This window comes from Magnolia sinica, chromosome 7, assembly GCF_029962835.1.
Source record: "Magnolia sinica isolate HGM2019 chromosome 7, MsV1, whole genome shotgun sequence".
In the NCBI taxonomy this organism is placed as follows: Eukaryota; Viridiplantae; Streptophyta; class Magnoliopsida; order Magnoliales; family Magnoliaceae; genus Magnolia; species Magnolia sinica.
The window spans coordinates 33752213-33824301 of NC_080579.1; the positions used below are offsets into that span (position 1 = coordinate 33752213).

Genomic DNA, 72089 nt, shown 5'->3' on the forward strand with positions numbered 1-72089 from the left:
CTCATACTTAGGCCTCAAATACATCACAATGGGCCTCATACTTGGGCCTCAAATACATCACAATGGGCCTTATACTTGGGCCCATGGTTAGGCACAAAGGGATGGGTAGTGTGCTTGCAATACATACATTAAGGTGGGCCTATCACATCATGAAGTGGGCCCCACCAGCCGGATATACAACGCAATCATCATTACGGGGTCCACGGGCTGGATGGCGCTAATAAAACACATACATCATGTTGGACCCATGTCCAGCCGTCTGGACGGATAAAACACATACGTCGAGGGGGTCCCATGGAGGGACGGTGTGGCTGAAAACACATACATTGTGTGGTGGGACCCACCATCCTATAGAGTGGACGGTGTGGATACAAAATACATACATCAAGGCGGGCCCCACCCTCACACGTGCAGCACGTGTGGGGTGGGCCCCACATGCTGCCAAATGGGTGACGGTGGGGATTAAACCCATACATCACGGCTGGGGTCCACACGTCCTAATACGGACGGACAACGTGGGTTAAAACCATCATGGTGGGTCACACCGTCGGATGGACGGTGTAGATAAAACACATACAACACTATGGGTCACACCGTCCCACGTGCAGGGATGGTGTGGATACAACACATCATAGGTGGGGTCCACCATCAAATGGACTATGTGGATCAACGCATACTTCATGGAGGGGCCCACCGTCAGATGGACAGTGAGGATAGAACTCATATATCATGGTGGGTCCCATTGTCCCAGCTGGACGGCGTAGACACCACTCATGTAGCATGGCCCACCGTCAGATGGATGGTTTGGATATAACACATACCTTCATGATCAGACCCACACACTCTACTGATGTCAATACAACAGATTAATAGCTGGTGTTAGGTACTCTAGCCAATCAGCTTCCAGGCAGGTGGGTCCCACGTGGGGCCCACCACATATAATAATATATACATATTATTTATTATTTTATATTATTATATTATATATATTTGCTTCTGCTCCAGCGTCCAGGCTTGCTGGATGGCCTGTACACAAAATGTCATCAAGGTGGGGTCCATGTGCTGGATGTAGCACGTCATTAAGGTGGGCCCCACGTCCGGTGGGCCGCACGTGTTGCTGTACAGCGTGAAGGAAATACATATATCACGGTGTGACCAGTCAGACGGACGGCCTGGATCATACATCGGGTGGGGTCTATAACACATGGGAGAGAGAGAGAGAGAGAGAGGAGAGGGCTCTGCCACTATGAGCCCTCCCGTTCATACACAATACACATCAAGTGGGTCCTAATGCATGTGGGCCCACCAATTAAAATCAATGGTGGAGATTCCCTTTCCACCAAAAATGTAAGGTCTAGATGACCTTTTCACACTAGGAAAAATAAACATTATGATGGGGTCCATGCAGAATAGCCCCATCATGGGATGAACATATGAATCATGGTGGGCCATCAACCACACCTAGGGTCCAAAGTGAGATCCATACTATTGATCGGTAGGCCCCACTTGGCCCATCATCAAAATATAAATCTACTCATACAAAATACCCACCGATTCCGCTTCTTCTAGGCTCTTTGGACTCCTTATCTCCTAGGCTTTCCCTTTGATGGTGGATAATGAAGTTTGAAGGGCTAGGATGAGAGATGAGGGGGTAGGAAGTGGACCACACTTGGCTCTCTTGGAAGAGCTTGGATGTCCTCTCCTTGGGAATTGCTTGGAATGGAGTGAGAAATGAGAGAGAAAGAGAGAGGAGTGGTGTGTAAAAGATATGACATGGAAAGCATGGGTCTCATTGACTTTTAGGATGAGAGGAATGGGCTAAGCATGGGTTGCTTTGACTAGTTGGTGGGAGAGAGATGGGTGTGATGGGATGTGTACTTGATTGATGTGAAAGGTGTAGAGATTCTCTCATGCAGCATTTTCCTCAAAATAAAGGTAGACCCACGACTCCTAGCCTGGGTATCGCATCGGTGTGCAAGACGTGGTGTCGGAACTATGGTGACGGCGCGGTTGCAAGGATATAATTCTCAGGTCGAGTCAACTCGGGTATACTGGATGCAACTTAAGGTCATGCACAAATGCCGACTACAGGTCGCGGGTTGTAGGAATTCGACGCGGAGGATCATGGGAGTCTAAGGAATGGTACGGACTACGATACGGGCCTCATACCGAATGTCATATGCAAGATGCAACACACGCATGCCAATCCTCATCTGAATCCACATAACCATATAGCTTATCATTAGAGCATCAAATATCAGTACAGATCTTACTCTGGACAATCACCGGGGTCTAGTACACTCTACGCCAGCTTGCCACCCCTATCCGAGCGTCAACTGGGTAAGTGAAAGAAACCTCACTATTCGCCTACCAATATCTGGCGCAGCTTGTCGATAGCAGACCCATTCCTCAAGCTGGTCAAACTCAACCTAGATATTGCCCCCTCACTCAAGCGAGTAGGGTTACACCCCCTTCCAACTGACCACGACATAGTGGGAGATGTGGCCTACTGGTATACGGCCCTCGTGCACTCATGTATCTACTCGGTCTCGACGTTGGAGTCATTCTCTGGTACCATCGGGTTTAGTGATTTTCATCCAGGGACATCTATGACACCCTGATACTAATAACAGTATTTTCGGTATCCAATCCGGCCATCCATGATATGCTTGTGGAGGCTATGACCTTAATGTCATTAGGGCGTACAGAAATTATATCACACAAATGCGAGATGCATGAATCATACTATCCAGTCATGCAATAATCTTGCACGTACCACCACTTATGTGGGTAACTCCTATCAGGGAGTTCCATAATAATCCACCCAATGGCATGTACTATGATCAATCACTCCTTATATCAAGCATACATATGATGCGCATGGGCATGGATCGTAAAGCTATACTAAGCATGTTATATGATGATGATGTACTCTCCTCATATCAAGGATGGGCTTAGAGGGCTTACTCATACCAAGAATGAGCCTAACAATTTGGGGACCCAATAGTTTGGGTTAGCATACTAAGGGGAGGTGAGAATGGGCCTAACAATGGGCCCTAGGGAGAGTTACAATGTGGACATTTAGCCATCATTGTTCTTATAATATAGATATTAAACCATCATTGCTCCCAAGGTATGACCCACCTAAACATCATTACATACATCATGGTGGAATCACACATCACATCGTCCTCATACACATCGCTTCGGGCCTCACTCATGGACCTCACATGCATCACATTGGGCCTCATATAAGGGCCTCATATACATCGCATTGGGCCACATCCCATGAGCCTTAAATATATCACAACGGGCCACGTCCCATGGGCCTCGAATACATTACAATGGGCTATAACCCATGGGCCTCAAACACATCACAATGGGCCTCATATCTGGCCTCAAATACATGATAATGGCCCACGTCCCATGGGCCTCGAATACATCACAATGGGCTACAACCCATGGGCCTCAAACACATCTCAATGGCCCTCGTATCTAGGCCTCAAATACATCATAATGGGCCTCATATACATCACATTAGGCCTCATCACATGGGCCTCACATACATCATAATGGGCCTCAAACAAGGGCCTCACATACATCATATTGGGCCTCATCACATGGGCCTCATATACATCATTCTGAGCTTATGGGGCAGCCCATATTTCAGCAAAATGGATGGGTAACATATATGTACAACAAGGTGGCCCTGTCCATGCAACAGGTGGGCAGCATGGATATACAATGCATATATCTTGGTGGGTCCCATCGTCCCAGCTGGATGGTGCAGACAACACATACATCAGTGGGTCCCACCGTCCCTTTGTAATGACCCGAAAAATTTCGTGCCAAGACTCGAGTACCACCTCTATTTTTCTTAGAAGTTATGTGTGGGTTAATTAGCGTTAAACTCAATTGCTTGTGAAATTGGCATCAATCACTTTAAATTTGATCTGCAGGACTCAAAACTTGTAGAATCGTTAACGCTATGTTACTCTGAAATCTAGGATTCAACGCTAAGTCCAGTTGCTCTTGGAAATTTTTGGAAACTTTGGATCGGACTTGGACCGTGCGTCGAAAGTCCGATGGCGATAATCTTAGACAGTTATGGTCACCTTGTTGGGCTTGACCATCACCTCAGAAATCAGGTCCAGATGATGTCCTGAGTCGATTTGCTTGAGTCCGGAGTGAAGAGGGTGACAACGGTGAGAAATTAAATATGATTTTATGAAATCTGAGTCGTGTCACTTGCGCGACGATTTTAAGCAATTTGACCATTGGATTCTGACCCAATTTTACCCTCGAATCAGGGAAGATGGCCCAAGCATGTCATAGTGCTTGTGGACCTGATCGAGTTTCGATGATCGTTGAATTGAGAGTGGTCCACCACGGCTGATCTGTAAATTCGATCGGTACAAAAACTCAGCCTGACCTAGATCCATGGTCAGTGATCTTAAGTCCGGCCGCACGTGAAAAAAGGACCACCAGAAGTGCTCCGTTGGATCGAGAGAGGCCTGATTTGGTTATAACCTAAGTATACCTTGGCCCTGGGGCTATTTTCATCAATGTTAGGCCTATATAAAGACCTTAAAACCCTCACTCTCTATGCCATATGAATTTCCTAAACCCTAGCTAAGAGAGAGAGAGAGAGAAAAGAGAGAGTAGGTGTATGAAGTTGGTGAATCATTTGGGATTCTTTCTTGTTTCCCTGCATCCTTAAACTATTACTTCTGAATCGTTATTCCGGCGATTCTAAGTTCATCCTTGGGTAAGTTAATCTAACCCTAATCTATTTTAGAGCTTAGAATAGTCTAAGTATTGATGTAGCTCATTGTCTATTCGTGCCTTAGGTTATCTAGTCGCCATTGACGAAGACTAATCGTCTGAATCAGTTCTGTGCGTTCTTTCTGGTTTAAGGTGCGGACTATATTCGTATAGGTTATGGTTTTCAAGGCTTTCAATGTCAGATAATGATTTATTATTGTTGTGGGTGTAATTTCACATGCCAAATGCGATGTTTATATTGCGTTCCTGATATATATGAATTATGTTGAGATTTGCGTACTCTATGTGTGTAGAAAGTATCGTATACGTATATAATATGAACATGTGGTTGCCATGATTAATTGTCGTATACTTGTGCTAGTTGTATGTGTGCCAACTCCTTGGCAAAATGGAATTGTCCAAATGTGTGTTCTCACCAACATACGTCATATATGCTGGAATATGTAGTCTAAGTGTTTGTAGAAATGTCTGAATGATCAAGTGTAATATATTATCCTATTTACGGGCATTGAGAAGAGATTCTCAACTCTCCTATTGGTGTGTATGATTTCTTACATTCAATTTACATTCTTTGTTCTTTAAGTTCAAGAACTACTTATGTTAAAATCCATGTTAAGTTGATATTCTTCAAATGCTCACATACTGTATGATTTAAATTGTTGTTCCATTACTGTCCTAGATTGTTGATATGAATATTTTTATAGTGGAATATGTTTGGGACTATGGAATAGTCCAGGAAATCGGTAACAGACTTTGAGCTTGTGGCCGAGGTTGCTTTCGCCACGAGGGACGTGTTTGATGAACCCGAGTCGTATTAGGGTTGTCGGCAGTGGTTTGGCCACACAGAGTATTTGCACACTCTATGTCATTCAACTCAACGTGTGCTCGTGCTAGTCGAGTTCGTCAAGTAACCCGATTGTCCCGACGTATGTTAACCATGTATGGATACTATTGCTTGAATCTAGGATACCAAACTTACCGATGAAATCCCGTTAACCATTGTACCTTAATCCGCTAAGACTCATGAGCCGGACATGGTGGTATGGGACATCGTGGTCGAGCTGTCGGCCTACGCTGGGGTGACGAGCCTCCCCGTAGTGACTAGTGAGCACACCAGACTCGTGAGCCGATTATGGTGGTATGAGACACTATATTCGCGCTGTTGGCCTACATTGGTTGGTGACGAGCCCTTTATAGTGACCTCGAGCATACCTTGATACTGCAGTAAGGCGACGAGCCTTAGTGTAGTAACTGAGGTATGATAGGCGTGCATTGATTGGTAACGAGCCCTTTGCAGCGACCTAAAACCATATGATCGTATGAGATTGTCTAGGACTGACGACCCTAGAATGGATCACTGTTTGGAAATTGATATGAGGAAGGTACCTTAGCTTCCCAATCCTGTTGTATAAAAAGGACTAATAACAACTTGGTAATCATGTTCATGCACCGCATTGCATATGCGTAGAAGTTGTTGGCACTGTGGGAGGTTGTCATGTGTAACATAAGATGAAGACACTGAGGGAGTACAGGCGAGGGCATGCATCATTTATACATACATCCTTGCATTAACACGAGTACTTTAGACTTGTTTAATTGTTTTGCCTCATCATTACTGCTTGATTGATTTGATATCATGTTAACTTTTACTGTATAGTTCCACTGAGTTGATCACTCACTCCCACGTTCTGGGACGGTATTTCAACACCAACCAGACCCTGTCTTAGATGCAGATGTTGACACGATCCCTGAGGCAGAGCAGGATTACGAAGATGATGAGGACGCGTTTTCTTTCATGCAGTTCTCAGGCGGGTTCATGTGAGCCATGTCCTGATATGCGGGGATTCTGGGTTTTCATTGTAATTATACTAGATGATGTCATTTGATACTTAAATTTTTGAAAGCAATACTTGTTATTATGACCTGGCATGTATACGTATTTCAGGGACTTACACATGTACACATATGTTTCTTTGAGTCTTCCGCTTGCGTCTTTCACTTATCCCTGGATTATGTTTGCAGTTTGGCTTAATCTATTCCATGTCTTATGCACTCATACAGACAACATACATCCATCATTAAATATATTGCATAAGTGATGTTTTGAAACTCGGGAGCTGAGTTATGCTCGACCCCCGATTTTCAGAGCGTTACACCCTTGTTGGACGATGGACAGTGTAGATCAAAACATACGTCTTGGTAAGGCCCACCATCCAACTTGATGGTGAGGATAAGACACATATATCACGGTGGATCCCACCGTCCAAGCAATGGACGGTGGAGATATAACACATACCTCACGATCATGCCCACAGAACTTGCTGATGTCAATACAGCAACTATATAGCTGGCATGAGGTACCCCAGCCAATCCTATCCCCAATCGTCTAGGGATTGGACGGTGCAGATACAACACATGTTATCAAGGTAGGTCCCATGTGGGAGGGTCCCACCATCCAAAATGCTGGATGGTGGGTAAAACTCACACATCAAGTGGGATTCCCATCGTCTAAATGCTGGAGGTGTGGGAAAATACATAAATCATGGTAGCCCCCACCAAATGGATGACAGGGATGAAACATATACATCAAAGCAGGCTCCACACATGTGGACCAAGGTGATGTTTGCGTTGCCTCTCCAGTAGCATGGATGGACGGTTTGGATATAACAGATACATTAAGGTGGGTCCCACTGTCCTTGCAGCTGGACGGTGTGGATGCCACATGTGCAGGCCCCCACCGTCCATGCAATGGACAGTGGATGGTATGGATAAAACACTTACATCAGTGGCTTCCACGTGGGTGGCCCACATAGTTTTGTATCGGTTGATATTTGTGTTTTCCTCTCAACCAGCCCTATCCAGATGGATAGGCAGCAAAGGTGGGCCTCATGTGTGGACGGTGGAGATCAAACCTATACATCACAATGGGGTCCATGTATGTGGGCCGCTTGGCTAGGATCAAGCCGATATTTGTGTTTTCATTTCGTCTGGGCTAGTCCAAAATGGATAGCAAGGTAGGCCCTGAACATGGCAGCAAGGTGGGCCCACTTGGACAACGGTGTGGTCCACATGGTGGATGACATGGATAAAAAAATACGCTATGGTGGGCCCACCATTATATATATGGTGAGCCCACCGTTATGGTGGACCCACAAGATGGGAAAGAGAGAGATAGAGAGATGTGGGGCGGGGGAGCTCCACCATTATGAGCTCCCCTAGAACTAACAACATATATATCAAATGGGTCTCAAATCATATGGGCCCTATAACAAAATCACGATCTAGTACTATGAACACCCATCGTTGGATCTTCTTGGTTTTATGGAATACCAAACTCCTTGGCTCTCTCTTTGATGGAAGATGATGATGATTGAAGGGCTAGGATAAGAGATTTGGGGGTAGGAAGTGGGTCACACACAAAGCTCTTTCTCTCCTTCCAAATTTTGGATGTCCACCCTCTTTGGTTGCTTGGAAAAATGGGTAGAGAAAGAGAGAGAGAGGGGATGTTGTAAGAGGAGGTGAAATGGAGGGTATGGGCTCTCTTGACTTGTTGGTAAGAAAGGAATGGCTAGGTATGGGTTCATTTGACTTGGTGAAGAGAGGTATGGGTGAGTGATGGGTTGTGATGGGATGTACTTGACTTGTGATTGATTAATTAATGTGATGGATTGTAGAGATTCTTTTCTCGAGATTCGCAATGCGCGACATTTTTTTGAAATAACCGCGGGCCCATAACTCCGACCTGTGTATCGCATCGATGCACAAGACGCGGTGTTGGAACCGCGGCGATGGCATGGTCACTAGGGTATAAGTCCCGGGTCGAGTTGACTTGGGTTGACAAGGTGCGACTTAGGGTCATGCGCAAATGCCGATTATAGGTCGCAGTTTGCCGGAATTCGATAGGGAGGATCACGGAAGTTTAAGGAACGGTATAGACTAGGATAAGGGCCTTACGTTCAATGTCATCGAAGACACTTCGATGAGATCTAAATTAAACTGTTTTTGTGTTTATCATTTTGAACTGATTTCTTCCCACAATCACACACTAACACTTTTTGAATATGTTTTTCCTATGAGTTTGGCTAGATAAAGGGTTAAGTTTTATAAGGTATTTATATGTTTTTGAAGAGGTCCCAATGCTTTACCATTTTCAGTGCTTTGAACACATTCGATCTTCGAGTCTTCAATCTTGAATCTTCATTGGGGCTCTCCTGACTCTAAGACTTATAACACACATTAATTAACAAACTAGGGCACCTACACAAGGTGATAGGAGGGTGGTGGAATATCCTACAACTAATGAGATAATTGAAATTATAGGGGATTCACCTAGAAAGGTCTTCTAGAGAATTTAGACAAAAGATATGCCAATAAGATTGAGTCTAAACTCTAAAAAATGGTGGATTTCAAGATCATTTTCAAGGCGGAGGTGGAAATCCTCATTAGAGTAAAAAATCTCAAGGAAGATGACTTGAAACTCATGGGATTAGAGGTCTAGAATGTAAGATATTAATATGGAATCACTTAGCCTTATATTGCAACAAAAACCCCTCAAAATTTCCAAAGACCAGATGCTCTATATAAAGGAACCGAGTTCCAATGGTCATAAAACGGGCAGAAACGACTAGTCTTCGGTCCGACCAAATTTAGCTTCGGTCGAACCAAATTAGACAGGAAAAGTCACTGGAAAGATTTTGACACTTTCGGTTGAAACGAATATGGTCTTCGGTCGGACCAAACAAGGTCTTCGGATAGATCGAATGTGGCTTTCGGTTACAAACAAATTTTCTTGGATGTCTATCTTAGAACATTGACCTGTTTTAGCCAATTTTGGTTGCACTGAAGATTCCTTAGGTCAGATCAAAGATTGCTGAAAATCCTCTAAATCCTAGTTGAACATGTTTAAATGAATTCCTATGGCTTTGAATGATCAAATAAGGTTTTTCTATTAGGAATGGATCATCTAGAGGTTCAAGGGTTGTTTTGGGTTAAGGGTTAGAGTCACCAAGGCACCTCATATATTTGTTCTTGCTCATGTCCACTTGTGTCTCTAGTCTTCAGCTTTCCGGGGCCCAACCGACTCCCTTACACAATGGCTCACATGATTGATAAACAAGGTTCACAAATTAGTGCACGACATCTAAGAGGAAAATTACACAAATTTACCATAGAACTTCTTGCAGAACATCAACGGTTGAAAATGAAAATGGCCAAAGTTTGATAGAAAAATAAAATTAAATAATTGAAATCACTGGACCATTCTAACTATTGGATGATCATATTTGAAATCTACACTTGGACAACCTGATGTAATATAAGTATGCATTTGTGCCATGCATGCATGAGATACAGAGCCGGAGGACCTTTTTATTTTGAGGTTTTTCCATATAATTGCTAGCCTTTAAGGCCATCGACCTATAAATGCCCAATTTTAAAATATTTAAATTAATAAGCTTATGCTTTAAAAATATAGAAACATAGCCGCCTCTTGGATTTTGACCATCGTTGAATGTCGAAAAAACACCATTAAGGTATGAAAAAGACATATTTGCCCTCACTCTGGTTTTTATGGTTATACCCTATTATAAGGGGGTGGGTAAGAAGAAGATTTGGTTGGGCCCACCTTTATCTACTTGTGTAATTGACACCATCCATCCATTTGCCTACTTATTTTAGGCCATCAACCCAAAAAAATGAGTTAGATTTGAATTGCATGGGGACCTTCCTACACAAAACAGTGGTGATTGAACTTCCACCATTATAAACTTCTTGGGGACTAGTAAAAGTTTTTGATCAAGCTGATATTTATGTTTTCCCTTCATCTAGGTCTGTGTAACCTTATGAATAGGTTTGATGAAAAATAAACATCATTGTGGGCCATGGAAGTTTCTATTGGTGCATGTTCAATGACTATTGTTTCCTCTCGTGTGGCCCACTTGAGTTTTGGATCCGCCTCATTTTTTACCATGTCTTAAAATACGGTCACATCTTTGTAGAAATAGTCAGATGTGACTTTAATCACATTAAGAAGATTGATCTTTATTAGGATGTCCAAATGCTTCTTGATTATTGCTTTATCCCAAGCGTTGTAGTAATTGTATGAGGACAAGAAGCCATGAGTCCATAACTCTTCTGTGCCCCATAGGGAGTCTCGGGTATGGAAGTGCTTTTGCGTGGTCTCGAAGATATGAGTGGGGAAGAGGTTGTGAGGGTTATAGTATGTTATTAAAAACCTAATGGGAGAGATTTTTCCAGTCCTTTAACTTGAACCCCTATCTAACATAAGAGCCTCCAAGATTTGTGGCTCCTTTATAGCCCAATGGGTTGTGTAAAGGATCCTATTGTGCGTCACCTTGTCCGTGAGTTCTCTATAGAGAATCAAGAGGTGGAGACGAAGATTCATCGGAATGATAATCATTTCATCCCTAAAGGGGCTATTGAATTTTATCATCTCTTGGTGCACCTTTACGTTGTCCTAGGTGTTCTAAAGACACTTCTTGTTAAATTCCTTGATTTTTTCTTGGAGTTGTTGCCCCTTACTCTTCGACTATTTCTTCTTCGTAAAAGAGGGAGGGTGAGTGGCTTCTCTATTGGATGGCTTGGAGTTGTCTGTCTGTAGGTTTGAGGTGGCCTTCAGTTAGTCCTCTTATTCTGTTTCTTGACCCTCTTGAGGAGGTCTTTCTATATCTGCCTATTATTATAGTTTGGCGAATGGGGATGGCCAGACGTGATATTCTTTCAATTTTTTTTTTATATTGTTGGTGGACTTGGATCTTTGAATATAAAAGGATTGTTGACCATGGTTTTGACCCTTTTTCTAGGGTGATCATCAGTTTAGGGGGATTGAATATCTTGAGATTCTGTCCCCTAACTCCTATAAGTCTGATGGATAGGAGTCTAGGGTTCTTAGTTGGATCCATGTGATCTCTTACGCTTTTGCCATGGTGATGAGAAGAAAAGATCAAATAAGATTTCAGCAAAGTATGGGGACTTAGGCAAATTTATGCCAAAGCAGGAGACTGTTTGCGTGATCGCGCAAAAGCAGTAATTTGCGTGGTCACGCAAGGCGGTTTTGTTACACGATCATGCAAAAGGATGATGAAGTCTGAACTTAAAGTAAGAAATGAAGCAAAATGAAGGGTGGCCGATTTATATAGGCTATGGGACCCGATTGGCTATTGTGCGAACCCGATCGCACAACAAGTGTGTTGTGTGATCACACAACGGATGACTATGAAGAGAAGAGTTTTTATGCAAATAAAAGGTCGATCCTTCATTTGCATTTCTTCAAGAAGAATTTAAAGGAGGATCAGAGGGCATCTGTTGGATCACAAAGTTTGTTGTATAGTCGCGTAATAGGAATGTGTTGTGTGACCGTGCAAAGCATTGAGTTGCGCAATCGTGCAACTAAAGAAAAAGATAGAGAGGAAAAGGAAGTTGTGGAAGAGAGGTCAGCGGCACAACTGAGCTACTATGGAATTCATATATCATAGAGGGTTTACTGGCTCGCGCAATAGAGGAGTGTTGCACACCCACGCAACAGAGTTATGTGGCACGTATATGGGGCTTCACATGTGCGAAAGCCTATAAATACCCCTTCATTCCTCTCATTTGGACATTGGAAAATTTGAGAACTTTAAGAGTTGAAGATTTGCAGAATTCAGGTATCAAGCGGGTCACGGCTTGGGAAGAAGAAAGAAGAAAGAAGAAAGATGAAGAAGTTCTCGCGATGACAAGAGCGCAATAGGGACTCTTTGCATGACCACTCAACATAAGTCCTACAAGACCAAAATGTTATATTTTCATACGGATTTATCTTGTATTCATCATGGATCAATTATCATATGTGTATCTTATGCATATTAGTGTAAAGTTGGGGTTCCAAACCTGCATAAGTCTTATGTCATTGCGACGGATATTCTACAAGCTGGAATGCTACCGAAATTACTGTTGGGCTATATTTACTTGTCATTTAATAATTTCACAATTAATTATACTGTGTTAGAATTAAGGGCAAGGTAAGTAATGTAATAAGAATCCAGATTAATGAAATAAGTGATGACAAGTATTCTTGGTTCAAACTTCTTTTATTATTATTGAATATAGATATTCTAATCTTTGTGGCACGTTTCTAATCAAAACAATAAGCATGAATAGAATTGTGCATAACTAACAATCCCAAACACAAGCATGCATAGTGGTTTGATTTCCGTACTCCACTCTCAGCGAACACACTCGCCTGAAGTGTATCGATATTCACTATTAGATGTTTTAAATCAGATTTACATCTAACTTTTACAAGAGTACACTCCCGTCAGAGTCTTACATAAGGACTTACACACTTGTTAGTGCACTGAGTTTTTCAATCACGTGAGTCCATATGTCAGAAAGTTAGTTGAGCCCTTGAAAGATGAAGACCAAAGACACATGAGGATATGGAGTATCAAGGAAGTGAAGAACACATAAATGAGGTACCTTGTTGATCCTAACCTTAGACCCAAAACAACATTAGCGTCTAGATGATCCTAACCTTTATTAGTAAACCTTGATTGATCATCACATAGCCTTATGAGCTAAATTAAAATATGATAAGTTAAGCTAAAAGAGGTGCAAAGCTGTTATAAAAATATCAGCCCAAAACAATGGCTTTCGAGTGAAGCTCAATCCCATCGACAGAACCTCGATGTGTCTCAGGCGAACCTTCTATCAATCAAAGATCAGGGTTCTATCAATTGAACTTAGTGCTTGATTGATCGAAAGTGCCCAGAAACTCCAGTAATTAAATGCATATATTCTGGAATTTCTTGATGCCAATGAACTAGTCTTCGATGCCATCGACTATGAGTTTAATTGATCGAATGTCTCGCTCAATCGATCGAGAGATCAATTTTTTCCCTTTTTTACCAGTGAAATTAGGTTCCTTTATATAGGGCATTCGTTTCTTGGGCTTTTTCATGGGTTTTTAGTGCAATAGAAGCCTAGTTGATTCCTCACTCATATTCCTCATCTTAAGCCTTTAAACCTATGCGATTTAATTTATCTTCTTAAGCTTTACCACTTTAATAAGGATTCCAACCTCTATGTTGAAGATGAATTCAATCTCCACTTTGTTATAGAGATTAGACATGAACCAATAGTCAAATCATTGTTTAAATCCTCTATGACACCCAACTAAGTGAATTTCCTAAGAAATCAATTATCCATTAATTCTATGAGATTTCACCACCTCCCTTGCCTTGGTTACCTCATTGGCACATCACATATAAGGTGAACATTTGTAGAAGCTAAAGTATCAACATTAATGATCGTGGGAGCAATTGAGAAACTGATTCATGCATGAGAGAGTATTGAAGAAGCATCTCAAGTAAGGCACTACAAAATGGGCTCAATCCGACAAGTTGTCAATTGTAAGAGTCTACATACACCCCTTTTGTAAGATTGAGTGTAAGAGTTTATGACCCAAACTTTAATAGGTACATGTGTAGGACGTAGGCTCTTGTGTAGGGTTGTATTTACCAACACAAGTGTGTACATGGTCCACCGAGCACGGGTGTGTACGTGTTAGTCTTCATAGGAGCCTCTAGCAGGAGTGTACGTAGGTCCTTGGATTAGGACCGTTAGTAGTTATTGGTTAGCTAATAGAAAAATAACTTTGTTTCCATAGGATCCGTCGACACGGGTGAGTACATGAGTAAGTCATTGTGTAGGCCTCTGACAGGAGTGTGTGCTTCTAAAGGTAATATAAAACCTCCAATAATGAATACCGATGCACTAAAGGAGAGTGCGTCCACTGGGAGTGGAGTAGGGAAACCAAACTACTATATATTCTTATATTTGTGATTGTGAATTGCGTACATTTCTATCAATGCATATATGATTGATTAGTTGAATTACTTGAATATATGAGTTATATTATATGTTATGCACTTAACTTGTTAAGCATACACAAGTTCCATTCTTGGATTATTGACATACCTGTATAACATTCTAACTACAAAAGTAATATATCATGCCCCAAACTCGGAAACCGGGCTCATAAAATTTTCGATCGCCGAATCCGGTGCCGACATTCTCCATAGTAGCCCATTCTCGGCTCCTAGCTTCCATATGTTAGATTCCAATCCTGTGATCCTATAAGGAGGATTTTTCAATGTACATTTAACTCGTAATAAGTATAACCACAAGTATACCCAAATTACAAAGGCAACATCATCATCATCACATATCCACTAATATAAACATTTGAACACAATGCTGAAAGGGAAATACATATGTCAAAATCAAAGCTCTAGACGTCAGCTGCACGCTCCATGCTCAATGCCGCCGCTGTAACCTAACATTACCTGCACACATCTATCGTGCATAAGCTTATAGAAAGCTTAGAGGATGGTGAAAGTGTGTGTGCAAGGTAAGTGCTAAGTAAATAATATCAGAGTAATCAGAATAAGCAGAAATGCTAACAAGCACATAAATTATACAATATCAGAATTACTGGCAAGTTCATAAATCATACGATATCAGAGTAATGCGAAAATATGCTGATAAGCCCATAAATACTATCAATTGTACCAAGGCTATGTGATGTAAAAACATAATAAGACAATATCAGATGCCTTACCTAGACCATATAAATGCAGAAACACAGTAACCCAAAATGCCACATGTCGTGGATATAATGCAATATGCGATGCGAATGGAATGACCATGCTAGAGTGTGAAGTTGAGATGATAGTACGTAGTATCGCAGGCTATGGGGTCCATCACAAGGGACTTCTATCCAAACCAGTCCCATACCTAAATTTAGATAGTCAGACTCAATGTGGTAAACTCCTGATCTCAAGTTAGTTGTGCGCCTCAACCGAAATCCTTGCCATTGCAAAGGTACACGTAATAATTAGTTGTGCACCACTAGCCCAAGTGGATAGTGAATGAATGAATGAATGGGTATGCAACTCCTACTCAATAAGTCCACATATCAGTATGGTTCCTCTCTGGGATCATCACCGGGGTCTGGCACACTCTACATGTAAATCGCCGCCCACTGACGTCCGACCATGCAAGTGGAAGAGACCTCACCATCCGCCTAGCCAGTAGTTAGCCAATACCTACCCGACACGTCGATAGTGGACCTATTCACGAGCTAGTCAAACTCAGCCTAGCAATGCTCCCTACCCTCGGGCGGGTAAGGCCACACCTCCTCCCAACTGACCACGACACAGTGGGAGATGCAGCCTCTTGGTATTTGGCCTTCATGCGCTCATATATATCCACTCGGTCTCGACATTAGGGCATCTCCTGGCCACGGAGGTTTAGAAATTTTCACCCAGGGACATCTATGACGCTCGTATGCTAGAACCAAATATTTTTGGTGTCCCATCTGGCTATCCACGATATGCCTTTGGAGGCTACGACCTTGATGTCGCTAGGATATACAGTAATCACAACACACAATGCAAGATACATAAGTCATACAATCCAGTCATGCATCAATCCTGCGCATACCGTGCACTCATGTGACATAATCTCCACCTATCAGGGAGTTTCATAACAACCTGCCCAATAACATATGTAATGGTCAACCACATCTCATAACAAACATGCGGATGATGTGTATGGGCATGTATCATGATGCTATGCTGTTACATACTCATAATCGGTATTAATAACCGGCATCAACAATCGGCCTCGATAATGTAGACATTTAACCGACATTGCCCCCAAGGAATTGTCCACATAGAGCCTAACATATAGCGGACCCATGGCCTCACACAAGGACCTAATATACAACACCATGGCCTCACTCAAGAACTTAATACACATCACAACGGGCCTAGTATACATCACAACGGGCTCCATCGCCTGGCCCTCAAATGCACCACAATGGGCTTCATCACATGGGCCTCATATACGTCACATTAGGCCTTAAACACGAGCTGAATACACACCACAATGGGCCTCAAATATGGGCCGCATATACATCACATTGGGCCTCAAACACGAGCTATATATACATCACACAGGCTGAATACACATCACAATGAGTCTCAACTACGGGTCGTATATACATCATATAGTCTCGATAATCAGCCTTGGCAATCAAAATTGGCCTCAACAATTAAAATCGGCCTCAACAATCGGAATCGACATATAGAATTGGTCTCGATACTTGGCCTTAATAATCGGAATCGGCATATACAATCGGCCTCGACAATCGAAATCGGCCTATACAATCGGCCTTGACAATTAGAATCAGCCTCGATACTCAGCCTCGACAATCGAAATCGGCCTCGACAATCGAAATCGGCTTCAATACTCGGCCTCGACAATCAGAATCGACCTATACAATCGGCCTCAACAATCAGAATTGGCCTCGATACTCAGCCTTGATAATCGAAATCGACTTATACAATCGACCTCTACAATCAGAATCGACCTCGACAATTGAAATCGGAATTGGCCTATACAATCGGCCTCGACAATCGAAATCGGCCTATACCATCGGCACTCGGCCTCGACAATCGAAATCGGCCTATATAATCGACCTCGAAAATCAGAATCGGCCTCGACAATCAGAATCGGCCTCAATACTCGGCTTCAACAATCAGAATCGGCCTATACGATCGGCCTCGATACTCAGCCTCGACAATCGGAATCGGCCATACAATCGGCCTCGACAATCGGAATCAGCCTTCATACTCGGCCTCGATAATCGAAATCGGCCTATACAATCGGCCTCAACAATGGGAATCGACCTCAATACTCGGCCTCGACAATTGGAATCGGCCTATACGATTGGCCTCGATACTCAGCCTCGACAATCGGAATCGGCCTATACAATCGGCCTCGACAAATCGGAATCGGCCTCGACAATCGAAATCGGCCTATACAATCGACCTCGATAATTGGAATCTACCTCAATACTCAGCCTCGACAATCGAAATCGGCATATACAATCGGCATCGACAATCAGAATCGGCCTCGATACTCGGCCTCGACAATCGAAATCGGCCTATACAATCGGCCTCGACAATCGAAATTGGCCTATATGATCAGCCTCGACAATCAGCCAAACAAGGCCTAAGGGAAGGTTACAATGTGGACATTAAATCATCATTGCCTATCAATGTGGACATTTAACCTACATTGCTCCCAAGGAGTGGTCCACATAGAGCCGAACATACAGTGGGCCCAAGGCCTCCCACAAGGTCCTAATATACATCACCATGGGCCATAATTACATCACATCAGGCTACTCCCACAGGCGTTAAATACGTAACAGGTGGGCCCTGCACATGGGCCATCAATACATCTCAATGGGCCATGACCCATGGGCCTTAGTACATCACTATGGGCCTCAACCCATGGGCCCCAAATACATCTCAATGGGCCTCATTATATGAGTTAAAAATACATCACGATGATCCTCAACACATGACTTGGAAATTATATCACAATGGGCTGCTCATATGGGTCTAATATACATTAAGTGGGCTGCATCAATGGGTTGCACTAATGGGCCTCATATACGATACAATAGGCCGCAAATATATCACAATGGGTCACATCATATGGGCCATAGATACACCACGATGGACCACAATCCATGGGTCTCAATACTTCACAATAGGCTACAACCCATGGGCCTCAAATACACAACATGTGGGCCTTGCACATGGGCCTCAAATACATAACAGGTGGGCCCCATTACATGGGCCTCAAATATATCACATGGGCCTCAAACACGGGCCGCATAAATATCACAATGGGCCTTACACAATGGCCTAATATACATCAAGTAGGCCACATAGCACGGGCCTCATAGACATCACAGTGGGCCGCAGATCCGTGCCGCATATACATCACTATGGGTCTCATCATATGGGCCGCAATTGCATCTAGGTGAGCCTTAACAGATGGGCCACAAATACATCAAGATGGGCCTCTTGGATGGGCCATACTAATGGGTCACAAATACATCCGGGTGGGCCCTATGGATGGGCCATAAATACATCAAGGTGGGCCTCATGGATGGGCCACACCAATGGGTCACAAATACATTCGGGTGGGCCTTATGGATGGGTCATAAATACATCAAGGTGGGCCTCAAATATACATCACAGGTGGCCTTGCAATTGCAGCAAGTGCATAGCTGGTGTGAGGGTACTCCAGCCCTCATATGCATCAAGGCAAGTTCCACCGTCCAAGGACTGGACGGTGGAGATACATACATTACGTGGGGTCCACGTACATGGCCCGTTGTTAGGACGAGCTCGTCAAATGGATAAATGGTTTGGATGTACTATATACATCATGGAGGGCCACGTCCCAACTTAGCTGGACGGACGGTGTAATAAGACCCATATCTCACAGTGGTGATGCCCCACGTCCAGACCGCTGGACGATCTGGATCAACGGATGGACGTAGGGGATATGTAATACATACCCCAAGGTGGGTCCCACGTGGTGGGCCACCCACTCCATTTCTCTCCCTTAAATATATAAATATATATTATAATATTATATATTATATTATATCATAACTACCTGTATAATATAATATAATATAATATAATATAATATAATATAATACAATATATAATATAATATTATATTATATCATTAACTCTCCCAGCGTTCAGAGAGTCTGGACGCTGGATGGACGATTGATAAAAACATCACGGTGGGCCCCACCCTTGACACACGTGCAGGGTGGGTCCCACACGAGCCCTCAGCTCTCTACAAATGGTTGCACGGTATGGATTTAACGCCTACCTCAAGACAGGGCCCACAAGCCCTGCTGACATCCTTGGGCAGCAGCCGTTGCCTGCTGTATGGGACCCACCGTGATATGGACGGTCTGCATAAAACTTATATGCCAAGTGGGTCCACGTGATCTGGACGGACCAGATCAACACACACCTCACGATTAGGGCCCAGAAAATTTGGTGACGCCAATACAGCAGCCATCTTGCTGCTGTAAGATGGAGGGACGGTGTGCTACATACATCAGGTGGAGTCCCACCTTGGATGGACGGTGTGTGTATAAAATACATACATCCAAGCCCCACAGCAATGTGCAAAATCGTCCAGCACTGTCCAGATGTGTGGATGAACAAATATATCACGGTGTGCCCCTTCCAGCAATGGGCAGTTTGGAGAAACACATGCCTCATGGTCAGCCCACAACTGTTGATGTCAACAGCAACATGAGCTGCTGGATGGCTCAGATATTTAACACATCATATGGTGGGCCACATGCATCAAAGGAGAGAGAGAGAGAGAGAGAGAGAGAGAGAGAGAGAGAGAGAGAGAGAGAGAGAGAGAGAGAGAACGGTGGAGATGGGAGGGACCCCCCACTATGGGTCCCTCTCCTAGATACAAAACATACATCAAGATAGGTCCCACCATAAGTGGGCCCTAAAATCATCAAAATCAAATCATAAATCACCCACCTAACCTTCTTCTCCTCCTTCCGCCAAACCATGCTAGAGCTCCAATGGATGGACTTTAAAGGTTGAGATTAATTTTAGAGGGTGGGATTAGATGGTAGGAAGGTGGGCCACACCTAGCTTTTTCTCATGGAGAGCTTGGACGTCCACCTCCCATGGTTGCTTGGAGAATGAGTTTTAAAATGAGAGAGAGAGGGAGATGGGTGTGATGGGTGTGAGTGAGTGACGGAGTGATGGGTGTATTTGACTAGGTATGGGTGGAGAGAGAGAGAGAGAGAGAGAGAGAGAGAGAGAGAGAGAGAGTGAGAGTTGAATTAGGGTTGCTTGTACTTGATATGTGAAGTGATTAATGTGTACTTGATTGATTTGATTGATGTGACGTGTCGTAGAGATTCCCTCGAGATTGCAAATGTGCGGCGTTTTCTTTGAATTGAACGCAGGCCCACATCTCCTGGCCTGGGTATCGCCTCAGTGCGTAATACGTGGTGTTGGAACCGCGGCGATGGCGAGCTGACTTAGATATATGGGACACGACTCAGGGTCACGCGCAACCGCTGATAATAAATCGCGGGTCGCCGAAATTCGATCGGGAGGACCGCAGAGGCCTACGGAACAGTACGGGCTAGGATACGGGTCTTACATAATATTTGGACGTGTACATACATGGGCATACAAATGCTCTCTACCGCTGATGCATAAGGGATATATGCCATCATTGTCTTTTCTAGGTCATTATTAAGACACTGACATTGGCCAACTTTATTACCCTTTCTTATAGGTGCTTGGCCATGAGCATAATTTTGTATGCCAAATCTTTTAAGGATCCTATTGATATATAGGCCTCCTATGACAAGACAAGTAGTTCATGAGATCTGTCACGATGTATCTCGATGTCAAGAACAAAAGATTCATCACTAAGATTCTTCATCTCAAAATTTTGTCGTGTAATAATTTGATATCACTGTTGACCAACAAAATGCCATTGACATACAAAACTGGTATGATGAATTTACTCATACTGACTTTTACATAGATAAACTCATCCAAAGTATTTTCTATGAAACCATATGAGAAAACAACTGCATAAAATTTTAGGTACCACTATTGTAATGCATGTTTCAACCCATAAATGGACTTCTTAAGCCTGCAAACCAGATATTCTGAGTCATCGACTTTAAAAACTTCTAGTTGTAATATACTTTCTCACCTATATCTCAATTGAGAAACACAATTTTAACGTTGACTTGATGTAACTCTAAATCTATATGAGCCATGAAAGCCATTATGATTTGAAAGAATCATTTTAGACGCAAGTGAGAAGGTTTCTGTAAAGTTGATGTCTTTATGTTGATTGAAACTCTTAGCAACTAATCTGGCTTTATACATTTTAATATTTTCCTTGGAGTCCTGTTTGATTTTAAATACTCATTTACAACCAATCGGTTTAATCCCTTCAGGCAATTCTTTAGGTCTTAGACTTTGTTATTCTTCATGGATTTCAAATCATCTTTCATAGTATCTAACCATTTAGAAGAAGTGACACTTTGTTTGGCTTATGAAAATGATATATGATCGTTTTCAACCCCTATGAAAACTCGTGCTTTTGTATATACATGACATAGTTATATGGAATTGCAGACATTCTCTCTCACTGTGACCTTTTTAAGGGCTCATAATTCTAAATTGATTTTCTATTTCCTCATTAATGGGTTGTACTTGAGGTTCATCATCATAATTTATAGTGATTTTGGACTCTACCGTCGGATGGATGGCCATGCTAGTAGGAATGATTATGGTGGGAATCACAATATGCTCTTTCTTAAATACTATATTTCTTAAGTGTATGTTCCCACTATTTTCAGTATTGTCAATAAATCTAGCATTTGTAGTCTCTATGATTCACATAAAGTGGGATGGACAATATAATTTAAATCCTTTAGATCTTTCTGGGTATCTTATAAAGAATCAACTAATCGTCAGTTGGTCTAATTTTTGTTCTTGCGGCTTACAAGGTTTGGCTTCTGCAGGACAACCCATATGTGAAAAGTATCATAGACTGGGTTGTTGCCCTGTCCACAACTCATAAGTCTTTTTTGATAGAACCTTGGGACACGATTTAGGATATGCACAACTGTTTTGATAGTGTCACTTCACAAAGATTTTGGCCACATCTAATTGCTTATCATGGACTACACTATATGCCACACCTTTCAGCTACACCGTTCTGCTCTAGAGTTCCAGGCATGGTGTATTGGGCAACAATGCCACAATCCTATAAGATTCCAGCGAATGGTCACAAATTTTACCCTGATTTGTCATACCGACCATGGTACTCACCACCACGGTCAGATATGATGATTTTAATCTTTCTATCAAGTTGGTTATCGACTTTTTCCTTATAGATCTTAAGTATATCTAAGGCATCTGATTTATCATTAATAAGATACAAACACCCATAACGAGAGTAGTTGTCTATAACAGTGATAAAATACTTATGCCCATTCTAAGATGTAGTAGGGAATGGTCCTCAAATGTCTATATGTATCATCTCTAAGAGTTCTACATTCCTAGTAGCACATTTCTCTCTAATTCTAGTATGTTTACCTTTCATACGGTTTACAAAATTTTCAAAATCCAAGAAGTCTAGAGAGTGAAGGATTCCTTCTTGCACAAGCATATCTAATCTCTTACGAGAGATGCGGCCTACACGCTTGTGCCATAACATAGAGAAATCTTCACAAGCTAAACTTCTTAAGTTGAGGGCGGGATAAAGTTGAAGGGACCATGATTGTAAAAATATAGATGAGAATGAAAAGAAGTTAAGCCCATCACTTCTTACTTCCTCGAGAGTCTCCACATGGTTAAGAGTTTCATGCCTATCTAAATTGTTGTGGATAGGAACACAGCATGAGCGTAACCACCTCAAACTTATCTAGAACAATCACGCACATTGGTATGCTCATCAAATTAACTCAATAATATGTTGTAGCCCAATGATCATGTGGGGCCCACCAAATAGAGGTCATACAGAGGATTCACTAATATGAATTGTGTACAATTCTAATAAAAATGTGAAAGGATTGATGCATGAAATTGAATTGATTTTAAAAATATGATGCTAAAAGCTTTTCATGACACTACCTATTTACTTTTAGGGGTTGATCACTCATTGATATACTACTCTTTCTTTGTGAAGGAAAATTGATAACTACTTTATATTGCATAACTATCCTCAATTTTGCATTCGTTTTCCTTGTATATGAATGGTAAAATGGTTTTAATAGATGATTTTTCAATGTGCAGAAGAATGTTAGAAGTTTGAGATGATATGAGCCGTTTATGGAGTTTAAAGCTCAGAAGAGGTGAATATTAGAGATTCGAAGTACTAAAAAATCAAAGTTATGAAGATCAAGAGTTGGATATTTTCCATGGAGGAAATCGTTGAACGTGAGCCCTAAAGTCAAGTGAAAAGAAAAGAGATAATATATATATTTTTTATTATCAATCGATAGGATCTTCAATTTGATCGAAGGACCTTCAATTTATGTTGATTGATCGAGAAAATTTAAGAAATTCAAATTACTCATTGGACATTTTGGATATCTTCGATTCAATTGAAAGAGGAGCTTCGATCAATCGAGAGGACCTTGATTGGTTTTGATCAACTGACAGTTCGTGTGAAAGTGCGTAAGTGTGGGATTTATTAAGTTGGTGGGAAAACTCTATTGAAGTAGTGATTTTAAGCATGCTTAGGGCATAAGCCAACACGAAGAGAGAGAGAGAGAGAGAGAGAGAGAGAGAGAGAGAGAGAGAGAGAGTCTTTATCGGCTTTTGATGTCATTCTCCTTCTTCATCGTATGGTTTTGTTTTATTTATTTATTTATTTATGTTTTTCTTATATGAGATTAGTTTAATTAGTTATGATTGGCTAGTCTCTTAGCTAAGGTTAAGGGGTAAAGCTTTTGATGAATTCTTATTTTTATTTCGTTTTAATTCAAAAAGTATAGTTTGATTGATAATTATAATTGATTTGATTGAATTCTTAGTATTTGTGAAAGTTTTGATTTATAAAAAAAATTCATTAATCTATTGTTAACTCCGAGTATAATAGATGTTTAGAATTTCCTGTGCTTAATTAATTAGTTCTTCATGAAATAGATCGATCAATTGAGATTCATACCTTGTTTGGATATTATTATTCTATGAATTAATTATTTTATCTTCTAATTGAAAAGAATCCTTATTCGATTCGAATTGAGTAATTAGATTGAATTGATGAATTGACATTAATGATTAATTAAAAGTGGATCTATAGCGTCTTAGTTTTGCTTTATTTATTATTTTCTACAAAATTTTAAATTCATCATAACATGCAAAAATTCAGATTTTTAATTACTTTCTAATAGTGTTTTTACAAAGTCCTTGTGGATCAACCTTAGTCTTACTAAGTACTTTACTACATTATATATATTTAGGTGTACAATCTTTATATTGTAACAAAAACATAATACTAAATTATAGGTGATTACATTTGAAGGAGAACCAAATTACGAGGGTTCCAACTCATGTCTCGGTGGTGGATAGAGTGCATTTTAAAGTTGAAGTCTCTAAGAGAGAGATGCTTTAGCACTCTTTATGGTGCTGCTAGTTGCGTTGTTGTGAAAACATTGCTTTATGGCTTCTACATCTGGTCTCTACCTGATGTGTAGACTACTTGGAGAGCTTTCGGTGGGGCCCCCCTAATGATTGGGCCAGATCTCAAACACGTGTGCCAAGTTAGCACGTGTGAATTGTCACAGCATTTCCCTTTCATTCTCTTGGAGTTGCTAAGTATGTCCAATGGTGAGGATCTTAAATATCTCCATTAGAATATTGAAATTGGGTTGGTGTAAACACTCTTCATTAACAAACAAAGAAGCGGATAAATACCAGCTTATTTATACAAATTTACTGTCTGATCATACCAACCAAATGAAAAAGAATAAAATAAAAATAAAAAAATGTCAAGATGAGGCCAGATCATATGCTTGACTACCATTTCTTTCGAGAGAGTAATGATCACCTGGAAACGTGTGGGTGCTCACCACATGGGGCAAATGGGGGTGAGCCCCACCGTAATATGTTATTGACATCCGCTCCGACCATAAGATGTGTCACATCATGTTATGTTCAGGACTAAACATGAGGCCCATTTATGATTGAGGTGGGCCATACAAAGGGAAACAGTTGAGGGAACATCCACCCTTGATTTCACCGGAGTCCAGCTGCAGTGCAAAATGGCTGAATTTTTCACATTCCCATTCATCCATGGCAGATGAAGGGGCTGAATGGTCAAATTCAACATACACAGCATGATGGGCCCCGAACATAATCAATGGTGGGTGTTCGCCCTCCCAACTTTCCAACCTGAATCATTGACCGGCTTGATTTTTGGGACCTGGGCCTGACTCGATGGAATGCATCTGATGGTCCGCTCGGATGTCATCAACATACATCACAGTGGTGTCCAACCCATTTCGTGCTCCCGAGATCATTCCTCCATTTTCAAAATGGCAGATATCCATGGCATGCATGTGGGGCAATATGGACCGCCCAATCATGGATCCCATTGTGTACGTCCGAAAATCACTCGCATCTTATGAATGTAACCATTTGATGGCCATCTTATTTTCAACCGTCCAACTAATAGACACCAATCAGACGGCTAGGATCATTTGGTAATTTTGATGTTGGAACTAGGGTCCATCCACAATATGCCCCATCAGTTATATGACCTGAATTGTGGAACATCTTTGCCACATATTTGGTAGATAAGTCGTAATCAGTTAAAAACCCCAGTGGACATCTTAGTCCCAGTGTCCAATGGATTTTTCCAGTTAAATGTGGACCGTTGATTAATATTTTCTAACCCTCTTTTGAAGGCTACTGATCAACCATCCAAGTTTTAAAAAGTGATGTCCATTGATCAGATCAAATCAATCTGATTGTTGGGGTTATAAACTATCTACAATGATTCCCAAGTTTACAACGGTTTAAATTTGTGTAAAATGTATTCCACGTGTTCAATTTGAAATGCACGAGTACCAAGTGTAACACTCAGCATGTGTATCAAATAACGTCCTAACGGTAAAAGAGTTTGAAAGAGGGAGGGAAGAAGGAATTAAGATACGGGGAAGTTGTCTAAAATGCCGAACGCTTGGTTGTTTGTATCTAATAATCCAAGCAAAAAAGGAAGACTCCCTCTCTGAGTATAACTCTATAAATTCAAGCTTTCCTTGAAGAAATGAGAAACATCAACAAGCATCATTCATTTGGGGGGAACCAACCTGACCATATACACCGACTGCCGTTGAATCGACAGTCAGTCAGTGTTGGGTTATGGCTGGTTCCATGAGGGTGGCAGAAGGAATGGAAGCCTTCAGGGCTGGCAGCCTACGTTCTGCCAGCAAACACATGTTCCAGAGGAGCGAGAGTGTATTTGTGACGTCGGCTAGCACTCGACGTAGCAACGATGATGAAGAAGATCTCAAGTGGGCCGCCCTCGAGAAGCTTCCCACATACAACAGGCTTACTCTTTCTCTCATAAAGCTAGAGCAAAGCAAGAGTGGACGTCTTGTCCATGATCAGGTGGACGTGAGGAGCATAGGCCTTGAGGCCCGCCAGGAGCTGCTTAACAGGATCGTTCCCATTGCTGAACAGGATAATGAGTACTTTGTGCAGAAGCTTCGAGACCGGATTGATAGGTAAGTATGAATTTTTTAAGGCTATGAAATACCATGCGATTTATGTGGTTCTACTAGATTACATGTATATAGTTATTGGGACCATTGATCTATTGGTCTACAACATCAATGGGCAGCTGTAGCCCAGCAAACAAAGCAATGGAGTGATCCCCACTATCCATCCAATGGATGTGCTTCATCACTGTTCAATTTTGACGGCTTCTATTTAATTTAATTAAAATTTTTTTTTTCACTTGATTGGGAGGATTGGGATGGTGGAGATGATTGCAATAATCATTGTTGAAGAAGGCCAAACAAACCACATATTTCATTTCTTTCTATCCTGTCGAATGCAAACAAGTGAATCCATAAGGAATAAAAGATTTCGGATTATTTCAGTGGCATAACATAGCGTGCGTTCGCTATGGATATTTAAGTTTGTATGTATGTCAGGTGGGCTGCTGGTTGCCAATAGCAGTGAGAATTCCCGTTCTGAGTCTTACGATTGGCTAAACAAGATTCATATAGCCAATCGAAATAAAGAGAATGCACGCACGTGTTCTCTACCCCGAATATGTACGTTCTTTTCAAATATTTTTGAATATGTGAGAGATGTTCTGTCTACTACAGCGTGGGAATCACACTGCCAGAAGTTGAAGTACGCTTCGAACATCTCAGCATCAATGCAGAAGTCTATGTGGGAGGCAGAGCAATGCCTACCCTCCTCAATTCAACAATGAACACACTGGAGGTGAATTAGTTACATTTTCCATTGTCTAATCATCGCAAATTCTTCAAAATTTCATATTAGTTGCATATGCTGACTGTATAATCTCCATAGACTAAAATAAAATTGAGAAATCTTCTCCTCCATTGCCAGAGTGTTTTGAGCTGTTTCATGCCATTCAAGAGCAACAAAAAGCCAGTGAACATTCTCAAGGATGTAAGCGGCATCATAAAACCTGGAAGGTGAATTGAGACTTCAATTTTTTTTTTTGCCCTATTCAATAGATTCAGAAGGAAGAAAACCAACTACTTTTAATATACGCTTGGTTTTATTAGGATGACTCTTCTTCTTGGTCCTCCGGGCTCGGGAAAGACTACGCTTTTGTTGGCTCTAGCTGGGAAGCTAGATAAAGACCTCAAGGTGAACCTTCCTTTCATTTGCACTCTTTTTATGTATGTGTATATGGGCTAGAGAAGCATAAAAAATCATTTTTGGTTGAGTAGGTTTTGGGAAGGGTTACCTACAATGGATGCACAATGAATGAATTCGTCCCCCAAAGAACATCAGCTTACATCAGCCAGCATGATCTCCACATTGGAGACATGACTGTCAGGGAAACGTTGGATTTCTCGGCCCGTTGTCAAGGTGTAGGCAACAGATATGGTTAGTTCTTTCTCACCCATCTTCTAACTCCTCTCTCTTAGCATCATAATCTGGATGTTCATGGCACCATATTAATTACATTAAAAATTCTTCTCAGATGTTCTAACCGAACTTTCGAGAAGAGAGAAGGATCAATCGATTAAGCCAGACCCAGATATTGATTTCTTTATGAAGGTACATAAGATTCTTAGCAAGAACAGAACTAACAGAAATGAAAAGGCAGAGACAAAAGAATTACAATTTTGTTAGTTTGTTTCATCAAGATTAGCATTAACTTCAAATACTTATCTTTCATTCTTTTCTCTTCGGAAGCTGCTTCAAAAGGTTTCACTCTCTTTGGTTGTTTCATCACCCCTTATTATGATTTCTTCTATTTGTTCTTACTTATTAGGCAGTTGCATTGGAGGGTCAAAGGGCAAGCATAGTCACAGATTATACCTTGAAGGCAAGAAAAAATGATTTTTGTGAGCGTGTGTAGATATAGATATTGATAGACAGATAAATAGATGGTTTGTGTGCCGTCATAACAGTTGATTGTATTCTCAACTTTCTACCCACTGGAAATGGGGCAATGATTTTAATCTATCGAATGGTGGTGTACAACCGTAACACCACCATTCGATATATTAAGACATTGAATGGTGGTGTACAACCATAACAGTTGATTGTATTCGTAGCTTTTTTTTTAATCCCTGGAAATGGAGAAATGGTTTTAACACGTTGAAGGTTCCATGAATGTACAGTTGCTTGGGTTGGACGTATGTGCCGATACAATGGTCGGAGATGACATGAGGAGAGGGATTTCAGGTGGTCAGAAGAAGCGAGTGACGACTGGTGAAATGATTGTAGGTCCCTCCACAGCTCTTTTCATGGACGAAATATCGACAGGTCTAGACAGCTCAACAACCTTCCAGATTGTCAAGTGCCTCAAACATATCGTACACATCTTTCAGTCGACCATGGTCATCTCCCTCCTCCAACCAGCACCAGAAACATTCAATCTCTTTGATGATGTTATCCTCATTTGTGAAGGCCAGGTAGTCTATCATGGCCCCCGAGATTCCATTCTCGAATTTTTTGAGATGATGGGCTTCAGATGTCCTGAGAGGAAAGGTGCAGCAGATTTCCTTCAAGAGGTTTTCCTTCTCAACGAACTCTTGTCTGTATTTTTTCTTCTCATCACTTTGATGATACATGCTAAGTCAACTTATCATGGAAACTTAGGTCACTTCAAGGAAGGATCAATATCAATATTGGTTTGACAAGAAAAAACCATATCATTACATCCCAGTCGATGAATTCTACAAAGCTTTTCAATCATTTCATGTGGGAAAGGATCTTTATTCAGAACTCATCATCCCTTATGAGAAATCGAAAGGACACCCAGCCGCACTTGTAAGGAAAAGGTATGGGCTGCCAAAGAAAGAGCTCTTCAAGGCCTGCTTCGACCGAGAAGTTCTGTTGATGAAGAGGAGTGCATTCATCTACATCTTCAAAGCCATACAAGTTAGAACCTCCACTTACCTTATCACATAATGTTACTAATCAAAAGAGGATGAAGTCTACTCAAGATCTGCTTTCTTCTTTTATGCAGATTATGATGATCGCAGTAATAACGATGACTGTTTTTCTCCGAACGGAGATGGATCACAAATCTCCAGAAGACGGGTCTAAATATATGGGCGTTCTTTTCTTTGGACTGGTGAACATCATGTTTAATGGGCTTGCTGAATTGCAGATGACAATAATGAGGTTGCCAGTATTCTACAAGCAGAGGGATGCCATGTTCTTTCCTGCATGGGCATTCGCCCTTGCCACATTTATCATGAGGATTCCCGTGTCTCTGCTGGAATCGTCCGTTTGGGTGATCCTAACGTACTACACTGTTGGATTAGCACCCAGCATTGGAAGGTGTTCTCATGAATCAATCAAAATTTGCTATTTGTTATCATCAATTTGCACTTATTCCAACTGATATGGGCAAAACTAAAAATTCTCAAATGTTGAGGAGCCTGCTTTCCTTTGCAGATATTGCTTACGTTGCCGATTTCAGTACAAAGTGGCTCATAGTTTTTTTTTTTCATTACTGATTATATGACATACTCATGATGTTTAACAGATTCCTCCGGCAACTGCTTCTAATGTTCAACCTTCATCAAATGTCACTCTCCCTCTTTCGTTTCATTGCTGCATTGGGACGGAGTCAGGTTGTTGCAAGTACCTTTGGGGCATTTGCACTCTTGGTCGTATTTGTTCTAGGTGGTTTCGTAGTCTCTAGAGGTAAAACAATCATTGTCTCTTGATTTGTGTGTGTTTGGATACATGGAACCCATCCGGAGAAGATATTGAATTCCTTGCAAGATAGCTGGGGCTTTTTGGATAAATGGAAAACCATGGATTTGCCAAATAATCCCTATACTTGTCCAAAGTGGGAGTTTCCTAGTAAAGATACAAGGTTCTGTTGTCTAATGAAACTGAGATTTCCTCTTTTATCCAAACAAGACCCCTAATTTTGGAATTGTACTTTCTACAGTAAAGATTGAAACAATCATTGCATTGGATTCCTTGTATCCAAACAAAAAGGAAATCTCCACCATTAATCACATTCTCTAACTAATCATACCTAGCATTTCATTTATCCATCTCATGAATCGCAGAGGACATTTATAGTTGGTGGCTCTGGGGATATTGGTCATCTCCTCTAATGTATGCTCAGAACGCCATTGCAGGGAATGAATTTTTAGCTGAGAGATGGAAAGAGGTAAGATCAGAATGTTATAAAATAAGCAGATAATATGGATACTTCTCAACACGATCAAGTTGATTTTGCAGGGTGGTAAAGAACTCCTAAAGCTTAGAGGAATCTTCACTGAAGAGAAATGGTACTGGATTGGAATTGGAGCCCTTGTGGGATACAATGTTCTTTTCAACATTTTGTTTACTCTGGCACTAGAATATCTAAGTCGTAAGTGAAGTATACTTTTCTGCCATTGATTGTAACTTTGTATTTCTTCCTTTTATTGGGTAATAGCTTCTACCTTCATTCTCTCAGCTCTTGATAAGCCTCAAGTAGCAATCACAGAGATTGACCAAGTGAGTGATGATGGACAAACTAAAAGAGATGTCCAAGACTGTGGTAGGCATTTACAGCTCTAGCTATCTATCTACATACAAACCATAGCTGTAAGAGAAAACTGACTAGGAATTTAACTGAAAATTAATTAAGGATCCTTGAAAGGTTGAGATTAATATCTTGATATTGTCTGCTAATAAGATAGGAATGTAAACCTTTTCCTTAAATGAAAATTTAAGGGATGTTCTGGGTTCTCTTCCATTCAGGAAAGAGCAATGGCACTGAGAACAAGGGGATGGTGTTGCCATTCAAACCTCTTTCCATGGAGTTTGATGATGTGAAGTACTTCGTTGACATGCCTGAGGTAAGTGATCTTATATGAAGATAAAAGAAAATTTCCATATACCGTGACTACTGTTTTTAAAATTTTGAAAACAGAAGAAAAGAAAATTGATTTTATTGATCTTCTGTGCAGGAAATGAAACAGCAAGGAGAGGCATTGGATCGGCTCCAGCTTCTGCAAGGAGTGAGTGGGTCCTTCAGACCAGGTGTTCTGACATGTTTGATGGGTGTTAGCGGTGCTGGGAAGACCACGCTAATGGATGTTCTTGCTGGAAGGAAAACTGGTGGATACATCGAGGGTTCAATCACAATTTCAGGTTATCCAAAAAATCAAGAGACTTTTGCTCGTGTTAGCGGTTACTGTGAGCAAAATGACATACATTCACCCAACCTCACTGTTCATGAGTCTCTTATCTATTCTGCTTGGCTTCGGCTGCCTGCGGATGTGGACATACAGAGGAGAGAGGTGCGATATTCATCCAAAAAAACATCCCCAGAAAGCTATTATGACAGTTAACAGGTCTTACATTCTTCTTCAAGTCCTTGGCTTATATAAAAGGATTACATTTTGCAGATGTTTGTAAATGAGGTCATGGATTTAGTCGAACTGAATAATCTCAAAGGCGCATTGGTTGGTGTTCTGGGTGTTAGTGGACTTTCAACGGAACAGAGAAAGCGTCTCACTATCGCTGTTGAACTGGTAGCAAACCCTTCCATTATATTCATGGATGAGCCGACTTCTGGTTTAGATGCTCGAGCTGCAGCAATAGTGATGCGGACCGTCCGTAACACGGTTAATACCGGGCGGACTGTCGTGTGCACCATTCACCAACCTAGCATTGATATATTTGAGTCATTTGATGAGGTAAGATTGCCAAATCACCAAGAACGAAAATGATTGACTGGTCTTTGTGTTTATGAAAAAGAAAAGACTCGTTTCTCAACTGTTTGCGTTATTGTGCTCAAACAGCTGTTACTTATGAAACGAGGAGGGCAAGTAATTTATGCAGGTCCACTTGGAAAACACTCCCAAGAGCTCATTGACTACTTCGAAGAAGTTGAGGGTGTCCCAAAGATAACTCCTGGATACAACCCAGCAACATGGATGTTGGAGGCCAGTTCAATAGCATCAGAGAACCGTCTTGGGGTAGAGTTTGCTGAAATCTATCTTCAATCCTCTCTCTATCAGAAAAACAAAGCAATGATCGAGGAGCTGAAGCAACCAGTCCCAGGGTCTGAGGATATCCACTTTGAAACCAAGTTCTCACAGCCCTTTTGGGTCCAAGCTAAGGCGTGCCTCTGGAAGCAGAACTGGTCGTATTGGAGGAACCCTCAATACAATGTCGTTCGGTTTGTATTCACTCTTATGTGTGCACTACTCTTCAGCACCATATTCTGGGATATGGGTAGCAAGATGTAAGCATCCCTAACAAACTTGAATTCCTGCAGTATGTAATCTATAATCATCTGACTTTCCTTCCTTTCTTTTCACCAGAGAAAAGCAGCAGGATTTTCTCAATGCCATGGGGTCAATGTTCTCTGCGGTGCTTTTCCTGGGTGTCAATAACGCAGCGTCAGTGCAGCCAGTGGTGGACATTGAGAGAAGCGTTTTCTACAGAGAACGAGCTGCCGGCATGTTTTCAGCTCTTCCTTATGCATTGGCTCAGGTAACATGAATCCTCAGCAGTTAATTTCTACGACTCCTTAATGAGAGCAAAAAAAGAAGAAAGTTGGTTGTAATTTGTGTGACTAATAAAAATGCAGATGGTCGTGGAGCTGCCTTACGTCTTCGTTCAGTCTGTTATGTATGGAGTTATTGTCTACTCAACCATTGGCTTCCATTGGACTGTAGCCAAATTCTTATGGTTCTTTTTCTTCATGTTCTTTACCTTCCTTTACTACACATACTACGGGATGATGACCGTCGCCTTGACTCCTAATGCCCCCTTCGCTGCTATCGTATCATCAGCTTTCTATGGAATTTGGATGCTCTTCTCTGGTTTCCTAATCCCAAGAACTGTAAGTAGCAGACCACATCATTTAGGCTGCATTTAGATACGCAAATGACTTAGACTTGCAAGCATCAGATGCTGAAAAACAAGTAATAGAAAAACTCAGTGATGTTTTGTGGTAACAACAATGAAGATATGGTCCTCTCTCAAATCGCCATTAAGTTTCTTTGAAGTCCAGTTTGAAACTGAAATAAACATAACTGCACTTGGATGCTAAAAAATCAGTCTTTTTATTTCCCCCACTTCACTAGATTAACATTGGAAATTCAATTAAGTGGTGCATCCAAACACATTGCTAGTATCATCATCATCTAAGCCTTATCCCAAATCATTGGGGTCAGCTACACGAATCCTGTTCTTCCTGTTAGGAGTCATAATGAAAGGTATGGTAAAAGTAAGTTTCACACCAGCTGGTAACCTGATCCGACCTTCCTCCTTTTTCCCAGCTTAGGACCTTAGTTCGAAAACCTGAAAATTCAACTCGATTCGATGTTCATCAAGGTCAGGTTCACTCAAAAACTACTTAGAGGTAGGTTTAGATGTTTAACTTAGTTTAGTTAAATGTAATTATTATTAAATACAAACATTATCACCAAACTACTCAATGGTAGACAGGTAAGTTAATCTTTCCTATAGCAGAGGTAACGGGTTGGATTTCCTCCCCATTTACATTTTATTAATGTTCATGCCGTAACTCACCGAGTGACTTGGTTCGAGTTGACACAAGTCCGACCCAGGACCGAGTTTCCCAACAACTCGGCTCCAAATTTTGCAGTGTCGAGTTGAGTTTGCCAAGTTTTGCTATGCTTTGGACCAGACCAGAGGCTACAAAAGTCCTGGCGGCTCTGTGTTAGTCTATTATATAGGTTGATTAAAAACAATGAATTAAATTCATCCTTAGTATCACTCTTCTATATTATATATATATATATATTTTCAGTTCTCCTTTTATCTCATCAAGAGATGCATGGTATGTCCAATGCAGAGCATTCCCGTGTGGTGGAGATGGTACTATTGGGGCTGCCCCGTTTCTTGGACGCTCTATGGTTTGGTGACCACACAGTTTGGAGATATAACGACCCCCATGATAACATATGCTGGGACGAAGGTTGCCTTGAAGGATTTCTTAAGCACCTCATTTGGTTTTGACCGTGACATGCTGCCCCTTGTTGCTAGTGTAACTGTCGGCTTCGCTCTTCTTTTCGCCTTTGTCTTTGCTTTCTCTATTCGCACTCTCAATTTCCAGACTAGGTGAGGAGGCAGATAAGTGTCTGTCTGTATTTGATCACAAAACTGTACTAGCAATCTCAGGCCTATTCTTTTTATTAATTTCCAATTCCTTGGTAATCTTGTAAAAGAAAGATTTCTTCTTCTTCTTCTTCTTCTTCTTTTTATTTTATTTTATTTTTTATTTGATGGTACACATCTCGCTCATGTGTGCTCATGTGTGTAAGAAGAAGTCTTTTGCTCTTCTCTGTGTACTGGGCTTGTACTTTCCATTTGGAGGAATATAAGTGTGTTTTTATATTATCTAGATGAAATTATTAAATGTGATTGTGACCTCAAGTTCAACACAAATTTTATGCAATTGGGAGTTGCTACTAGCTCTTGAGAGTAGAGAGATGGAACTACACAAAAAATAGTGAAAGTTGATTACAAATCCAAAGATCTACCACAATTTACTGAGTAAGAGATCTGGTTAGAAAGGAAGGAGTTAGGCACACCTTCCTTTGTCGGACCTAATCGGTCTCCATGCAAATAACTATGAGATCCAGCTCTAAATAAGAAATTTTCATTGATTTGAAAGCACTTTACAAGATAATTGAAAATTTTTGAAAGCAATGCAAAAGAAATCTGAAAATATTCTTTAATTGTGTTTGAATCTGGCCATGATCTTTTGACTTGAGTGCTTAAATCTTCCAATGTTTCAAGATTACGAGTACTAAGAAAAAAAAAATCCACTCTTACAACCAAGCCTTACTCCGGTCATCCACACTCTGTCTTCAACTTGAATTCATCTTCTTCTCTTCTTTTTGAAACTTTTTATATCATTTTCTGTCCTTTTTTCTAGGACCTCAACACATGATAACTCTCAAGATATTATAGATTAAAAGGCCATTTCTCAACAATTAAAAGGCCTAGTTATAGAGCTTTGAGATGACAAAGCTGCAAACTCAAAGAACCTAATTGGAACATAATAACTAAGGCTAGAAGAGGTGTGAAGATGCTGTGAAAACATATACCCAAAATAGCAAATTTCAAGTGGTGCTTAATCCCATTGAGTAGACCTTGTGGGGTCTTCGATGGCATCAAAGACCCTCTTGATGGCATTAAACAAAGAGTCAGATATGTCCAGCAAGAAATGATAATTTTAATTGGTTTTCTCAATGATATTAAGGTCTCCTACGATGGCATTGAAGACTACTCGATAGCATCGAACATATAACTCAGATATATCCAGCAAGAAATATATCATATTGGTATTGAACATGTAACTCAGATATGTCCAGCAAAAAATATATCATATTATCTAATTTTCTCGATGGCATCGATAGAGCCGTTATCTGCTCATTTTCTGATTGGTTAAGCTTGAACTTTTTATAAAGGGCATTTAGTTCTTGAGTATGTAGATGAGTTTTTGGTGTAATAGAAGCTTAGGTGAATTCACGATCATATCCCTCATCCCAAGCCTATAAACTAATGAGTTATAAGTTATCTTCCTTAATATTAACACTCAAAAGAGGATTTCAACCTCCACCTTGAAGATGTGCTTGAATTTCTTAATTTTCTAGAAATTAGACTCAACCTTTATAGGTATATATTTGTCTAAATCCTCTAAAAAGACCCATCTAGTTGAATCCCTTAGGATATACAACCTCTTGTTAGTTGTAGGGGATTCAACCAACCTCCCATCACCTTTGTCATTGTAAAGGAGCACTACATGCAAGGTGGTTAATCTTGGAGCAGGAGCTTTGGCAAAGCATAATCATTATAATCGGGGGAGAAAGGGGGAGCTGATTGAAGCATAGGAAGCATCGCTCAAGCAACATGAGACGGTGTTACAAAAGGGGCTCAATCCGACAAGTTGTCAAGTGTAAGGGTCTATGCTCTTTTTTTTTTTTGTAGGATTAAGGGTAAGAGTGTATGACCCAAACTTGATTAGGTTCTTGTGTTGGACCTTGGCTCTTGTGTAGGGCCTAAATCTGGGTTCTTGTGCAGGACCTTGGCTCTTATGTAGGGTCTAAAACCTAGGTTCCTGTATAGGACCTTGGCTCTTGTGTGGGGCCTAAATTATGTCCTTGTGTATGCCACCGTACATGGGTGTGTAGTGTTAGTATCTGTGGGATCCTCTGGTGGGAGTAAATGTAGGTTCTTAGACTAGGACCACGGCAATTGGTTAGCCAATGGAAAACTAATTAAATTATCTTGCAGGAGACTCTGTTGTGAGGGTACATTAGTAGGTTCCTGTGTAAGACCGATGTTTGTGGCGAGCTGATAGAAAACTAAATAAAATCTCTTATGGGAGCCCTTCCTTGTGCAGGATTGTAAATGTAGATGTTAACTTGATTTAAAATCTTCGATAGTGAAATTTGGTACACTTATGGGTTGAGTGCATCCACCGGGAGTGGAGTAGGGAAACTGAACCACCATACATGATTGTGTTTGAGATTGTATTTGCATACTTGTTTAATTATTCTGATGTGATTGAATGTTTAATTCTATGTATGCATGATTAGATGAATGTTGAGAATTGATAGTTAGCACATCCCACACACACATGTACACAATCATGTTTATAGACTAGTTGCTTAATTGGTATATCATTTATAGTCTATGTGATTAGACCCTTTATAAGATTGGAAGCCTTAGAGTTAATTGCCTTAGCTTAAAGTGCATATTAGCTTAAGTAGGCAATTGGGTTTAAAAGATGAAAATTTTAATTAGTCCTAATCATCCCCCTCTAGGACATATGCTTCATTCCTTAGCTCCAAAAAGCTTTTGCACGTGCAGCCATGGTAATTCCATTACACCACATGTGAATTTTTAGGATTCGACACTGGCTAAAGGAAATGAACCAGTAGGAGAGCGTCCTCAACCTCCTACAACTGATGATTGCAACACGGGTCCCATCAGGATTCCAAATCCCTATGGTCAATCAAGGCTGAACCATTGTTACAGTTATGGCCAACCGGGTCACTTATTAAACACCTGCCCTCAATGCCTTGCGATCCACTTGGTTATTAACGAAGGAAGCGTTGAATGTGAGGCCATGGATTTGATGAGGATGAACAAGTCATTGAAGGAGCTGTTGACAAAGAATGGTTGGACGAAGATGATGATGAATCCTTAGACGTATGGTGGTTATGTACACACCAAGGAATGAGGTTCACCTGCAATGGCACAATATATTCCTCACGCAGTATACCATCAACAGCAAGGTCTATGACGTAATTATAGATAGTTGTAGTAGTGAGAACATCATTTCGAAGGTGATGGTGGGCAAGTTGCAGCTACTTACGATAAAACATCATTCTCCTTACTCAATTGGCTAGATAAAAAAGGTGAACGAGACCAAGGTAACCAAAGAATGCACTATCTCATTTTCAATTAGTAAGAATTATAAAGATCACGTAATTTTTACATGGTTGACATGGAACCATATCATATGTTGTTCAGTTGATCATGACAATTGGACCATGGTACGATCCATCGAGGATGAGACAACATGTACGTCTTCGTCAAGGACGATTGTATGACGATCCTTGCCCCTATGGCAGTAGAGAATCACCTGAAGCTTCTAAAGTGGAGGAGAGCTCCCTCTTGACTATTCGGGATTTCATGGAGGAATCTAAGAAAATCGACGAGGTGTACCTCGTGGTGGTAAAGGGTGAGGAATCAGAACTTTCCCTCCAAATTTAAGGTTGTTGCTGAACGAATTCAAAGAAATCTGGCCCAAAGAGTTACCCAATGGATTACCCCCCAAGCGGGACATCCAACATCACATAAACCTCATACCTGGGGCTGGCTTACCCAACCACCCTAACTATTGAATGAGTTTGAAAAAGTGTAAGATACTTCAGGGGCAGATGGAGGAATTGCTTCGTAAGGGCCTTCTAAGAGAGACCATGAACCCATGTGTCGTGCCAGCTTTATTAACACCGAAGAAATATGGGAGCGGGTGCATGTGTTAACAGTCAGACAATTAACAAGAATACTATTAAATATTGGTTCTCGATACCATGATTGGACGATATGCTTGATATGTTAGAAGGTGTCAAGGTATTCTTTAAACTAGATCTGAGGAGTGGGTACCATTAGATTGGTATCCAACCTGGTGATGAGTGAAAAATGACATTTAAGACCAAGGAAGGCTTATATGAGTGGCTGGTCAGGCCCTTCGATCTATCGAATGCACCGAGCACTTTTATGCGTCTGATTAATCAAGTGTCGAAGCCGTTCATTGGTCAGTTTGTAGTAGTATATTTTGATGATATCTTAATATATAGCCGGGATGAGACGGAGCACATGGAACATTTCAGGCAGGTGTTATAGGTTCTGGCAATTAAAAACTTGTACCTCAACTTAAAGAAGTGCAGTTTTTAAAGGACAACTTGATGTTCTTAAAATTCATTGTGAGGTCTATGGGCATCCATGTGGATAACGAAAAGGTGCGAGTCATCAAGGAATGGCCGATTCCGATGAGCATTCATGAAGTGAGGAGTTTTCATGTGTTTATGACAATCTATCATCGATTCGTGAGGAATTTCGGCATGGATTTAGTATTTGTAATGGTAGATCATTTTTTAAATATTGCACACTTTATCCCACGTAAGAAGACCCTCGATGTAACACATATAACGAATCTATTCTTGAGAGAGGTCGTGTGGCTACACGGGGTTCCTGAGACCATTACTTTTGATCATGACAAGAATTTCATTAGCCACTTCTGTCGAACTTTGTGAAATCAGTTCTATACGCGACTTTAATTCAATAGTGGCTACCACCCGCAAATCGATGGGCAGACTGAAGTTGTTAATCACACATTGGAAAAACTCATCCAGTGTATTTCAGGTGCCAATCCAAAGCAGTGGGATGTGGCCTTGTCTCAAGAGGAATTTACATTCAACAATATGGTGAGCCGCTCAATAAGGAAGTCACTATTCTAAATTGTTTATGGTCGAGTGCCCCACCACACACTTGACTTGGTCCATTTGCCCAAGCTCTCGTGCATAAGCATTGCAGCAAAACATATGGTGGACTAAATCGTTGGCATTCATGTGGATTTGCAAGCCAAGTTGCAAGCTTTGAATGATAGGTATAAGGAGCAAGCCGACAAGCATCGGTGGTAAAAGGTGTTCGAGGTGGGTGACAATGTTATGGTTCATCTATGTAAGGAGAAATTTCCAATGGGGACCTATAACAAGTTAAAGAACAAGAAGATCGGACCAGTACTGATCCTCGGAAAGATCAATGACAACGCTTATATTATTGATCTTCCGAATGACATGGAGATCTCACTTTCAATGTTGCAAACCTGAACAAGTATCATGAACCAAAGTTGGACAAGAACTTGAGGTCGAGTTCTTTTGAAGTGGAGGGGGTTGATGTAGAGTGAGTCGCAGACCCTTCCATGGCAAAAATGGACCAGAGAAGGCCCAATCGAAGGCGAAAACGATTCAGACGGTCAGAATCTTAAATCTGTCATATCTTACAAACCTGATGAGTTTTTCGACATGATATATATGAATTTGGGGTAGAAGAACCTACATAAGCCACCCTGCTATGTTGGGTTGCCCATACTGGATTTGCGAGATTCCATCACTTCAATGGTAAAAAAAGTTTCATTTTGTTTCATTTTTTACTATAAATAATAAGTTTTAATTTGAGTATAACTTTTGATCCTTTGAGTTGTAGAAGTCGTGCCCAATAGGAAAATGGCTTAGAAAAGTTAGGAGAATAGCGTGGTTGGGTCAAATTGAACACTTACTATTTTTGGCTGAAAACCATGAAGTCTTGTAGAAATAGAGGTCATTTATAAATAGTGAGTTTACTACTTATAACAAGTCACATTTTTAAGGTGTTCGAGTCGGAGTTTAAGTGTAAAACTTTGTCCTAGGTTTGAGTTCCTTAATTAAAGAGTTGTAATTTCATTTTTTTTTTCTTTTTAATCTTCAGTCAAGTTATTTTGAATTTATTAGGAATTATTTCTGCTTTTATCGGTCGTTGATTTCATGAAGCTTTGAGGAGTCTAAAGAGCTATGTGAATTCAGACTATCCTAAGGAAGAGGGTGATTGGCCTCATCGCATTGCCAAATTCTTGGACAATTGAAAAGATAGTTAAATATACTACCAAACTAGCTTAAACCAGGGCAATTGGATTCCATTTGACTTCACTTGCTAAGTTAAATTCCATTTGACTTCTGTTATAAGTAAAATGAGACTAAAATAAATGTATTAAATAGATGAGTTGAGCAACCAGACTCGATGACTATGGATTGCTTGGGGACCGAAAAATCACCCTGACCTTTTGTGCCGACCAATGACTTTGGAGGTGGTCTTGTTCGCTGAACTAAAGAGATAACCTTGGCCTCGGATACCAACCTCAGCCTTAGGTACCAATCTCGACCTCGGTGGTCAGCCTCTCATACCAACCTCGGCCTCGAATACCGACCTTAGCCTCATATACTAAAAGGACGAGCTATAGATGTCCTAGAGGGGAGGTGAATAGGACTACGCTAAATATTTCGATTCAATGCGGAATAATAAATCAAAGAAACTCAATTGTGTAAAGTATTGAATTCTTAATATCAAATAGTTTGTAGGACAACCTTCACTTAAAAGATTTAGGTAGGACAACCTTATTTCACGACGTCTTTGAAATCAAAATATTAAACTATCGCAAGAATAAATGAAGTACAAGATAGACATAAATAATAAAAATTAATCACCGCAATGCACAAAAGAATTATAATGCTTCAGTGCCTAAACGTAACCTACTTCACTCCTAAAATTACTACTTTCGCAATTTTGGCTTTCACTATTTCAAGGTTTTCCCAGGGTCGCCTTAACAACTTGATACAGTTATTGCGATTTTCATGGGCTATCACAATTAAACCCAATTTGTGATTTTCATGGGATCACCACAAACAAACCTGCTGAGATTTTCAGGCTATCTTAGTAAAACCCAAACTGAAATAAATATAAAGATAGTACTTATCTTCGATTGCCTAGTCGAAGTCGTAGTTGTAGCTTGAATGTAGCAATCTTCTTCTTGGGATGTAGATGAAGTCTTTGTATGAGTTCAACCCAAAAAGAAATACATGGATCTAATATATTTTCAATAAAATGAATGATACCTTAATTCTGCAAATTCAATTCTCTATTTCTCAAGTAGATTATTGATTACTCTATTAAAACATTTTAAACTATCTTGAGAGAGAGAATAGAATTAGCTAAAATAAATATAAAAATTATAACACAAATAGCTTAAGGAGGCTTGGACTTTCTCTCTTTATAACACAGTATAGATCTACAAATTTTCATGGTTTGAAGAGTAAGAAAGAGCCTCTATTTATAGCCAAAGATATTAGAAGTTTACCTGGCTCGAGGGTTGGTTCGGCTAGCTAGATTCCAAAGATTACGTACCAACGGAACTCAGATTTCGCGGGATAAGATCTTTTAAAAATTTGGCTGGCCCAGAATCAAGTTCGGCTAGCCTAGACCCAAGTTCGGCTGGCCGACCAAGTGGTTTGGCTGGCCTAATTTGGCTAAAATTTGAAAATGTGTCATTGCTGGAAACTTGACTGAACCCACCTCGGGCTTGCCGAACAAGCCGCAAAAAAATCCTTTCAGATCTGTCTTTTTGCCTGAATAATGTAGGGTTGACCGAAGTTCATTAGGCCGGTCGAACCAAATGTTGGTTTGGCCTAACTTGAGTGTATTAAACATAAAATATGATCATTTTTATGCATGTGTGAAATACACCTAACCTATGGTCAATCTAGGTTTATATCACCTGATGGTTGACTTATACGAAGTGTTTTAAATGAATGATCTTATCTTGAGATGTTGAGTCTTTTTTCAGATGCTTGATCGAGTTGATAACTTGTCTTCAGTAGATCTTACGATCCTAACAGGAATACGAAATTTGACAAACTATAATGTGCTTGAGTATAAGCACTTACAATCTCCCCCTTGTCAAATTCATGACAAAACTCACTCATACAATTTATACAACTCATCATAACATATTACAACATCTCAATAACACATCATATACATAACATTTGAGTCATTAAAAGGGATAGCTTGAATCTTGTTAATCCCCCTAAGATCATAAATACGAAAACTCCCCCTGAGCACTTAGTCACATTTATCACATGCTGCAAAAATATAATTCCATAGAGTATGCATGCAAATGTAAAATATAAATGTGTGTGCTCATAAATGTGAAAGAGATGTGTTCATGATGATCACATCCATCCATATATATATATATATATATATATATCTCCCCCTTTTTGTCAAAAGTTAACAAAGGAAGAAATAACAATGAAGCATTATAGAATATAATCAAGATAGGAGCAGTAAACAAAAGGATAAAGATGCATTGAAAAATAACCATAGTATCCAAATGTATGAGAAGTAAAAATTAATTCAGAAGTTATTACAAAACATAGTATGTTAAAAAAGTTTCTCAGTCAGAGCTAGAAGAGGACTGTAAGACCCGTGCCCTAGTCCGTATCATTCCGTATGCTTCCGCGATCCTATCGGTCGAATTCTGGCAATCCTCGACCCGTAACGGACGTTTGCGTACAATCTTAAGCCAAGACCTATATGCCAAAGTCGGCTCGAACTGAGACCTATATCTTGGCGACCGCGCCGTCGCCGCCGTTCCAATGCCACAACTCACGCACTGACCAGATAACCAGGCCAGAAGATGTCGGTCTGCGTTTATTTTGAAGAAACGCCGCGCTTTACAAATCTCGAGGGAATCTTTACAACTAGTCTCATCAATCAACCATAAATGCATCCCTTATCCAAGTACAACCACCCCACTCCTCCTTTTTCCACAAGTCAAACCTCTCTCTCCCTCACCATTCCTTCTTTAAAAAAATTTCAAACTAAACCATCTCTCTTTTACCCATTTTTCAAACCACCCCATACCACCCATTCTTTTTCTTATTTTATTCCTTTATTCCATTTTCTTAAGCTCTCTCCCAAGCAACCCAACACACTCCATACGTCCAAGCTTCCCTCTCCCTCCCAAGTGTGATCCACCTTCTCATCTTCCATCTACACCTTCTCATCTTCCATCTCAACCATCCAAACCCCATCATCCACCGTCCAAGGCAAAGGCAAGGAACATTTGAGGCCAAGGGAGCAAGGAGGAGGCTTAGAGGTGGGCGATCCACCGTTAAATCTTTTTTTTAAGTCCACATGTTGGTGGGAACTGTTGTGATGTATGTGATGTATCAAGAGGGGCCCATAGTGGCGGGGTCCCTCTATCTCATCGTCTCTCTCTCTCTCTCTCTTTTGTTATGGGTGTGGTCCACTTGATCAACACCGATCGTGGACCCACCATGATGGAAGTATTCTATCAATGCCGTTCATCTGCTTCATCCATCCCATCTAGTGGGTCTGACCTGGATGATGGAAAAGCACAAATATTATGTTGATTTGAATAGGTGGGCCACGTGTATGTGGGACTCACTATAATGCGGTATTTATCCATGACCATCCAGCGTCCCTGGACGCTGGACGAGTGTGGTTAACATGGAGGCGTGTACTGACGTGGGCGTGTACTGACAGCAATAAAAAAAATCTAGCTTTTTAAAGATTGAGGTGGGCTGCTCATCCAAGCCCTATGTTGATGAATGTTTATAATCCAAGCCGTCCATCCTCTTCCTCGAATCATTTTAGGTGTTGAACCAAAATTTGAGACCAATCTGATCATCGAGTGGACCATTGTATAACAAATTGTGTTTCTACCATTGAAATACTGCCGGATAATTGGGTATGCCAAAACCTGCCCAATATTGGGCTTGATAGGTGTGTATGGGGACATGGAAATCAATAGTGGGGCCCAATTTTCCAGATGCAGGCCCCACCTATGCAAAACCCTAAGAAAATGCCAAAAAAAGAGAGTGAGAGAGAGGAGCCAGCGCTGATGCTGCTGCTGCAGAACGCGCAGGTAGCGCCTGTGGCTGGCGGGCGGACGGTCTGGCAGGGCCTCACTGCCCCAGTTGTGGGCCCCACCCTGATGCGTTTCGACCATCAACACCTTACATTTGATGGGTCCCCTTTGTCCATGGGGCATCCCCAAAAATCAGCTATATCTGGAACTCAGGTGGGCCACACCATTTAAAATCATATGAAGACATGCCTAAACAAATAAAAACACTTGGTGGGGCCTACCTAAAATTTGGATGCGGCTGAAACTTGGTTTGAACGCTTAGCCAAGTGGGACACACATAATGGGTGGGCTGGATTTGTGAACCACACTGCGGTGGGCCCTTGACCATGACCCTATGAACGGTTTAGGTGGCAAATAAACATTCTAGTGGACCCCTTGGTCCACGTGACCTTATCAACGGTCTGGATGCAAATAAACATTATGGTGGGCCCTGGTCCACTTGACTTCATGAACAAATTGGAGGCAAATAAATATTACAGTGGGCCCTACCCCCTGGTCCACGTGACCTTATGAACCGATGGATGGCAAATAAATAGTATAGTGGCCCCAGGGTCTATGTGACCTTATCCACATATTGGATGGAAAAAATGTTTATGGTGGGCCCACACGGGACCCACTAATGTATGCTTTGTATCCACACTGTTCATTTATTTTGTGGGGTCCACCCTATTTATGTGCCCTAAATATGGGCCACCCTAGGCAAGTCCACCGTGATGAGTGTGTCGGACCCTCTGTCCTTCTAATTTTGCCAATCATGGGCTGCCATATGAGGCCCATGTGACTAGGCCTATTTTGATGTATTTATGGGCCGTCCATTAAGGCCCACTTTGATTTGTATAAGGCCATTAGTTGAGGCCCATCTTAATGTATTCATGGTCGCCCACTAAGGCCCACTTTGATATATGTGAGACCATGGTTTGAGGTGCATTTGATGTATTGAAGGCCCATGGGTCGAGGCCCAATGGGTTGTACATGAGATCCATTACAACGTGATTCTACCATGGTTCATGTGTTGACTATTGTAGTGGGCTACGCCTTGGGAGCAATGATGGTTTGACGTCCACATTGAATGGATAATGTTGGTTAAATGTCCACATTATAACTCTCCCTAAGGCCCACTGATAGGCCCATACTTGTAGTAAGTAGGCCGTCTAGGCCCATCTTCGTTATACACAGAGCCCATCTCTTTATACATGTTTAGTATAGATTCATGATTCATGATCATACGCATCATATGTATGCCTAATATAAGAAGTGACTGATCATAACATATGCCTTCGGGCAGATTGTTTATGGGCTCCCTGATAGGCGGAGTTGCCTTACATAAGCGCGCGGCGCGCGCAGGATTGTTGTATGTTTGGTAGGGTGATTCATGCACTTGCATTTGTGTGATCATTGTATGCCCTAACGACATCAGGGCCAAAGCCTCCACAGACACATCGTGGGTGGCTGGATTGGATACCAAAAATATTTGGTTCTAGCATACGGGCGCCATAGATGTCCCTGGGTGAAAATTCCTAAACCCGATGGTACCAGAGGATGATCCAACATCGAGACCGAGTGGATATATGAGCACAGGATGGCCGAATACCAGGAGGCCGTGTCTCTCACTGTGTCATGGTCGGTTGGAAAAGGGGTGTGGCCTTACTCGCCCGAGGGTAGGGGGCAATACTAGGCTGAGTTTGACCAGCTCGTGAATGGGTCCGCTATCGACGTGCTGGATAGGTATTGGTAGACTATTGGCCAGCGGATAGTGAGGTTTCTTACGCTCACTTGGACTGTGTGGCTAGGAGAGCGACAGTGCCATTTGGAGTGTATTGAACCCCGGTGATTATCCAGAATGAGAACTGTATTGATATATGATGAGGATTGGCATGCTTGAGTTGCATCTCGCATCGCATGGCCGTGTTATGGTCGATAGCATTCATATCTTGCACCGCATAGCCTTGGTACGGCTGATTGCATTCATGTACTCATCACCATGATTCCGTATTACTCTGACCTTGCATTCTGAGCACGCTTATATTGCGCACACACTTACACTACCCTCTAAGCTTTCTATAAGCTTATGCACGATTGATGCGTGCAAGTGACGCCAGGACGAAGTTGTAGCCATAGTCTCACAATAATTGGAGTGTGCAGCCGAGCTTCTGGAGTTTTGTTACTTTCGTTACATTGTATTTTCCTTTCAGACGCATTGTACTCAAAAGTTTTTGATCATAGTGGATTTTGTGGTGTGTTCTTGTGGTTATTGTTCATGGGTTATGCTTTTGGTTATGCTCATTATGAATTAGATTGATGATTATAAATCCTCCTTGTAGTTATCCCAGGATTGAAACCTGGTGAATGGTTGTCGGGAGCTGAGAATGGGGTTCTATGGAGGCTGTCGATGCCGGATTCGGCGATCGGGAATTTTGTGAGCCCGGTCTCCGAGTTTGGGGCGTGACAAGGACGATGCAGGCACATCAGGATCATTAATATTCAGACTCCTACCAAAACGATGAAAGTACTTTTTTATGTACTTCATTTGTTGTTTCTGAGTTTGAAGTAATGCTTCCTGAGAAACATGCATGTTATCCACCTTCTTCTCTAAAATCTCCAACCTCTCTGAAAATTATGAAGGCTGAAAGTTGGAGTCATTGGTATCGTCTGATTATTCCAGGTTAGCAAAGGTGTCATCCATGTTGACATCTCCTTTAGGAACAACTTTTTGATCATCTCACTTCTCGGGCCTTAAATCAAGTTGCATCATATTTAAATTTGCATTACCGAAAGGGAGCTCGGACTCCAATGCTTCAGTCGAGGGAATTTGGACATGATACCGCAAAGCAATGAAATTCATAAGGAATGCAAATGGAATAAACCCATGACGAGGATGGAGACGATACTGAATAATTAAGTAATCAACGATGGAAGACAAATGTGAATACTAGAAATGATGGAATGCATAATGCGCATCATATAGGAAGTAAGATCAGTCTTATTCCCAGCATGAGGATAGACATTAGAAGTGAAAATACGATGCAAAACATGATATTTTGAAAGAAGATTATAGGTGAGGAGTGAGTTACGATTATGCCAAGTTGCATTAAAACCACATAACACCCGAGTGAGAGAATCTCTTTCCGTTGGATACATATCTTCAAAAAGTGGCGGAATAGGAATTCCATCTTCTGCCATATCAATGTCTATAATAGACAATATGATGGAGGGTGTAAGGGTGACGGTGTCTTCCTTAAACAGAATAGTAAAAGTTGTTCAGAAGAGATGTCACAAATGGATGCATACATCCCTTGAGCGATGGACCGATAAGATGCATCACCCCACGCAAAGATCTTCTCCCATCCTACCTCGGATAGAATTTCAAGAAGGCAAAATTGGGCAATGTGATTTACATTCACAGTGCGCTTAATAATTATGCTACGGGTATGGAAATCCCGCACATTCTCCGGATCATTTTCCGGTGAGCGAATAGTGCGCACAACCTGATTAGCAAAGCGAGAGGAGGAACTAGACTGAGGACGATGAACAGTACGCTTAGTCCGAGTTTCCATGGAAGAAAATGACTAGATATTATCAAAGAAATACCAACAAATAGATGAAATAATCTAGATCAAAAATTTCAACTAAAACCCAACAAAAGAGAGCTCTAGATTCAAATAAGATGATGAAATCTTCAATAAATTACTACTAGGAGCTTAAATCTAGAAGAAAACTAAAAAAGATTCACTTACAAGAAGTCTAAATTGATGGGTTGGCCGAAGGAAGCACCGGCGAGCTAAGGAAGAAGAAGTTGAAATGAGAGTTTGAAATTTTTTCCCCAAATAGAGCTCGGTTTGCCTATCCCGAGTGCGGTCCTCGGATGGCCGAAAAAATCCATTTTTAAAAAAAATGATATGTAGGAATGGAATTATGAATTAATCTTTCGAAAATATGGAATTGGAGCTCAATATCTTTTTCAACATAAGCAAACAATCAGAGAATGTTGATGATATCCACGACATTAACTTGATAGATTCTTTCGTGGAAGATAGAGTACTTTTGACTCTACACTCTAACCCTTTAGAGGCATGCTTGGTCCACTTCCCTAATTTAGATGATGACATAATTAGGGAGATGGATGTCATGCTTGATGCTACGCCGGTACTTGAAGTTAACCGGTGGAGGCTACAATTTGAGAAATTGCCCCAAACCGATATAGTGCCTCTACCGCCTAGCCTCAAAGCACCAAAGTTTGACCTAAAACCTTTGCCCGCTAATCTTAAATATGTCTACTTAGGTCAAGATGAGACATACCCGGTGGTGATTTCTTCCCACCTTGAGAAAGAACAGGAGAGTGTACTTATTTCACTCTCATTGAGCATAAAGGAACCCTTGGATGGTCGACTGCGGACCTCAAGGGAATTGACCCTTTGATTTGTACTCACCGCATTCATTTTGAGGATAATGCAAAAACCTCCCGGCAACCACAACATCGATTAAATCCAAACATGAAGGACGTGGTTAAGGCTGAGGTACTTAAGTTGTTGGATGTGGGTATCATATCCCTATATCCGACAGTTAATGTGTGAGTCCAACTCAGGTGGTTCCTAAGAAGTCTGGAATCACCATCGTAGCGAATGCCGACAATGAACTTATGCCAATTAGAGTTACTACTAGTTGGAGAATGTGCATTACTATAGAAAGTTGAATACCATCACAAGGAAGGACTACTTTCTTTTACCCTTCATTGATCAAATTTTAGAAAGGTTAGCTGGTCATTCTTATTTTTACTTCCTTGACGGCTATTCGGACTACAATTAGATAGAGATAGCCCTTAAAGATCAAGAAAAGACAACATTCACATGTCCCTATGGCACCTTTGCTTACCAAAGGATGCCATTCGGTTAAACTGCTACTATCAAATTACGAATGTATGACCAAGGTCTTAAAGAAGGGTGAATAGGACTTTTTAAAAATATCTAATCTTATAATGCTATAATATCTACCAATTTAAGATTAGTTGAGTAAGATTATCAAAGAATCAATCACATTCATATTCTAAAACATTAAGAGATCTAAGTGCATCATTTTATTAAACATAAATGATGCATAATTGAGCATTTCAACAATTAATCCAAATATACAAGAATCATCACAAACACAGTGATAGTGGTTCAACTATGTTCCTACTCCACTCCTGGCTGACACACTCCACCCTAGAGTGTGCCAGATTATACTATCCAATGGTTTTAAATCAGGTTAACCATAAACCTTCACAACCTACATAAGGTATTGCCTACACAAGACAAATATATACTACACAAGGAATTGCCTACCCAAGGCAACCATACATGCCTACACAAGGCACTATAGATCCTACACAAGGACTGTATATTATTCTCCAGTCGGAGGCCTATAAAAAGGTCTTGGCAAGTTTGTGAGATACAACTTGAAACCCAATCCTACACAAGAAAAGGTCTTCAGATTTTATGGAATCTAATAACTTACTTGTAAGTAGGTGAGCCCCTTTTCTAACACATTATGAAGATAATCTCCCTTGATGATGAAGAATCTTTAGCTCCCATGAACCGGAACAACTGTAGATGCCCCCAATGCAAGTCACCAGAGTTGGGTCAAGGTATTTAGAGGAATCTACTCTAATGGATGTTGGTCTTTAAATGACAGAGAGATTCTAGGGTATTATGCATTCAAGAGATTCCAACACAATGATTTGCCATTAAGTGAGTTAATGGAGGATCCTTGAATGGTGAAGTTCATTTTCCAATCTAATCTATCGATTCTTCAATGATTGCATTTAAGAAGAGGTTGAAGGATGAACTTTCATGAGAAAGAGGATTTATAATGGTAGGTAACAATTACTCTTTCAGATCTCACTCTTTTTCTCAATACCAATCCAGAAACCAAGCCTTCGAATATAAAGGTAAAAATCCCAACGGTAAAAAAACAGGCAGATTCTGTCTGCATTCAATGTCATCGAGCTGTTACTGGATGACATTGAAGGTCACCTTCGATGTCATCGAGTAATAGTTCGATGTCACTGGGATTTTTATTGAAAATATTCGAAGCTTGCTGGACACTCTTATGTCATTGTTCGATGTCATTGAACATGCTTCAAAGTCATCGAAGGTGTCCTTCGATGTCATCGAGTAATAGTTCGATGACATAGGGAGTTTCGCTAAAAATGTTTGGAGCTTGCTGGACAATCTTATATCATTGTTCGATGTCACCGAACATACTTCGATGTCAACAAACATTGTTCGAGTCATCGAAGATTTTAAGTGATTTTTCAACTTGAGCTTGCTAGACATAAGTGTCACAGTTTTTGATGTCATCGAACATGAACGTTCACTATCATCGAGGCTTGTTCGATGACATGAGAGTTGTTTCATTTTGGTTGCTGGACATTTAAGATTCTTTCATCGATGTCATTGAGGGAGGTTCGATGTAACACCTCGCACTTTTGGTACATAGGTGTTACCACTAAAACTAAGATTAATCTAAACATAAACCTAAAATTAAGTGAATAGCTCTAGCCTAAACTAGGTAAACCTCACCCACACAACCAACTGGTCTTATAAGATCAGGCACTAGTTTAGGACAGGAACACAACCCTCGAATCACTTGCCTTAGATCGGCTTTAATAGGGACCCAAGTCGCTATATCCAACCCCTGGATCGAATGGATGACTAGAGATACCAAACTCACCAATAGGCATACAAGTAGTGTCGCCCATATAAGAGTTAAGAGATAAACACCCGAACGAGTCCTTGGTGCTCCCTTGGCCATTGGAATTTGAGTTAAATCAATCTAGTCAATTGAACGATAGGAATCGATGGGATAATGCAAAATTCGAATACGATGACCCATCGAAGCGCTAGATCCATCCCGACTCTAGTCAAAAGACTTGACTGACAGATGGAAGTCGATGGACGGAGTGGATTACCAGACACATCACCGTGGACCCCACAATTGGTTGGATGTGCACCATAATAGACATATGTCGACGGCATACCAGACCTAATACCTAGTTAAACTAGGCACTGACCCGAGAAATCTCAAAACAACTAGATTTTCACGCCCGAGCTGCATTTGAACTAACAATGCCCGTTTTGGATGATCAGTGGCCCACAACACGGGCCCACCTTTGTGATTCGAGCTGTCCATCATGTCGGGATGCTAAAAACAATTAGAACCATGTCATCCTTACAAGTCCATGCACGCGTAGGATCGCGCAGGGACAGACACAAACATGCAAGCATGATGTGTTTCCTGCCGTTCCAAAACCAGACCATAGTGGTCAAGGCGGGACACACTGACTTAATCTAAACCGCTCATCCTGTATAAGGTAAAAGTTAGACCCAACCTCATGTTTACCACCTACTTGCGTGTGGATACATGCACATGTACGGTGTGGCAACTGTAATGCGCGTGCGGCCTTCTTTCAAAAATGGGAAGCATGTCTCGTTGCCATGCTGGCGATCCGCACCCTTTGCCTCCCTTCAGCCACAACCCTTCATCCAACAAAACATCCCTGCTCTGCATTCAACGCTAAGAAAAGGTAGGCATGCTGCTGATAGAAGAAAGATGGTCGAGGGCTTTCTTCTTCGGGACATGCTAGTTGGCGAGATTTGGGCTGTCCTTGAGGCTTGGTCTGATTATCCTGACATCCGACTTAGGACGACCACGGCCCTAACTGCTTTCACGAGAAATTCACACCCTGCGTGAGAAAAAATTTGCGGTAGATTATCTCGTGAGTTGAGGCATGTTGGGCGAACCGTGATGAGAATAGTGGACCCCACAAGGGTCAGAGGAACCTTCTGGACCTCCCAGATGGCAAGAATTGCCATCTTAGACCGTTGATATAAAGTCATCATTAAAGGCGACATCATCTTCTCTGTTAAACTTGAGAACCCATTATGATCATGTGGACCCCATTTGCTGAACAGAGGTACCCTTTTAGTGGACCACGGTAGTAGGAGATCCATCCCACAAATGGATTGCCCCCATGCAAAGTGAAAAGTAGAGATGAGGGCGCAAAAGTGGCCATCATCCTGGCCGTTCACTGTAATGGCTAGGGCAACCGTGGGCAACTCTACACCTATAAGAAGAGACCTATTCCCTCAGGATTCCCGCCAGTATCCCAAGAGAGGAAATAGGAGAGAGGATAGGAGAGGGAAGAAGGAGAGAATATCGGAGTTAGTTTCAGTGCCGTACTGCATCGAGCTATCCGCACCGAGTCAGAGAGAGACAGAGTAAGGAAGAAAGAAAGAGTGAAAAGTGGAGAGATGGGAGCGCCCGAGTTCGATAGAGCTTGAGTCTGTTGGAATTGAGTCAGACTTCTTGGACTGTTGGGCAAGTTGCCATTGCAGGGTGCCAAACTAACCCTCTCCTTTTTAGGGTTAGGTCGAGTGAGGCTCTAAGAGAGGTCCAAGGTAGACCTAGTAGCTCACCATAGCTTTCATCTTGTTAGGCTGCCAGTTGAGTCTGCTGAGTCAGGACAGCCACCTGGGTCGAGTCGGCCCCTCCGGGCATCTGGGTCGAACCTCAACTCAGCCCTTGTTCGATTCTAACAGGAGTAGTGGCTGAGAGAGAAGAAGATAGGCCACCCGCTCGCGTCAGGGACACCTCGAGCTTACGACAACTCTAACCGCCAATTGTGCATCAGCTAACAAGCCAAACAGCTAAAACCAACGCTTAGAGTCTAATTCGACTCACCTTACATCTCAGGGTGCGACTTGAATCCTCGTTTATTTCAGGATCACCCTCAGCAGATAGGCTAGTAACGCCAGCTTCCCTAACCTAGGACCTCACACAAATGCCATTCAGCAGGTAACTCCTTCCACTGAGTCTGAATCAACTGAGTCGACTCGCCATGAGTCACAGGAACTGACTCCAAATACCATTTGTTTCAAGGATGTACTCAGTTGATTGATCAGCCATGTAAACTTCTCAAATTAAATCATAACACGAAGGCCACTCTTCAGGTAATCCATTTCAATCGAGTTCAGGCCAACTGAGTCAACTCAGTAAGTCGACTCTCTCCTTGCTTAAGCTATTTCTAGATATAAAGAGGCCTTAGTGTTGCCCATAGTCATCTTGTGTCAGTCAATCTCTACGGAAGCTAATCTATCTTTACTAGGACTGAACCATTGCACCTCTAATTTAGCTCACCAAGGTAAACAAGTTGGCATTACGGGATTCTTAGTCTGTGGAGATATAGTCGACCCATAAGGTGATGACTTCTTCCCCTTAAGCTTTCCATTTCCAAATTAGTCCAAGGATAGTTTCCATTTAATTCATGATTACTAGCTTAGAACCCTTGATCACTTATACTAGATACTGTATCATATTGAATAGCTTACACTGATCTATACTTAATAGTTTGCAAACCACATTCACATGCAATAAACACTAAACTCTACATGCTAAGTTTCCATTTTTAATTGATAGCTTATAAATCATGTTTCCATTTTAACTGATAGCTTATGCTTTGATTTCACAATCTGTGGTGATAGTTAAGAATTTTATTATCAACACATATCTTGCATGCTATGTCAATAAATCGTTTGTAATTCACTTATAGAATCCAAATCACTACATTAAATAGTGGAAAACTCCACTTATGTATGTGAGCCCACACTTAGGGTGTAATGAGACAAAATGGGTTAGAAATAGAACCTTGACTTGCAGGTTATTTTGGTGGTGAATTATTAACGAGGATTTACCATCCATAGGATGTTTTCACCTACGTGGCCTTGGGGATGAACTCCTTACCGCTCTGATTTAATGTTGCCCTACCATCTCAATCTAGTATTTATATCATACGCCCTTTTATCGCACTGACTTATTTTTGTCCTAATATTTGGTATTTGCCCTTGCGCCTTCGATGATTCATTCCCATACAACCATGTGATGGTAATTCCCTCCTCGTATTGAACTTGATTAGCCGCTAGTCAATGAGTTTCTATTAAACATCCTAAGGTGGTAGCCTCATGAGCTGGGGATGGTGGTCATGGGACATTATGCCCGAGCTGTCAGCCTATGCTGGGTCACAAGCCCCCCGTAGTGACCTTTGAGTTTACTTAAATTGGCTGGTTGTAATTGAAATAATAATTGTTTGACTAATCATGCATACATAGCATATGGGCGATGACAGGTGGCTAATTTTGGATGCTGTAGCACCTGCCCTTAAGCTTAGTGGGGTATCATTTTGCTAGCTCCCAGACCATCGACTATCGACCCACGTATGTGATGTATGATGGCTTGGTCATTATCTTGTACATGATTTACGCACGTGATGTGGTATGCTGGTGACCAGTCATATGCACAGGTGATGAGCCCAAGTTCGACTAGATGAGCATCCCCAGGTCGATGTGCATTCACACATGCATGTATTTAAGTAAGTTTGCATCATGTGTTGTTTTGAATGCTTTGTAGTTTTTAACTATGCTTAGCTAAGGCGGCGGTGTGTAATATTAAGGAGAATTCACACTGAGTTGGCCACTCATTCATCGAATATTCAATCGTACAGAGAATGCAAGTGTAGGGGAGGACGGCTATGGTGCACGTTTTGATGTCATTGTGGTAGAATTGAAGGAGGGATACTACGAGGAGGACCCGTGTTAGTAGGTGGCAGAATACTACGGGCTTAATCAGTAGTTACAGTTATTTCCTTTTTAGTTGTCTTGATACTTTTGAAACTTTGAGTTTTGTACTTAAGGTCCCTAGTTGTGTGGACCAGGATTCTGATATTTTGGTTATATGATAGTCCTCTACGCTTGGTTTTATCTTATTGCACTATGATTATATTAATTTGTTTAGTTAACACCCGGGTTTTTGGAAACGGGTTGTTTACTCAGATTTTGAAAAATAGGGTGTTATAGTCGATGTCATTGAGTATGTTCGATGTCATCGAAACCTATTCAATGACTCAAGATTTCAGTCCATAATCTATTTGGTTACTGAACATCTAAGGACTCTTATTCGATGTCATCGAGGCACGTTTAATGTCATCGAACATGTATGTTTGATGTCATCGAGACATGTTCGATGACTCGAAGTATGTATAAAACTTATAAGATTTTTCATATGATTTTCCAACTTAGTTTTCTATTATCTAATCTATGAAACATGATTTCCTTGTTGCTTTTGGAATAGATTTTAATGGGGATTATATACCTGAGGTGTTTTGGTCATGGAATGTGAGGTTTAATTTACCTTTGAAGATCTTGATTCATCCACTTTGTTGAGTCTGCATCTTGTAGTTCTTTCATGTGGGGCTCACTGGACTGAATAACTCAACGGTCACATTAATTGTCAAACAAGGGCACTTTCAATCTCGCCCTTTGTCAATTATATGACAAAATGCCTAGAACACCTAAAACAACAAACTAAATTGTGTGTACATCAACACTACACAATTTTACAAAATTGTATTCTAGAAAAAAAAAAGACACAATTGTGTTGCTTGAGCTGCTGCTCCCCCTATCAACTTGCATCAACATTTGCTTTAAACACACAACCATAAGAACACAATGGTGGGATTGTTCTCCCCATTTATGTCAATCATTGGCACAGGGTCAGTCAGTAGAAAGTAAGGTGACGCTACATAACTGAAGTTGGAGAATTTGGAGCATATGAAAACCTATATTTTGAAGTATGTAAAGTTAGAAGAATTAATATAGGTCAAACTTAATATCAATGCCACAATATATATATATATATATATATATATATGTGTGTGTGTGTGTGTGTGTGTGTGTGTGTGTGTGTGTGTGTAGATATATATATATATATATATATATATATATATATATATATATATATATATATATATCATTAAGAAAAATGCCCAAGCATGGCATATCCAAAAAGTAAGTGGCCCATCCATGGGCAATATCAACCAAAAGAAATGTAGCATAATTCCCCAAAAAAACAATCTATCACTGCATACACATACACAAACTAGGGCATTCAAAAAGATACATATGCGATAGTTATCATATCGACATAGGTATGCAATGAATGTTAAAATCACTGTGCAGGGGCATCGTCATGATGGACCAAGTCATCATAGCGGCAAATCAACAACTCGACAATGTGTTGCGCAGTTCGCTGCAAGGCTGTGCCATCTGCTCAATGCTAGTGAGCCTCTTCTTTGTTCTTGTTAAGCATTCATCTTGCCGATCAAAGTGCTCCTCGATATGAGCCGGTTCATGAAGAATAGATCCAATCTGATCCTAATGATGCTTGTGACGTCAAGTGTTCGTAGAGTCAGGAGTGGTCGAAAGGATTGGCGGAGGGCGAACCTCATCATCGATGGGAGCCTCCGTCTCCCAAATCTCTATTTCTGCTTGAATATCATGGCCATCTTGAATTCCCAGTTCTAATGGGAGTGGTGAAATTTCAAATCCATGCGTTTGATATTTAAGTTGGTGAAAGATTGCATGGGACGTTCTGGGTCATTAGTGGTGGCCAAGCCACACTCTTGACTCAACACACAAGTAAGGTGCAGAAAAGGAAGGTGAGTCAGCCTAGTACTGTGAACAATGACTGCTAGTTGATGTATAATCAAGGATGGAAGGCATAACTTAAGGCCCATCGTAACGTTGTATAAGACCATGAGCATGAACGGGGTAAGATCCACACAATTAGTACCATGAGGATATACATTTGTGGAGAAGATACCATGGAGGACATGATATTTGGGAAGCATGAATTTGGTTTTGAGAGCATTCCCTTGATGCCAGGGAACATCTCATCCACCACACACGTATCTGGTCATAAAGGTGCGGATAGTGCGGTCATCGATGTCTTGGTTAGAAAGTTCGACCGAAGATGTTGTGAGACCAAGCAGACTAGCAACTGCTTCAGGAGTGATGACTACGGTAGACTGACCTACAGTAACATCGAAGGTGGGTCCAGAACAAGAGTATGACAGTAGGTTAGAAACTTGTAGACCTCCTCATCATGATTGACAGCACCAAACTTCAAAAGTGGGGTCCATTCAATGACTGAGAGGAGTGGTTCAATCCCGAAAGATTGGTTGCACTCTACATTAATCTGTCATTTATGCACAAGTTGCCTCCTTGAATATTTTGCTAGCATATTTTCACTAAGAGGAGCAATGGTTGAAGCAATGGGAGGATCAACAGGAGGAGCAACGAGAGGAGCACCATTGAGGGAGCATGTCGGGTAGGGGTACCTTGTCGTGAGGCAGGGGAGACCATACCCGAGGACGCCATAGGGGCCTTGGCCGGTTCCTTAGGAGCTAACTTTTTTCATCTAGTTGGACGAGAGGTCTCCCCTTATGCAAGGGTCTTCCCTTTGTCCCTAGGCATTGTTCAAGGAAGAACCCCAAAAGATTCTTAAGAAGATTGCAAATATCCTAGGAAAAAAGTAAGGCCCGTATCCTAGTCCACATCGTTCCGTAGACTCCAGCGATCCTCCCTGTCGAATTCCGACAACCCGCGACTTGTAATCGGCATTTGTGTGTGACCCTGAGTCGCATCCTGTAGATATGAGTCGGCTCAACTCGAAACTTATACCCCAGCGACTGCACCGTCGCCGCTTTTCCAATGCTGCATCTTGCGCACCGATGCGACACCCAGGCTAAGAGTTGTGGGCTCGCATTCATTTCGAGAAAAATACCGTGCATTGCTAATTCTGAGAGAATCTTTACCCAATCCATCATATCAATCAATCAATTAATCAAGTACACAACCCATCACTCAACCCATCACACTCATACCTCACATGTCACCTCTCTTATACTAGGTATCCCTAAAGTCAACCCTTACATCACTCCATCCATCACTCCACCCATCACCTCTCTCTTACAACCACCCTCTCTCTCTCTCTCTCTCTCTCTCTCTCTCTCTCTCTCTCTTCTCTACCCATTTTTCCAAGCAACCCAGAGGTTGGCCTTCCAAGCATTCCAAGAGAGAATAGTATTTTGTGTGTGGCCCACTTCCTAACCCAAGATCCCTCATCCCAACCCTTCAATCCTCATCATCTTCCATCAAAGAGAGAGCCAAGGAGTTTGACATTTCATTGGACTAAGAAGATCCAACGGTGGGTGTTTTATAGGCTTAGATTTATGTTTTGATGACGGACCAAGTGGGGCCTACCGATTGATGGTATGGATCTCACTTTGGACCCTAAGTGTGGCTGATGGCCCACCATGATTCACACGATCATTCCATGATTGGGCCATTCTCCATGGACCCCATCATGATGTTTATTTCCTAGTATGAAAAGGTCATCTAGACCTTGCATTTTGGTGGAGATGGGATCTCCACCATTGATTTTGATTGGTGGGCCCACATGTAATGGGACTCACTTGATGTATGTTGTAATGCATGGAAGGGAGGGCCCATAGTGCCGGGGTCCCTTCATCTCACCGTTCTCTCTCTCCCTTTCTTTTGATGATGATGATGATATATATGTGTGTGGCCCACCCGATGTGATCAAATCTGGACTGTCTAGATTTTTCTAGATGTCCAGTAATGGAGCTCACTTGTTGCCCATTTTCGGGCCCTGGATGAGGTAAAAACACAAATATTAGTTTGATCCTAAACTATGGTGGGCCACTTATGTGGGACCCACCTTGTAATGTTTCATCCATGCCGTCCAGTTCTTAGACGGGGGCCTGCTGTGATGTATATACTGCCCACACCATCCAAGCATTCTGGACGGTGGAGTCCACCTGTACGTGTGCCTGTCTATAGCTGTGGAGCCCACATGAGGTATGTGTTGTACTTGCACCATCTAGACCATGAACGGTGGGTCCCACATGATGCATGCGTTGTATCAGGCCATCTAGTCTGTGGGGCCAGGCCACATGATGTATGAAGTTCATCTAGGCCGTCCCAAGCCTGGATGTTGCTGCTCGTTTAAAAAAAAAAAAATAATAATAATAAAATATATGTATATAAATGATATACATATGTATATATGTATATGTGGTGGGCCCCACGTGAGACCCACCTATTCGGATAAGGATTGGTTGGTGTACATTGACACCAGCTATATAGCTACTGTATTGCAACTAGAAAGTTCTGTGGACCCCACTGTGATGTAAGTGTCTTATCCACACCATCCAGCATCCTAGACGGGTGAGACCCACCTCGTATGTATTGTATCCTTACCATCCAATTGCTGGATGGTGATTGGCTGGATCACCTCACACCAGGTATATAGCTAGTACATTGACGTTAGCAAGTGGGCTGATCATAAGGCCTATGTTATATCCTCATCGTCCATCTGGACGTGAGGCAGATCCAAAAATCTGGTGGGCCACGTGTCTAGGACCCACCGTGATATATGTATTTTGTATTCCCCTATGCCGTCCACCTGTTTTACATCCACACCATCCATCTAATTAGCGAGCTTGTCTTAAGGCCTAAGACTAAAAATGAGGCAGATCTATCAGGTGGACCACACTACAGAAAATAGTGGAGAGTTGAATGCCTACCATTGAAATCCTTTAGTGATCACAGAAGTTTTGGATGAATATGATATTTATTTTTCCTCTTGATTCAGGTCTTTGTGACCGTATGAACAAATTGGATGGAAAATAAACGTTATGGTGGGCCCTGGTAATTTTAAGGGTGGAAATCATTATCTCCACTGTGATTTGTGGTATGGTCCAGATGATCTTCTGATGTGATTCATTTTTGGGTAATGCTTTAAAAAGATCTCTAAAATAGATGAATGGTGTAGATGGTGCGGCCCATGTGATGCGGCCTATTTGATGTATATGAGGTCCATTGGTGCGACCCATTGATGTGGCCCACTTGATGTATATAAGGCCCATTGGTGCGGCTCGTGGATGCGGCCCACTTGATGTATATGAGGCCCATTGGTGCGGCCCATATGATGTGGCCCACTTGATATATATGAAGCCCATCGGTGCGGCCCATGTGATGTGGCCCACTTGATGTATATGAGGCCCATTGTGATGTATTTGAGGCCCATGGGTTAAGGCCCAATGTGATGTATATGAGGACCATGAGTGAGGCCCAATGAGACGTATGTGAGGCCTTTGTGTGGGGCCTAATGTGATGTATGGGAGGTCCATTGTGATGTGTGATTCTACCATGATATATGTAATGATGTTTATGGTGGGCCATGCCTTAGGAGCAATGATGGTTTGATGTCCACATTGTAAGAGCAATGATGGTTAAATGTCCGCATTGTAACTCTTCCTAGGGCCCATTGGTAAGCCCATACTTGTTATGTGTAGGCCGTCTAGGCCCAACTTCGTTATGAAGATAGTTCATCACCATATAACATGCTTAGTATAACTACATAATTCATGCCCATATGCATCATATGTATGCTTGGTATGAGGAGTGACTGATCATAGCATATGCCATTGGGCAGATTATTTATGGGACGTATGCTTGGTATGAGGAGTGACTGATCATAGCATATGCCATTGGGCAGATTATTTATGGGACTCACTGAAGGAGTTGCTCACGTGAGCGTGTGGTACCTGCAGGATTGCTGCATGACTGGATAGTGTGATTCATGCATCTTGCATTGGTGTGACATGATCACTGTATGCCCTGGCAACATCAGGGTCGTGGCCTCCACAGGCACATCGTGGATGGCTGGATTGGATACCGAAAATATTAACTTTAGCACTGTAGGCACATAGGATGTCCTTGGGTGAAATTCGTATAATCTTTTTGGTTCTAGGAAATGCTCCAACGTCTAGACCGAGTGGGTACATGAGCACACGAGTGCCGAATACCAGTATGTCATGTCTCCTATTGTGTCGTGGTAGGTTAGAAGGGGGTGTGGCCTTATCCGCCCGAGTGAGGGGGTTGTAAGCTAAGCTGAGTTTGACCAGCTCACAAATGGGTCTGTTATCGACGATCCGGGTAAGTATTGGCAGACTATTAGTCAGGCATATATTGTGGTCTCTTTCACTTGCTAGGCTATGCAACTAGGGAGGCGGTAGTCAGTGTGGAGTGTACTAGACCCCAGTGATATCCTAGAGGGGACTGTACTGATATATGTACTTGATGAGGACTGGCATGCTTGTGTTACATCTCGCATATGACATTTGGCTACGTAGGCCTCTCATCGCATGGCCTTGGTATAGCCGATAGCATTCATGCCTTGCATCGCATAGCCTTTGTACGGCTGATAGAATTCATGGACTTACTAGCACATTTCCACATTACTTTGATGTTGCATACTTGGCACTTGCCTTGCGTACACACTTACAGCACCCTCTAAGCTTTTTGTATGCTTATGCATGATCGTTGTGTGCAAGTGACGTTGGATTGCAATAGCACTGAGGCAGGAGTGTGTAGCTGAGCTTTTGGAGTTCCGATATCTATATTTATATTTTCCTTTTCGCATTGTACTCAAAGTTTTTGATATAGTGGATATGTGGTGATGATGTTTTATGACTTGGTTAAGCTTGTAGTTATGCTCCATTACAAAAAAAAATTCATATTGAAAATCTTCCTTGTAGAATTCTAGGATCGGAATCTGGCATATGGGTGTCGGAAGCCGAGCATGGGGCACTACGGATTCGGTGATCAAAAATTCTGTGAGCCCGATTTCCAAGTTTGGAGCATGACAGAAGTTGGTATTGAAAGTGCCCTGGTTTGTTAATTAGCGTGAGTGTTGAGTCAGCAAGTCAAGTGAGCCCCCTAGGAAGATCATTCAAGCGTCTACCTCCACTGGATGTGTGCCCCGAACTCGTCAAAGGTAAACTTAGCCTCACATCCCATGTCCCAAAACACCCAAGTATATAAAACCCTTAAAAATGGATAGAACAACATAAGGTTAAAGTATGAAAACTATTTTGCAAATCAGGAAAATCTCTAAGTTTTCAGCCTTTTTCGATATATCGAGATAACCTCGATAAGATCGGACACTAGTTATCGATGTCCTTGAAATGCAATCGATATCATCCAATTGGGGACATCGTGTGTCCAGCAACCATCTTGATCTTTGGACTAAATTATCGATGAATCGATGGAACATTCGATATCATCGACATTCAAATTCTGAGATCATCGAGATGGCTCGAAAAAAATAGAATTCTGGTCTGTTTATGTCCAGCAAGCTACTAAGGCAAAATCATACATTTATCAATGACTCGAAAAGAACCTCAATATCCTTGGAATTCATATTCCAATGATATCGATGGATCTTTGATGTTATTGAATTCGGACCAAACTAATCCATCAAGCTTTTAGGAAAATCCTCTTTAAATGTTCGAGGAATCGAGACTCCATCGATAATATCGATATTCAAATGTCGATCATATCTAAACTAGGTCAATATCATCGAATTCGGACAATGGAATGTCCAACAAGCTTATAGGAAAATCATTTATAGAAGATTGATGAATCGAACTAGGCATCGATATCATCGACATTTGAAATCCGATGACATCGTGGGAGGATCAATAATATCAAAGCCAGCTATCTCATATTTAGTTAGCTCTCTTGATTTTGATTGTCAAGGAATCGAACCGTGGTTCGATGAAATCAGAGTTCGAAAACCGATGACATCGAAACATGTTTGATATGATCGATCTGTGTATAAGTGATTCAACTGTAATTGTCAGTAGAGTTCATATCATCGATCTGTCCTTCGATGTCTTCGAAAGTATACATTTGATAATATCAAAGATGGATCGATGATATCGAACTCTATAAAAAATCTGACTATTTTATTATCATTAGATCTCTTTGCCTATTTAAGGAGAGCTTGTTATTGATTGCTGTAGTGAGAAAAATAGATAGAGCCTTGAGAGTCCTGCATACTATTTACCCTAAGCTCTTTTTCTCATGGGAGTTCATCCTCCAATCCAGCCTCATCATTGATATTCAATAGAGTGGATTGAGGAATGAACTTCCGTATATAAGGATCATCCAACTACCACCTTAATGGCAAATCATTGAGCTGGGATACCTTGAATGCTTGAATGCTTGGAATCACTCTGTCTCTAAAATAGAAAAACATTTAATAAAGTAGGATTCCAACATAACCTTGACCCAACCCGTTTCCTTACATTGGAGCATCATAAAGTGTTGTAGATCAAGGGAGCTGAAGATTCTTCATCATCAAAGGAGGAGATCTTCATCAACATGCTTAATGGGGCTCATCCACTTATCTGTCAGTCAATAGAGTTTAGAGACCCTGCTGATCATTCCTTTATGTAGGATTGGGTCACAGGTGATTCTTACCCCTTTCAAGTCCTCATAGGAGGCCTCCGATGAGAGAATACTTGTGGGTGCTGTGTGTTGACCCTTACTCTTATAGAGCATAAACTTAGGTCCTTAGTGTAGGTCCTTGGCCCGTGTTGCCTAAAACCTAGGTGTTGTATGTTGACCTTTACGCTTGTGTAGGGCATAAACTTTAGGTTCTTTATGTGGATCCTTGTCCTGTGTAGCTTAAAACCTTAGGTTCCTTATGTGGATCCTTTGCTTGTGTATAAAGCATAAAACCTGGGTGTTGTGTGTTGACCCTTACTCCTGTGTGGGGCATAAACTTGTGTCTCATGGAGACATGTTAAGTACCTTGTGTAGGTCTTAGAGTCAGCCTTGTGTAGGTTGTTCTGGTTTGAGGTAAACTTGATTTAAAACCTCTGTTAGTGAAATCCAGTACACTCAAGGGTTGATTGCATCCGCGCATATAGCCAAACCACTATAAAACGATTGTGTTTGAGATTGTTATTTGCATATTCTTTTATTATGTATACTTTGAATGATCACATGATGTATGATTATTTAGAACTGATAAGTATCACATCTCACACACAGTCACTCTATGCATCCATGATAGATTAAATTTATATATTGCTTAGATATTGAATAGTCTTGTGATTTAATCCTCTATTTGGCTTGGAAGCCATTAGAGTTAAGTTAAAGGTATCTTGATAAATTGTTATATTAGATCAAGATAATGATGATAGGATTTTAAACTGTCATAAAATTTTATAAAGTCCTACTCACCCCCCTCTAGGACACTTTGAACTATTCCTACTTCTACTAGAGTGGTCATTACCGCAATTTCAGGTATCCGAGCATAACTTGGGAATACATTAGGATCATATTACATATATGCTATGAACTTAGAATGATAGGTTCTAAGTCTGAATAACTTAGTGATTTTCGAATATAGACTCTTAACATCTTTGCCTTCGAGAATTCTCAAGGCTGATAGGCCCTTGTTCCTTCCTATAGGACATGCCGCCTAGGAGAGCGACCCGAGTGACTCCCACTCCCTCGTTCGAGACCAACACAGCCCCGATAGAACCCGTGACTATAGATCACCTTCAGCAGATGCTGCAGGCAATGACTACTATCCTTCAGGGGTAGGGCAGCGTCCCACTGTTACGCCAACCCAGGCAGAGCAGGAGCGCGCAAACGCCCTTCTCAGATACTTTCGGGGGGAGCTAGACCCTACTGCAGCAGACATATGGCGGTTTGAGGTGGAGAAGATATTCAACACTATGAGATGTATGACCCAGCAGTGGGTCCCATTAGCTATATTTCTTCTCCAGGGCGAGGCTCAGCACTGGTGGGCATTAGTCGCTCGAGCGGCAGTGGTCGATTTTGAGTGTATGTGGGAGAATTATGTTGACCGGTTTGACTGGAAGTTCTTTCCCAAGTATGTTCGACAGCAGCGTGCATTAGAGTTTGAGACTCTGGTCCAGGGGGACATGATAGTGTCGCAGTATGAGGCACGTTCCGTCGCGCTATCAAGATTCACGACGTACTTTGTTGATTATGAGGGGCAGAAGGCTCGCCTTTTTGAGAATGGCTTGCATCTTGCCCTCAGGAGCCGTGTGGTTGGACACATGCTTTCGACGTTTGAGAAGATTGTGCAGAGGACACAGGTTTATGAGGCAGATTAGGCCGATTTGCAGAGGGTTTGTGACCACAGAGGAGACCAAAAGAGGAAGGTGCCCTCCGGTAGCTCCCAACAGTAGCAGCATCATCCACAATAGCGATGCACGACCCGCCCAGCATTCTGAGCACTAGTGGCACCCCAACACCACCTCCGAGACCGTTCCCAGGTGCTTGCTTTAGATGCAGTAGGATAGGATATCATAGGCACGAGTGTTTCCATCCAAAGCAGCAACAGCCGAGGGCACTGCATCAGCCTTTGCAGCAGCCCCCACAGCAGTAGCGGCGACTGCAGCACCAGCCTCCGAGACCTCCCCCACAGCAGCAAAGGCAGTAGATCAGGCCGCGGCAGTGGCAACAGCAGTAGCCATGACCAGGAGACATGCACCTCCCCAGCCAGCCTAGGAAAGATTTTATGCCACCTAGAAGGACCCTAAGTCATCAAGAGGGGTTGTTGAGGGTACTCTCCTCATTTTTGCATGCATTGCATGTGTGTTGTTTGATTCTGGTGCATCGTATTCCTTTGTGGCCGAGGATTTCTACTGAATGACTGGTTTGTCATTAGAGTCTACTCGTGAGGGTTTGTCGGTATCGACGCCCTTGGGGAAACTGCAGTGTTGGGTCGATTTTGCTCATCTTGCCCTGTTTTAGTTGGGGATATCTTTTTACCTGCCAATCTGTTTGCATTGTTGATGTCTGAGTTTAATGTTATACTGGGCATAGATTTGCTTACCGAGTATCACGCTGTATTGGACTGCTTTGCGAGGATAGTCACTTTTTGTATACCTGGCGTGTCGCAACTCTAGTTTACAGCAGAGCCCAGAGGAGAGCAACTTTCTTACTTATTGTCATGTGCTATTGAGTATCGACCAGCTGCCAGTCATTTGTTATTTTCCTAATGTGTTCTAGGAGATTCCGGGGTTACCACCTAGTCGACACACTGAGTTCCAGATTGATCTTGTTCTTGGTACTGCGCCTATTTTGAAGGCCCTGTATCATATGGCACCATTGGAGTTGCTAGAACTGTAGAAATAGTTGGACAAGTTGCGCGAGTTAGGATTTATCCGTCCGAGCAGTTCACCGTGGGGAGCACCGGTACTCTTCGTGAAGAAGAAGGATGGCTCGTTGAGGCTTTACGTGGACTACCACGAGCTCAATACGGTCACGATCAAGAACAAGTATCCACTCCCGAGGATCGATGATTTGTTTGATCAATTACAGGGTGCACAGTTCTTTTTGAAGATTGATCTACGTTCTGGTTATCATCAGATTCGGGTCTGTGAGGAGGATATCCCAAAGACAGCATTCAGGACGCGCTATAATCATTTTGTGTTCCAGGTCATGTCCTTCGGACTGACCAATGTGCCTGTCATATTCATGCAGTTGATGAACGAGATCTTCCATCCATATCTCAATCAGTTTTTTGTGGTGTTCATTGACGACATCCTGATATATTCGAGGACTCGTGAGGAGCATGAGCAGCACTTGGAGATTACCTTGTAGACCCTCCGCGCACACTAACTTTACGTGAAGCTGGAGAAGTGTGAGTTCTAGCAGGAGGAGGTGAAGTTCTTCGGTCATGTGGTAACGAGGCAGGGTGTCGCTATGGACCCCTCGAAGATCGATGTTGTGCATCAGTGGGGCCAGCCCATGAATGTGTCGAGATCAACAGTTTCCTTAGTTTGGTGCATTACTATTGACATTTCATTAAGGGATTTTTCCATATTGCAGCCACGTTGACCAGGTTGACCCTGAAGGGCGCCGAGTTCGTTTGGAGTGACGCTTGTGAGCAGGCATTTATGGAGCTGAAGCACTGCCTCACGTTTACTCCTGTCCTCACTCTTCCCTCTAGGAGTGATGGATTTGTTGTATTTATCGATGCCTCATGAGTTTGCTTAGGTGTTGTCCTGATGCAGCACGAAAAGTCGGTGGCTTATGCGTCTCGCTAGCTCAAGGTCCATGACTTGAAATACCCCACATATGATTTAGAGCTGACAGTAGTTGTCTTCACACTGAAGGTGTGGATGTACTATCTTTATGGGGTTAGGTTCGAGCTCTTCTCCGACCACAAGAGCTTGAAGTTTCTATTCTCTCAGTGCAACCTGAACATGAGGCAAAGGCGTTGGATGGAGCTCCTGAAGGACTATGATTTTAATCTTCAGTACCACCTAAGCAAGGTGAATGTGGTGGCGGAAGCCCTCAGTTGTTAGCCATGAGGCCTAATGACACACATGATGATTCATGAGTGGAAGATGCTTGAGGATGTGTTAGCATTCGACTTTGAAATCACTTATAGTCTTTTATTGTGCAGTTATCGAGCCCGTCGATTCAACCCTCTCTTGTCACAAGGGTGATCGAGGCTCAACAGGTAGATGAGTCATTATAGAGTTATTAGGTGGAGGCAGCATTTGAGAGTCAGTCAAATTGGCAGATTGGTTCTGATGGTGGACTTCGCTTCAGAGGCTGATTATGTGTCTTGGATATTCTTGAATTGCGTAGAGATCTTATGACCAAGACACATCGATCGCGGTTGTCTATCCACCCTGGCTCAATGAATATGTATCGTGATATGAGGTGTCAGTATTTTTGGATGGGAATGAAGTACCAAATAGCCAGTTTTGTGGCCGAGTGTAACACGTGTTAACGTGTCAAGGCCGATCATCAGAAACCCCCTGGTCCCTTGCAGCCGTTGAGCATCCTGTTGTGGAAGTAGGAGCACGTATCCACCAGTTTAATCATGGGTTTGCCGAGGACTCAGTGTGATCACGACGTGATCTGGGTTGTCATCGAATCGTTTGATGAAATCGGCGCATTTTCTTACGATTCGTGTGACCTGGACTTTGGACCAGCTTACGAGGTTATTCATTGAGGAGATTGTGAGACTGCACGACGTTCTAGTTGTGATCATTTTTGACTTAGATCCAAGGTTCACGTCTCAGTTTTGAAGGAGCATCCAGACGGCGATGAGTCTATTTTGCAGCTCAGCATCGTGTATCATCCGCAGACCGATGGGCAGACCGAGAGGGTTAATCAGATCCTTGAGGATATGCTCAGAGCTTCCGTGATTGACTTCGTAGGTAGCTGGGATGAGCATCTACGATTGGCTGAGTTCGTGTACAATAATAGCTATAAGGCGACCATTGACATGATTCCTTTTGAGGCATTATACGGCAGACCGTGCAGATCTCCAAGTTATTGGATCGAAGTTGGAGAGTGGCGTTTCCTTGATCCCGAGTTTGTGGAGCAGACGTTAGAGACCATCGAGATCATCAGGCAGAGGATGCATATATCTTAGAGCTGGCAGAAGAGTTTTGCTAATTATTGGCGTCGTCCCTTGGAGTTTACCGTTGGGGACCATGTGTATCTCAAGGTTTCACCCATGAAGGGTGTGGTTCGTTTTGGAGCGAAGGACAAGTTTACCTCGAGATTTATAGGACCTTTCGAGATCACTGGGCGCGTTGGCGCCGTGACCTATAGTCTTGCCTTCCCATCTCAGTTGTCTAGCGTCCACAACGTTTTCCATATATCTATGTTGCCGAAGTGTGAGTCAAACATCATTCTTGTTATTGATTGGCAGCCGTTGGAGGTTCGTGAGGATGCTTCTTACATTGAGCAGCTAGTTTGTATCCTTGATCGAAAGTAGCAGGTCCTCCGTACCAAGGTCATCCACGTAGTGAAGGTTTAGTGGGGTCATTATAGTGTGGATGAGGCATCTTGGGAGCGCGAGGCTGAGATTCGCGAGCGTTATGCCCATCTCTTTGATGATTGATTGTATTTTGTATTGTCTCTGATTATATATGATGCCATGATTTCTCTCCTTTTATGAATTATGTTTAGTTACAATGATAGTGTAAATTTCGAGGACAAAATTTTTATTAGGAGGGGAGAGCTGTAAGGCCCGTATCCTAGTCCATACTATTTCGTAGACTCTCGTGATCCTCCCTGTCTAATTCTAGCAACCCGTGACCTATAATTGGCATTTGTGTATTATCTTAAGTCGCATCCCGTAGATTTGAGTCGGCTCGACTTGAAACTTGTACCTTAATAACTGCACCGTCGCTGCGGTTCCAACGTTCCATCTTGTGCACTGATGCGATACCTGGGCCAGGAGTTGTGGGCCCGCGTTCATTTCGAGAAAATGATGCGCATTGTGAATTTCGAGAGAATCTCTACCCAATCCATCACATCAATCAATTAAGTATACAACCCATCCCTCAACCCATCACACTCATACCTCATATGTCACCTCTCTTACAGAACCCATACCTCTCTTACACAAGCTATGCCCAAAGTCAACCCTTACATCACTCCATCCATCACTCCACCCATCACCTCTCTCTTACAACTACCCTCTCTCTCTGTTCTCTACCCATTTTTCCAAGAAACCAAGAGGTTGGCCGTCCAAGCATTCGAAGAGAAGATAGTGTTTTGTGTGTGGCCCACTTCCTACCTCAAGATCCCTCATCCTAGCCCTTTAATCCTCATCATCTTCCATTAAAGAGAGAGCCAAGGAGTTTGGTATTCCAACGGCTTACTTTGGACCCTAGGTGTGGCCGATGGCCCACCATGATTCACATGATTATTCCATGATAGGGCCATTCTCCATGGACCCCATCATGATATTTATTTCCTAGTATGAAAAGGTCATCTAAACCTTGCATTTTGGTGGAGATGGGATCTCCACCGTTGATTTTGATTAGTGGGCCCACATGTAATGGGACCCACTTGATGTATGTTGTAATGCATGGAAGGGAGGGCCCATAGTGCTGGGGTCCCTCTATCCCACCGTTCTCTCTCTTTCTCTCTCTCTCCCTTTATTTTGATGATGATGATGATATATATTATGTGGCCCACCCAATGTAATCAAATCTGGACTGTTCAGATTTTTCTAGATGTCTAGCAATGGAGCCCACTTGTTGCCCATTTCTGGGCCCTGGATGAGGTAAAAACACAAATATCAATTTAATCCTAAACTATGGTGGGCAACTCATGTGGGACCCACCTTGTAATGTTTCATCTAGGCCGTCCAGTTCTTGGACGTGGGCCTGTTGTGATGTATATACTGCCTGAAATATCCTAGCGATATGTCCTAGAGGGGGGGTGAATAGGACGATGCCAAAATAAAACTTTAACAGTGGAATAAAGAAAAATAGATAGCCAAATAAACTAAATCAAATCACAATGCTGAAATAAAAGCAACCTCACTAAACAAGTATTGAGAGGTTGATACGAATTCTGTTCTAAAGACAACCTTACACCATAAAAACCAAAGGTTTATGGCAGGACAACCTTATTTCTAGAATGTCTTTTGTATCAAAAACTCAAACCGGAGAGGAATAAATAAATAGCAAGGAATTGAAATAAATTGCAGGAATTTAAAACTAAATTATTACAACATTCCCACTATACTTGAAATGTAAATTTTACAGCATTCACATCCACACATACATTCCCAAATTTAAATGAAAAGAGATATAAAACTTAAGTAAGCATTCAAACCATAAGACAAAGAGTTATAGTGGTTCGTCTGTGTGTACAACAATTGTTTAACAACAGCCACACAGCGCTGCTCCACTCCTAATATCCTCATACAGGGGAAATTAGCGTTTACTATCAAAGATAGGTTTTCCAAGTTCACCCAAAACCTTCACAATTGTGTTTTTCTTTGTGGGCTTACACAATTAAAAAACCCCTCTTCTGAGTTTTCTTGGCTCTCCTTAGATAACCAATACAATGAGATTTTTCTGGCAAATCCCAAAAGAAAAACTAAATGAAAGTAAATTACATAAATGTAAAATACCTGACTTTCTCATTCGTTGTAGCAGCCCAGAAGAACCAAGTCAGAGTAGAGATTTAAATGTCAAAGTTCAATGTCCAATACTCTCTTTGTAATGGTTCTAAGTTCTAACAGATTTTAAATTAAACCAATTGGGCGTAGCTCTATTTGATTTTGATTCCAAGAAGACAAAATACAGCAATTCCACTTTTCAAATAAGATTGGAATATAGGAACAAAATCAAATAAGGAAAGCTAAAGAAAGAGAATATTAAATATGCACACTTAGCTTAAAATGGAGCACAGACTTATCTCTCAGAAGGCCGAATTAAATTAGCTTCAATTTCCTATTTTATTCTGAGATTCGTGCTCTATTTATAGGTGAACAAATCATGTCTTCGACTGGTGTAAAGAACTCTACGACTGGTCGTAGAACCAATAGATATTTGAAAATTC

The 72089-nt window shown here is 41.6% G+C and overlaps 1 protein-coding gene across 1 annotated transcript; it reads left to right on the forward strand.

The window, feature by feature from the left end:
* The first annotated feature begins 26612 nt into the window (after nt 1-26612).
* On the forward strand, nt 26613-35155 carry LOC131251282 (pleiotropic drug resistance protein 1-like). The gene is made up of 21 exons (XM_058251911.1): nt 26613-26977; nt 27587-27707; nt 27837-27925; nt 28019-28103; nt 28187-28346; nt 28444-28520; nt 28738-28791; nt 29090-29482; nt 29571-29852; nt 29941-30257; nt 30466-30626; nt 31004-31107; nt 31179-31311; nt 31399-31482; nt 31686-31783; nt 31895-32227; nt 32336-32626; nt 32732-33177; nt 33257-33428; nt 33526-33780; nt 34759-35155. The coding sequence occupies exons 1-21, from the start codon at nt 26613-26615 to the stop codon at nt 35026-35028; spliced, it is 4290 nt and encodes a 1429-aa protein (XP_058107894.1). The 3' UTR covers nt 35029-35155.
* Nucleotides 35156-72089: the final 36934 nt, after the last annotated feature.

Excerpts from the sequence above, each read along its gene's own strand:
- LOC131251282 (XM_058251911.1), top strand. The coding sequence starts at position 26,613 with ATGGCTGGTTCCATGAGGGTGGCAGAAGGAATGGAAGCCTTCAGGGCT. Across the intron at positions 28,521-28,737 it reads ATATTGATTTCTTTATGAAG|GCAGTTGCATTGGAGGGTCA; the intron begins GTACATAAGATT and ends CTTACTTATTAG. Across the intron at positions 30,258-30,465 it reads TTAGCACCCAGCATTGGAAG|ATTCCTCCGGCAACTGCTTC; the intron begins GTGTTCTCATGA and ends GATGTTTAACAG.